Source organism: Dama dama, chromosome 14, assembly GCF_033118175.1.
Source record: "Dama dama isolate Ldn47 chromosome 14, ASM3311817v1, whole genome shotgun sequence".
NCBI lineage: Eukaryota > Metazoa > Chordata > Mammalia > Artiodactyla > Cervidae > Dama > Dama dama.
In genome coordinates, this window is record NC_083694.1 from 70,324,614 (window position 1) to 70,396,702 (window position 72,089).

Below are 72,089 nucleotides of genomic sequence, written 5' to 3' on the forward strand. Positions count from 1 at the left end.
GGGAAGAGAAGCAAAAATGAGAAAACAAGAAAACCATCCGGCAGGTTCATTTGAGTTAGTCACAGTTTCCAAGGAGATAATACTTCATGAAGAGTGATGGTGGAGTCAGCTACCTTAGACTGGATGATCAACAATACCACAGCTTCTGGCAGGATGGAGTACTTCCCAGTAGAGCAATGCTCCAGCTGAGAAAAAGTGGAAAAACTCACAAAAATCTAGGCAGACAAAAGATAAAAATCATCTGTGTAATTGCATCATAGAAATATCGGAGCCCTTCAGACCAGAGTAGCTAAATTTCCAGAGAGGAGAAAACTGTGGAAAATGAGCTGATGGCTCTGCTTCTGCTTGGGTGAACCTAGCACAGATAATAAGTAACTGCATAGAGCCACTGCCAGGGAACAGAAAAATAAGCAGATATTTCAGTAGTTATACAGAGATGTGAGGGACTAAATTGGAGATTTGAGAGGCCTAAAACATATAGCCAGGTTCCTGCTCAGGCAGTTCTCAAATTTTGAAGCCAGGCAAGGTTTTATGCTAAAAAGGTCCACCGAAACCCCCTGATAAGCAGGGCAGAGGAGATAAAGATTAGAGTCCGGCACTTTCCAACAGAAGGGATCTGGCAGCTCACCGGCAGTCATGTAGAAAGACCCCGGCTCCCAATACTTTGCATTCCTGCCACATACAAATATGCGCATCTACCTTTCCAATATCCTCAAAGGCATCAGGCCCAGGCTTGAGCTTTAGAATCGAATCCTCTAAGTCAGATCATAGTGTTGAGGTTATAACCTCCTCGAGTAAGGTTTTTCTCAACCTTTAGTCTATGACCTACAGACTAAAGAAACCAGTTACCTGTCCTTCACCTCCACCCCTCATGCAAGGGTGAGAGAAAGACCAAAAGAGACTCCCCCATCACAAAGTGAGAGAGGCAGGAAGCACTTTGTGGTTTCTGATCCACAACTGAGCATACGATGCTAGTTCCTGATTAGAATCCAGTCCTGCTCCACGGGAATGGTTACCTGGGATCTGACTCTTCATTCTTTTGGCTACAGTGAAGCAAGGGACCATCCTTCTTCCAGTGGGAGAGGGAACCATGCAAAGACTTGGATATCAGGGGTGTGGCTCATTAGGGCATCTTTGGAGGGTAATTACCACAGTGATGCAAAACCTCTTTCATACCATCCTCAGAGATATGTCTATTGCTACTTTAAAAAGAGTGACCCACAGTGGATTCAAGTCAATGCGTGGCAAAACGAATACAATGTTGTAAAGTAAAATAAATAAATAATTTAAATTACCAAAAAAAAAAAAAAAGAGTGGCAGGGGATGCAATGTATAGCCTGGTGACGGCAGTTAACAATACTGTATTGGATATTTGAAAGACTCAAATGAGTGGGTCTTAAAAGTTCTTATCACAAGAAAAATATATAACTCAGTATGGAGTTAGATAGTAACTACATTTATCTCAGTGATCACTTTGTAATACATACAAATGCTAAATCATTATGTTAAACACTTGAAAACAGTATAACCTTGCACGTCAGTAATATCTCAATATTTAAAAAAGTAAAAGAAGGGAAAAGGAACCAGAGTGAAAAGCATTTAATTTTCTATGTGGATTTGATGCTATACTGGCCTACAAACTTCAAGATATTATTAAGGTTCATTGTCCAATTTTGAAAAATAATAAGAGATTCGTTTGTCTTATAATTCTACTACTGTTAAAAGTGTGACCTTGGATATGTTACTTAATCCCTGGAAGTGTTATTATCCTAATTAAAACAAAAACAAAGAGACGATGCAAACTATAGAGCTCATATGGTTATTGTGAGGATTAAATGAAATAATGTGTGTCAAGTACGTTGTTCAATGATGGGCATTTTGTAGATGCTCTACAGATGAGAGTTTAAAAGTATTGTTTATAAGACATAGGCTAAAAAAGAAGGATTTTAGAAATAACCTGAAGTTCTGTGTTCACAAAATTCAACCTTGCACGGACAGTTGATATAAAATAGTAGGTAAATGACTTACATTTTGAAAAATTCCCTGTTGTGAGATCACGGTGTCCTTGAGTGAGCACCTAGTACTCTATTTCTGTGGGTGATGATCAGAATTTTCCTAAAGAGAAGGCAGGCTATCATTTTTGGACAAGGGCAATCCTGTTAGCAGAGGAAGAAGGAAGACCTCTGGACTCGGGCAACCTGTAAGGACCGTGTGCATCCCTGGATAAAAACAGCAAAATTTTGGTTAAGTTATAATAACTTGGTTAGTAACTGAAATGTAATTTAACTTTATACTCAAAAGTGGTAAAGCTTGTACACATCACTCACTCATGGTTACAGTCATTACGGACACACATCAGAGGGGTAAAGTCAGGTTGAACATTGCACCAGAAATTACTGGGCAATAAAAAGGGTTAAACAAAAATTAAACACTTTATCAAGAGCGGAGTAGAGTTTCCATAGTATGGAAAGATAGTATTATGCACATGGCTATAATTTCCAAATATATATATATATATATATATATATATATATATATATATATATGTATATATACATATACTTCCATGTAGAAGTAGTGACAGATTTCCTCTTCTTGAACTCTGAAATCACTGCAGATGTTGACTGCAGCCATGAAATAAGAAGATGTTTGCTTCTTGGCAGGAAAGCTATGACAAACCTAGAGTTTGTCTCTGCTGAAGAATAGAGACATTTCTCTCCTGACAAAGGTCCACACAGTCAAGGCTATGGTCTTCCCAGTGGTCACGCACAGCTGTGAGAGCTGGACCGTAAAGAAGATGGAGTGACGAAGAATTGATGCCTTCGAACTGTGGTGCTGGAGAAGACTCCTGAGAGTCCCTTGGACAGCAAGGAGATCAAACCAGTCAATCTTAAGGGAGATCAACCCTGAATACATATTGGAAGGATTGATGCTGAAGTTGAAACTGCAGTAGTTTGGTCATCTGATGTGAACAGCTGACTCATTGGAAAAATCCCTGATGCAGGGAAAGATTGAGAGCAGAAGGAGAAGAGGGCATCAGAAGATGAGATGACTGGATGGCATGACTGATGCAATGGACATGAACTTGGGCAAACTTCGGGAGATGGTGAGGGACAAAGAGGCCTGGCATGCTGCAGTTCATGGGGTCTCAAAGAATCAGACATGACTGGCTGACTGAGCAACAACATAATTTCCAAGTGTCACTCTGTATATGTGTATGTGTGTGCATATGTGCAATTATAGATAATTCTAATAAAATTCCTTGTTTTACTAAACAGAGTAGGCAGAAAATAATTTTCTTGATGATAGAAAGTCATAAATACATACACAAGGTAATGTGCTATATCTTAGTACAGAGATCTCCTAGAATTGTTTTACTGGCAGAGAGCTTAGTTTACCTTCTCCTTTAGTCACCCCCACATTCACTTGTATGTTCAAAGCTTGGTGATTCTTCTAGAGCCTCCCTTGTTCATTTCAGATGCTATTTTATAACACACTGGTTTCTAGGTTTTTCCTACTTTCCATACCTAACTACTTTACATTTATTGCTGACTATAGCTTAAAAGCAACTAAATATTGTTGAAGTAAATTAGACTGTAAAAGCTTGTAACATTATTTTTAAGTTACTCCTCTGAAGGCAGCCCAAAGTGTCTCCCACAAAGTGTATGCTCTTTATGACTTTTTCCTTTGTTTACTGTTATATCCAGCTTAGCAGCTATATTTTGGATAATTTTGGTTCCTAAAAGGCTGACCATTGGGTTAATAGGGCGTTTTTATACTTCATGAATAAGCCTCAATTGAAAAACAATTTATAGGGCATCAGAACAGTTAAGCACAGTGTTAGTAAACGTCATACAAGCTGTCTATTCCACACATTAATATAGTCAGTGGATTCCCAGAGCCCCTTTGAGAGAAAAACAGAACTGTAGTGGAAGCCAGCATTTTCTGAATCACAGGTATGAACCCACGTGTCAAACCACCCTTGCTTCTGAGCCCCTGCAGATGACAGCAAAACAGAGGTGAGCCAACACTATGATGAGGGAACGCGCATCCTGACACCGCTTCCTCCGGTGTAGCCTGACCACCACCTACCACCCCTACCCTTTTGCACCTTTGTTGGCACACGTTTTCCTGGAGGCTCAGAAGGTAAAGAATCCCCCTGCCAATGCAGGAGACCGGGGTTTGATCCTTGGGTGGGGAAGATCTCCTAGGGAAGGGAATGGCTGCCCACTCCAGTACTCTTGCCTGGAGAATTCCATGGACAGATGAGCCTGGTGGGCTACAGTCTATGGAGTCGCAAAGACTTGGACACGACTGAGCAACTAATGCTTTCACTTTCTTTCACAGGCGCATGCGTGCAGGGGTTTGCTGATAGCTTGTGCTGCAAAAATCCCCAAAACTGCATCTAAGTTTAGAATCTTCAAAAGAAGAAACATAGAGGAAAAGCATTCTGGGGGTGCTGGGCAGCCCTTGTCCACTGATATGACCTGGAGGTTTGTGGGTCAGGAGGGAGGCGGACTTTAGAAAGCTCTGGAGCCAGGATTGGCTTTCCAGCCAAAACATGAGAAATATTCTTTGATTTGCTTCCATTTTCCCTTAATTTCCCTTCTACTCATTCCAGAGCCCCTGGTCAACACACTTCTCCCCAGTGTTCCTAAAATGTCACCCATCTCTTTTAAGACTCAGTTAGCACTTAGGCACAGCACCGTGGAACCACATTGTATTACCTAATAACCCCTTAAGGTGGGATGTATCCCAATGGCAGGGACATTTTTATAGTAGCCCCATTCAAGGTGGAAAACATTTTAGTATTTAATTAACGACTCTGACGGTCCACTTCTGATTTGAGCCCACATAGAACCTCCCCTTCAACCTACTATCTATAATTACCTGTGTCCTGACACCCAGCTCCAAGTCTACCTGTTGCGTCCTGCCTGCTGGGTGAATAATGGAGTTGGTTCTCTAACCTCCAGCAACAACCTAAGGTGAATTATATTTTGGGGCAAAGGTAACTGGAAAGGGTGGTGGGGATTTAGATTTAATTGGAGTGGAGGCCACCAGCTTTGAAGATAAATGTCTTTCATTCTGAATCCATTAAATAATTACAGTCCACATTCATCCACAAAAAAATGGTGCCCCCGAGTTCAGAAAGGGGAGTGCAGGGATCATTTTTCAACTCGGTTGGTCTAGATCCCCACCTCACCGCCCTTGGCTTCTGCAGGCAGATGTTGAACATGGCTTGAGCACAGGGCTAGGGGGTTTCTGCCAAGCAGCTCCAGAGGCATCTACAAACCACAGGCACTGAAGACATTTCCCAGAAGGCTTTCAGAGTACAAATCTCTTTAATTAAAATGGGAAAAGCCAGAATGAGCGAGGTGAGCAGAGCTCGGCTGAGAGGGGAGAGAGGAGGGGGATGAAGGGAAGAAAGAGAAGGAGGAAAAGTAATAAATATTTTACAAGTGTTTTCAAACACTGCCCGTCTAAGACCCAGTGGAAAATGCCACTTGATGGATTATATTTGGGATTGGAAAGTGAGGCTAATTCAATGTAATGAGAGGTGAATGGGACTTCAGGCCCTTATCCAACCACAAGAGACCCCTTACAAAAGAGTCGGCTCTTTCAGTCATTAATTTTTTATGAAGTTTAATAGGCCTGAGCCTAGAGACCTTCTGTGGTGTTGATTAGCTTCATATTTCTCTCATTAATGTAGAATCTGATTAGCTCTTATAAAAAGCATTTCATCTCAGGCTCCAGCATGGCAACCACATTGTTCTGATATTAGGAATTGCACGTTTGACTCACCCGAGGAAAGAAACATCTTCAGGGACAAAGGCCCTGGCCTGGTGCTGTGGCAAGATGGGAGGCCCGTGGAGCCCGGCTGTCTCTCACAGTTTGCTGGCTGCAACAGGAACCCTCCACACTTGAGGCAGGATGACTCTATTGGAGGCCAGCAGTTTTGGGCCACTGCAAAGAGAGCAGACTTGAAAGAACAGACAACCCCCAACGTATCAGTCAGGGTTTAAGAAGAAAAAGCCAAACTGCAGAGTGATGCAGAGTAAGGGGATGAGATTTTATGCTGTCATAGGAGCCGGCAGAGAGGCCTACCGCCCTGAATCTGTTGACAAGCCTGAAGTTGCTACAGACAGATCACTAGACTAGGAGTCAGGAAGGAAAGCTCGACATGGATGCAAGCAGGTGAAATCCACAGAGGCGAGTTGGAACCCACAGGACACACTGGATTCCTTCCTTGTTTCTTACACCCTCCAGCCTTGAAGTCCAAGCTAAGCAGGAGGAGAGACGCTGGCACCCTTCAGCACGGAGATGTGTACGTACTTGACTCCAGACTTAGAGAAACTGAAGAAGGAGCTGCTTCTGGAGAAGTCGTGGGTCCAGGAGTGGCCCCAGGTAAGAAGAGGGGCCAACTGATCAGCCCCAAATTACCAGGCATACCTCCTGACACCCTGCATTTACCTTCAGAGTGAAAATGCTCACTCCCCCATTTCTGTCTTCCAAATCTCATGATTCTTTATGGTTAACATTAACTAAAATTCATGCAGGGAGGGGAATTCTGGGAAGTGTTGTTTCAAGATAGCTAATTTGACACAGTACAAAACCTCCACGGCCAGTCCTAAGCAATACGTGTTAAGTAGAATGGTCTGACAGCCGTGTGGGCTCTACTGCACAAAAGGGACAGGTAAGAAAGAGGTGGTAATCAATGAAAACCTGATCTGAGAGAATTTGGGCTGAAAGAAATTTGCTGTCAGTAAAGGTTATAAGGTACCACTGATTGTATAGAGGCTCCTTTCATGTAGGCATGACCAATCATTAACTCCATTTGATGCCCCTCTGCCCTCTCTGGAGAAGTGGCAGTTTGAGGGAATGAAATTCCAAGCTCCTCTTCACTAGAGTTTGATCTTTCTGGTGACCACCACTCCCCACCCCTGCCACCAAGAGCTATCCAAGAGCTCACCCAGAGTTGCCTCAGTAGAACCAAGGACATTCCTAGTGCTTACATCATTTAGGATTTTATAAGGGTTTTAGGAATTCTGTGCTGGGAAACTGGTACAAAGATCAGCATATGTGTTTTCTGTCATCTTCCAGATGATAAAACCATGAAGAAACATAAGGATGTGATGACTATAAAGTCAGGATGTTGGATGTTGTACTGGGAGAACTGGACTGTAAAGAAGGCAGAGTACCCAAGAATTACCACCACCAAACTGTGGTGCTGAAGAAGACTCCTGAGAGTCCCTTGGACAGCAAAGAGATCAAATAAGTTCACATTAAAGGAAATCAACCTTGACTATTCATTGAAAGGACTGATCTTGAATCTCCAGTATTTTGATCACTTGAAACGAGCAGCTGACTCATTGAAAAAGTCCCTGATGCTGGAAAGATTGAGGGCAGAAGGAGAAGAGGGCATCAGAGAATGAGATGGCTGGATGGCATCACTGATGTAATGGACATGAACTTGGGCAAATTTTGGGAGCCGGTGAGGGACAAAAAGGCCTGGTGTGCAGCAGTCCATGGGGTTACAAAGACTCAGACATGGCTGGGCAACTGAACAGCAACAAAACAACACGTGGACAGGCTTCTGGAGGAGCTGGCGAAGCTCTATTCCTTGCTCTGGGTGGTGGTTAAAAGTGTGTTCACCTAATAATGATTCATTTAGCCAAGTATTTGTTTTTGTGGGATTTCTTTTATGTATATACATTTTTTAATTGGAGGATAAGTGCTTTCAGTTCAGGTCAGGTCAGTTCAGTTCAGTCGCTCAGTCGTGTCTGACTCTTTGCAACCCCATGGACTGCAGCACGCCAGGCCTCCCTGTCCATCCCCAACTCCTGGAGTCCACCCAAAGCCATGTCCATCGAGTTGGTGATGCCATCCAACCATTTCATCCTCTGTTGTCCCCTTCTCCTCCTACCTTCAATCTTTCCCAGCATCTTTTCAAATGAGTCAGTTCTTCGCATCAGGTGGCCAAAGTATTGGCATTTCACCTTCAGTATCAGTCCTTCCAATGAATATCCAGGGCTGATCTCCTTTAGGATGGACTGGTTGGATCTCCTTGCAGTCCAAGAGACTCTCAAGAGTCTTCTCCAACACCACAGTTCAAAAGCATCAGTTCTTCTTTACAATATTCTTTATAAAATATTCTTTACAAAAATAAACTCTGCTTTACAATATTGTATTTGTTTCTACTGCACAAACAGTGCGAATCAGCTACAAGTTTACATGTGCCCAGTCCCTCCTAAGCCTCCCTTCCACCCGCACCTCCCCCCCCCAGGTCATCGCAAGGCACTGAGCTGACCTCCTGTGATCTGCAGCAGCTTCCCACCAGCCAGCTATTTACACACGCTAGTGTATATATGTTGGTGCTGCTCTCAATTTGCTCCATGCCCTCCTTCCCCTGCTGTGTCCACAAGTTCATTCTCCATTTCTGTGTCTCTATTCCAGCCCTGCAAATAAGTTCATCAGTACCATTTTTCTCTGTGTATCTTTATTTTGTGTGAAAAGTTTCAGTTCTTTTTATTTCTTATTCCACTAGCCCATTCTTTATTACACTAACTCAAATAAAGCTTTGGATCCCTGAAACTGCTCCTGGTCAGTCATCAATTGCTTCCAACTGCTACACTCACGTCCCTGTCTCAGCTTTGTCTTACCTGCCCAACTCTGCGTTGTTGCTCACTCCCTCCTTACAGTACTTTCTTCCTTGGGCTATTGTTAACACTCTACTAGTTAGATTTCTTTGTCTCTTTTTCTGATTTCTTTTCTTCTCCGTTGCCTCTTAAAGTTGAAACACCCAAGGCCTCAATTTTTAGCACCTTCTCTTTTCTGTTGACCCTCATTTCCTTTTGTTCTCTCATCGAGTATGATGACTTTAAATAATATCTATCCAGTGACAGTTCCCGAATTTACTTTTCTTCTGCTTAGAACTTTAGACTAGACTATCCAAATGCCTACTTCCCATCTTCAACTGGATGTCTGCTGCTGCTGCTAAGTCGCTTCAGTCGTGTCCGACCCTGTGCGACCCCATAGATGGCAGCCCACCAGGCTCCACCGTCCCTGGGATTCTCCAGGCAAGAACACTGGAGTGGGTTGCCATTTCCTTCTCCACAACTGGATGTCTCATTGAATCTAAAGTTTAACAGATCCTAAACCAAACTTCTAATTTTTAATCCCAAGTCAGTTTCACTCATGCCTTTTACTTCCTGTTAATGATGTCTCCATGTTGCTCAAGACAGAAGTCTTAGAGTCACTGGCTTATCTCTTTTTCCCTGTTCAGTCTCTAAGCAAATCTTATTGACAGCACCTTCAGAAAGTACCCATGATCTGGCTGTTTCCCTCTTCTGCTCTACTAGCACCTCAATTCAGACCACAGGCACATCTCACCTGCAATTCTAAGACAACCTTCACAGTGGTCTTTTCACTTTTATTGTTTCTCCATAGCCTCCCACACAGGCCACTCTCAGGAGATAGCCAGAGTAAGTCTTTAACAATAAAAATCAGTGCCTTTTATTTCTTTGCTCAGAACTTATCAACATATTCACATTTTGCTCAGCGTAAAAGCCAGAGTGCCACAATGGCTTAAAAGGACCCTCATGACCAGACTCTCCTGGCTCACTCTTGACTTCTGCCCTCTACAGTTCTTCTCCTCCCTCCTTTCTCTGTGTCTGTACAGACACATTGCCAGTTTTTAAATAGGGCAGACACATTCCTACTTCAGGACTTTTGTTCCTGGTTGCTCCCTCTGCCAGAGGGAACAGTTGTTCACATGGTCCACATCCTCACTTTCCTTCAAGCCTTTTACCAGATGCCATCATCTCAATGCGGCTTTTTCACACATCTGTGTTTATTTGTACTTCCTAGTTCCTTCAAGTCCTGCCACCCTCCTCTAATGCTTCCATAGATTCCATCACTTTCTAATACACTATATTGTCTTCTTTATTCCTTACGTTTGAGGTTTGATGTCTGTCTCTTCACAATACAAAATGGCTTCCATAAAGCCTTTGCTGTCTGATTTGCTCATTGATATATCCCTAGCATGCTATATGCCTCCTAATACACAATAAGAATTCATATTCCTATTAGAAATAGGAATTCATAACAACTACATATTTGCTAATGAATTACTATATGAAAGCATTCTGCTCACTTCAGATTTCCGTCTTCTCCTATCCTCCTTCTGACTAGAAAATTCTTTTAGAAAAAAAATAGACCTAATTTCAGATTTCCAAAAAATGAAGGGAAAATAGATTTTAGTCACTTATATAGATGTTTCCATTAACCAATGTTTTAGGTTCTCTAATGATTTGATCTATGATCTCTTCGCTCACTCTTGGTGCCAGGCAAGCACACTTTAATGAGAGTGGTACCCATGTGCATTAAATGAAGATGTGTCTAAAAACGATAAATTGGACCTTCTGAGTGAATGGTGTGTTTTCTTCAAGAAACCACACTATCATATGGTTAATGAAAAGTTCTGTTAGCAAACGTTAATTGCTAGCTATCTTTATTTTTTATGACCTGTCTTCCCATTGTGAACATAAACTGTTGTTGCTCAGTCGCCAAGTCATGTCAGACTCTTTTGCGACCCCATGAACTGTAGCCCACCTCTGTTCGTGAAATTTACAAGGCAAGAATACTGGAGTGAGTTGCTATTTCCTTCTCCAGGAGATATTCTCAACCCAGAGATCGCATCCATGTCTTCTGCTTGGCAGGTGGATTCTTTAAAACTGAGTCACCAAGGAAGCCCTGAACATAAACCACTTATATTTTAGCATATTACTTAGCACATTTTTTTTTACCAAGCCCATCAAAATTCTTGTGCATAATAGACTGTGAATCAATAGAAAAAATATGCTCTTTGACTTGTGACAAGGAAGTTGAATTCTGTGTAAGGACAGGACAGATGAGACTCTGTGTCCAATAAATGAAAGGTATATTCTGAAGGACCTGAATGCACCACCCGGCTTTGCTAAAACCACTCAACCCTGTAACAATTTCTCCTACATTTCAAGCCCAGCCTTTTGGAGCAAGAACTTGCATATTCACTGCTGTAAGGAAAGGAAAACACAAGGTTTTTCTGATCATTTTTCATCCGGTAGCTCTAAGGAAAAGAAGGGGCTGAGGTTCTGAATTAGGCTCCTGATGCATGGCTATTTAATCTATTCCTGATTCTGCATTTACTTTGCTCTGTCTGAAAAGGATGCAGAATTTGCCATAATGAATGACCCAAGCAATTTCAGCTAATGGCCAGAATTGAAACCTTTGATAATCCCAGGTGAATAATGTTGTCTCAACAGACTGAAGGAGTCTTTTACCTGTCTGACACAATGATAGATGTAATTAGTTAACAGGGCTAGTCAGAGGTTTTAGTGGAGGCATTAGCAGAGATTGCTCAGGTCATTCTTAATTATGCAAATTCTAGTCTTCTTCAGACAGAATACAAAAAATTTAAAAAAAGTAAACATGGCTGGATGAAAAGATTTCAGGGAAACCAGGAGCTAGGAAGCTCATCAGAAATATGATTATGAATCCCTCAGTCTAGGTGGGAGGGGAAGAAATAGCTACAGACAAAGGCTCACACTGTGGACAGCCCCCCACTTTTAGCCAAGCCAAGCAGCTGTGACACCTGCTAGAAATGCTTATCCTAAGATATATGGTGCCTTGAGCAGACATGACTGAAGACAAGAATATTCCTATGGCTTTAATCCTTTTCCAAGAAGCAAATTTGTTGTCTGGGAAGGAAAAGCAAATAAATGTCTTTGATAAACATAAGCAAGAGCTAGAGAAGGATGAGTTGGGACCCCTAGGGTTCCACTCCATAGGACTGAAGGAAGATGAGGGACACAGAAAGAAGGAGGATTCTCCTCCAGGTCTAAGTTTGCAGCTACCTTTTGAGTGAGCTGTTGTGATCCCTTCTCTGACATTCCAGCTTGAGACCCTACATGCCTCCACTCAGCCTTCTAGCAAACAGTCAGAGCCAGTGTCAGATCTGAGAGAAGGTGCATAATTCAACCTGGCATCAAAAACAAGGACTCTTTGCATCAGACGTGTTTATTTTTCTTGTAAGGATTTGACACGTCAATGGTTGTCACCCGTGGTTGAGTGAAATCTTGGCATGAAATCAATTTGATGTCCAACGTCAAGCAGCCTTGTTTAATGTCTCTAGATAAGGCAAGAGGGGCCTTGTATCCTTGAAGAGGGGCAAATGAATGACCTGGGGTCAATCACTCAGGCTTGACAAGGATCCAGCTGGTCCTCAGAAGCAGTCAAGAGAAGTGGGCATTTAGGCAGGGGCTCTTGCTGGTTGGTTTGCAAAAGCTTTTGGAGACAACCCTGGGAATCACCGACTACCTTTTCTCTTTGCTTGGGATGCTGGGGTGGCTAATTCTAGGCCATGACTTTTCAGCCACTCTCCTGTGGTTTTCTCCTCTTTCTGTAGTGGAAAGGAGGCAAACCAATGAAATGTTCTACATTTAGGGAACTCACAACCAAGCATTAGTACAGCATGAACATATAAATTTACAAGGCAAAAATGTACATATGATAGATCACTGTAGGTTCAGTAGGGAATGGAGGAGAGTGAAAAGAACATTTGTATTAAAGTTATACTGCCCTGGGTCTAACTCCCATCTCTATTCTTCTTTGCTAGCTGTGTCGTCTGGCAGAAGTCACTTAAATCCTTTGAGACCAGGCTTCCTCATCTGTAAAATGGAGATTATAGTGCCTATTTGAGGATTAAATGAGTTAGACTTTAGTACACATAAATCTTAAGGCATATTTTTATGGTGAGAAAAATTTTGGAGTAACATCATAGAAAAGACAAATTTTTCATAACCCTTATTGGTTCTTTAAGAGAAAGAACACAGAGCTCAATATATTTTATACTGAAACTAATATACCACTGATTATATTCCTTTGCATTGAAATAAATTTGGTGGTTCCACTTTTCTATTAAGCCTTAAATGGAGACTAGCAATTAAGACCATGTGGTTAAAAAAACACAGAAATCATCCTAGAAAAGGGGACAATTTAGAAAAATTGCACCATTTTCACAAGTATCTCTTTTCCCAATAGACATCCTCATGGAAAAATTATCCAAATTGGACTCCAGCAAATCCTTATATGGTGCTTACTGAGTGTCAGGCTTCTGTTCATGTATAACTTTACAAATCCTGAGTTATCAATAATCATAGCAAGCCTCAACTGTAGGTAGGTGGGCATTATTATTATTTCCATTTTGCAGGTGAGAGATCTGAGGAACTAAAGGTTAAGAGAATCGAGAAGATCAGAGAGCAGTAAGCGGTGGCAGAGCCAGGCTGAATGCATCCGGAGTCTGGCTCCAGAGAACATCACTTTAGCCAGTGAGCTGTCTTCACATCAGTCCTTCTCTGAGATACAGGGTTTTTTGTGTCTATGATTCCTTTCTAGGTATCGATCTATACATGAGGCACGGAAGTCAACAAGGTACATTAGCTGTTCCATTCACCAGGGGCAACGTAAAAGTATTAGCTCAAATTTTACCCTGTACATGTGAGGGAGGTCAGGAATTGCCTAACATGCAGAGTAGGACAATGATAGTTAACTGTCCCCTGAAGAATTCCTGAGATAACCACATAGCATGTGCTGATCTACATGATAATGTAGGATAATATGATCTTAAAATCTAAATCTTTTTATTGGTCTGTTTACTCAGAATTAGAAGAGACTTTGGAAGGTGAGATTCTAGTTGGTGTTCTTGTTCTTGAACATCCATCTCCAACTAGGTTTAGGCTACTCAATAGCTGCAAGTTTACCAGAAATGCCAATCTCATCAATCCCAAGGTGAATCAAGCATTCTATTTTCTTTTTAAGTTTAACAATACCTTTATTGATATATGCTCTTAGTATACAATTCAGTGGTTTTTCATCTATTGACAATGATGCAACCATCATGACTGTCAGATTTCAGGACATTTTCCTGCTCCAAAATAAACCCATTAGCTGTACCTCTCTAATCCTCACTTGCCCCAGACCCTGACAACCACTAATCTGCTTTCTGTCTCTGTATTTGCCTGTTCTGGATGTTTCACACAATATGTGACCTCTTGTGACTGACTCCTTTCAGTTAGTTTTGTTTTAAAGGTTATTCCACCTTGTAGTATGTATCAGCACTCCATTCCTTTTTAAGACTGAATAATATTCCATTGGAAGGATATACCACCTTTTGTTTATTCGTTTAGTAGTTGATCACACTCTGGATGTTCTTTCCTTTTCTACTTTTTGGAATCATGTGTGGAGGATTTGTATTAATTCAGTAAACTCTTAGTACAATTCATGGTGAAGTCAAGCTTATGAATTCTCTAGACCATTGATGTTTGAGGAGTGGATCAGCAGCACCTGCCATCACTTAATAGATGCAAACAATTAAGCTTCACTCCAGGTCTACTGAATGATAATCTCAGGGAGTGGGTCAGGCTGTGTTTTAACAATTTCTACAGGTGAGTTAGCTTATTTAACTTATATGCAGAGTACATCTTGCAAAACGCTGGGCTGGATGAAGCACAAGCTGGAATCAAGATTTCCGGGAGAAATATCAATAACTTCAGATATGCAGGTGACACCACCCTTATGGCAGAAAGCAAAGAAGAACTAAAGAGCCCTCTGATGAGAGTGAAAGAGGAGAGTGAAAAAACTGGTTTAAAACTCAACATTCAAAAAACTAAGATCATGGCATCCAGTCTCATCACTTCATGGCAAATAGATGAGGAAACAATGGAAGCAGTGACAGACTTTATTTTCTTGGTCTTCAAAATCACTGCAGATGGTGACTGCGGCCATGAAATTAAAAGACGCTTGCTCCTTGGAAGAAAACCTATGACCAACCTAGACAGCATATTAAAAAGCAGAGACATTACTTTGCCAACAAAGTTCCATCTAGTCAAGGCTATGGTTTCTCCAGTTTTTCCAGTAAGGATGTGAGAGTTGGACCGTAAAGAAAACTGAGCACTGAAGAACTGATGCTTTTTGAACTGTGGTGTTGGAGAAAACTCTTGAGAGTCTCTTGGAGTGCAAGGAGATCAAAGGAGTCAATCCTAAAGGAAACCAGTTCTGAATATTCACTGGAAGGACTTATGCTGAAGCTGAAACTCCAGTACTTTGGCCACCTGATGCAAAGAACTGACTCATTGGAAAAGATCCTGATGCTGGGAAAAATTGAAGGCAGGAGAAGGGGATGACAGAAGGATGAGATGGTTGGATGGCATCACTGACTTGATGGACATGAGTTTGAGCAAGCTCTGGGAGTTGGTGATGGACAGGGAAGCCTGGAGTGTTGCAGTCCATGGGGCCGCAAAGAGTCAGACATGACTGAGCGACTGAACTGAACAGGTGATTGCAGTGGATAATAAACTTTGAGAAGCACAACTTTAGACAACTTTGAATGGTAATTTTTTCTATCAAACTTTTGGTATCTCCTCCGTCTCTCATTTCTTTAGGTCAAGTACCTTTTTAAAAATCTGTTTAACTTTCAAGTGTAACTGTCCTAATATACCTGAATACCATCTTTTTGATAAACACCAGCCATTTCTTTGGCAAAGTATAGGGACAGATAGTATGGAACAGGCTGGAAATCTTTGTTTTGTTCCATGATGCATCTTAAATTCAAATAGTACCTGGCACATGATATCTACTAAATATTTATTGAATGAGCAAATAAATATGCTTGGCAAATTAGATCACTATGTTTCTCTGTACTTGTTAACACCGTTGGTTGAGAATAGCAGAGACCCACTGAACTAGCTTAAATAAAAACATTACATTTATCATATGGATACACAGATATCTAGTAGAACCAAGGGACTTTATTCAGAGAATGAAGCCCTGAGTAAACACTGCGAAGTTTCTCCCTCTGGCTCTCATTTCTTCCCTTTTCCCAGCGTGTGTGAGTCTTTCTTCACAAGTTTCCACAGAATTGACCAAGTGTGCCTATCTTCAGAGAGTACAATGTTCTCAACACTATCAAGAGTACTTGATGTTACAACTCATCATTGAAGAATTAAGATTAACCAGACCTGCTTAGTCTCAGTTCCAAATTCCTGAAGGTGAAGACTCTGGTGTGCACAGTTTTGATTAGTACCCTCTCCCAGAACAGCTTTGGGCTCGGCCAAGGGTGTGTGTTTCAGTGTTTGCACACGACTGATCCATCTGTCGTAACCATGTGAATAGGGGGAGGTAGCATTGATTTAGAAGGTGTTGAATGAAATAATTGGGTGATAGATAAAATGACAGAGGTCTCATGTTTTATCAGTCAATATCTTGATTAATCAAACTGTTTTAGAAACCTTCATGCTGTTGTTTCAGGCAACGCAAAACTATAGGATTTAACCTTTGTGTTAAGGAGAGGTAGAGTTTAGACAGAAGGTCAAGACCTGAGCACAAGAAAACTTAAGCTACAGTCTATGTAGCCCGTGTTGAATGTCAGTGAGTGAAACAAACAATAGGTGTTTTAAGACCTGTGTCATGAACACTAAAAGCAGGAGTCACGAGGCATTCATCATTACGTGTGTGTGTGTTAGTCACTCAGTTGTGTCTGACTCTGAGACCCCATGGGCTGTAGACCACCAGGCTCCTCTGTCCGTGGGTTTCTCTAGACAAGAATACTGGAGTGGTTTGCCATTCCTTTCTCCAGGGGATCTTCTAAACCCAGGGATCAAACCTGCATCTCTCCTGCATTGCGGGCAGATTCTTTACTATCTGAGCCAGCAGCGAAGCTCCCTTCATTATTATACTTCCCCTCGAAATGTCAAGGATCAAGATGTTACCTGTTCTATAACCAGGGGCCTGCTCTCTTTAGTAAAATCCTCAGCATTCCCATATTTCAGGTCTTGCTATCAGGAACCACTATGCAGCTTCTGGATAATGAGTGTTTGTGTTTTATGAGTATTGTGATTCTTAATTCAACAGAACAATCAAAATTTTAAAATGCCTTTGGCAATTCCACAGAACCTGCTGGTTTGTGTTATGCACATTAACTCTATTTCTGATTTTATTTTATTTTCCTTTTCTTGTTTGCTACATCGCTGAATTTCCAAAGTTATTTATGTCTTTACACTGCAGTACTAGTGTATATTTTCATGAACTATATATTTCTGTAAGTTTCCCCAAGTCCCTTTTTAAAACAGGATATAACCAACCTGAAAAAACTACATTCTTGTTTGGTGGAGTTCATTAAGAAAGATGATTCAGTGTAGGTAGGCAGGACCAGAGAAAAACTTATACCACATTTTGCCTTGGTGCCCTTCGGATCTTTGTTGTCTATATTTGGGCAGCATGGGAAATGACAAATTAATTGGGATTACATTACTAGTAAGCTCTTCCCTCATATAATTTTCATCATTTCCAACTAAAAAGTATTCCTTATACTACTCAATATAAATATTACTTAATAATCTGGGTAGTTGTTCCAATATCTAGGCCCTTCTCATGGCATAAGTATGACAGTTTTTGAGGACAGCCATTCTGCAAAAATGTTTAAGAAGGTTGCCTGGGAAATAACAGAAATTGAAACTGTGAGGAATGCTTCTTTGTTTTGGCATTTTCTACGGAGAGTTAACTCAGCCGTACAGAGCATCTGTGTCTCGTTAGCGCTGTTAATGAGAGCGTGGTGCCGATGACACCAGGGTCATGGGCCTAACCCCCTGGTGGATTCTTTGCCTTTGTTTCTGTGCCGTGGCTGCTGACTCTGTACCAAGATGCCTGCCTCCAACATGTGTGCCCTGGAGTCTGTGGGAACCTCTGGAGCTGCTCTGTAAGGGCAGGTGCTCAGTAGCATCTCTGTGCCAATGTCTTGCCAAGAATAACACTTGGGAGTGCACAGAATGCCAGTTATCCCTTATTTGCCTTCTGTGGACCAGTTCAGCCCATTCATTTCTCTCTCTTTCCAGTCCTACTGTGGAGAAGTAACTCAAAGCACAGACCGTTTTTGTGATGGGTCAGTTAAATCAACTTGCCTTCTTTGCATGCAGAGAGGACAATGATTCCATTAAAGTGAGATACCCAGAATGTAGCTGGTTTTTTTCACTTGGATATGTGTACTCTGGGATCATCAATCAATTCTCATTCGATTCCACGAAGCCCCTTTACTGAAAAACATCCAGACCTCTCCAACCAATGTGACTCATGGGACACTTCTGATTAATACCAATCAGGTTAATGGCTTAGCTATAGTTAATGGTGTCCATTCTGTAGCTGCAACAACAAGAATTAATAACAAAACACCCACTCATTTTTGCAAATCAGAGGAAAGATGCTAAGGGCCTGACAAGCTCTAATCTTTATGATTTAATGGAATCGTGTTAGCGCACTGAGACTGGGAAAATGAAAAAAAAATTGTCACATCCCTGGCTTTAAAGATCTGAGCTCTTTCTAATACTCTGTCAACAACTCACTGTCACTGGGGCTTTACAGGACAGGACAGCTGTGGTGACAAACCATCTAGAAAAAAGATATGAGAGCAAGTGATTCATTAGTGCACATAACACACAGGAGGCTTAATCTCTATAGAGGAGGACAGAAATTTTAACAGGCATCTTATCATAATGAGCTGGAAAGTGCGTCTTAAAGGCATGGGGAAGATTCATTCTGTCTCTGCTGGTGACCTTTACCGATTCAATGTCACAGACACTCCAAGTGCTGAAATGTTTAGTGATGGGCAGTCTGTGGGCTAAAGCACTGGGGATTTTGTAGTCAACTGCAAAGTGCACCAAACTACCACATGTCAAGCGGTAGCATGACTTGGAGTGAGCTCTCAGAATCCCTGAATACTTGGCAGTGGGGTTGGTCATGAGTCCACCTGGTTTGCTGCAGGGGAGATTAGGACTGAGGTAGTAAGTGCTGGCAGGAAAAAGGGGAAGCCCTTCTTGGAAAAGGAGCCACTTCTAAGCCCTGGTATATAGGGCATGGGCAGTGATGGAGAATGGATGTTGGGGAGGAGACTCCCAACGTCAGGCTCTTTATTAGCTGCTGCCACAACCTAAACTCCCAGCGAAAATGGTTAAGACATGGGGGAACATTAAGTCAATGTATGGGAACGCTGTGGCTTGACTTGGAGAAAAATCCCAGCTTTCAGTTGGCAAGAAAAGAAACAATGATGAACAGGAACTAAGCAGTCAGATATAAGATTCCTGGTCAAAGAATTTGGGGTTCAAAAAGAAACCAGAGTGCTGAAATTCATTTTTATGGGAGAAGCCAATACACCTGGAGGTGAGCCAACACCGGCATGCAGAGCTATCTGCAGCAGACACCAGGCACCCTGGGTGCAGGATCCATGGCAATAAGACTCAGCTGAGATCCAACCCCGTGGCGGAGTTGAGTTCCCTGAGAAGTCTCTGCTTCGGTCATTGATGGTGTGGTCAGAACGTTTGGGGACAGAAACCAGCGGGGCAAACTCTAGGTGTAGAACTGAAGACAGCAGTCCTGCACAGCATTTGCCAGAGCTGCCTGGAGAGCTCTCTGGGTGGATTTTATTTATTTTCCTGAATGTAGGTGTCTAGACCTTTTATGGAGAATACAGCCTTAGCTTACTTCAGTAGGTACCACACGTACCAGTGAGACAAGAGTGCACACTCCGTTACACCTCTTTGCTGTCTTGGCCATCTTGCTTTAATTCTGAACTATTTTTTTCTTGGGCTCTGGAAATGACAGGCTCAGAGTTAAATGGGTGTTGTTGCGTCTCAAGGGACCATTTAAGAAAAGATTTTGAAAGCCTGAATCTATGCAAGGAACCCTCTTATGAAGAGCAGAAGGTTAAGGATCAGCAGCCGATATACGGTTGTTTTTACTACCATTTCAGCAGGAATTTCCTCCTCACCCAATTCTCAAGTGACAAATGGTAAGCACAACCTGGACAGCCAGCCTTAAGACAGAGGCTGGTATACCATGTTTGAACAAAATCTAGCCAGTGCCCTTGATAAGCTGTTACAAATGGAAATCCGTTTGGTGTATTATCCATTTGGCTGAATTTGAGTACATCAAATATGTCTCTACCCTTCCCCGACTCTCCATAATCCAATTACACCACAGCAATAGTTTGGGTAACTCTATTAGTTCCAGAAGACAGAACAGGTAGATTAAAATCATCTACTGTTACCTATTCAAGCATTCAGAAATCCATGTGTCTTATAACAACAGATTACTCTTAATATTAACTACATATTACCAATAACCACGAGCTTCATGTAGCTATTTACATTTAAAATTAAATTAAATTAAGAATTTAGTTCCTCTGCCACACTAACCACATTTCGGGGGCTCAATGGCCACAATAGCTAGTAGTTCCCATAATGGGCAGAAGAAAAATAGCAGATGTCCATTATCATAGATTTCCTAAAGAAAATTAGTCTTGAATGCTCATTGGAAGGGCTGATGCTGAAGCTGAAACTCCAATACTTTGGCGGCCTGATGCAAAAAGCTGGCTCATTGGCAAAGACCCTAACGCTGGGAAAGATTGAAGGTGGGAGGAGAAGGGGACAACAGAGGATGAGATGGTTGGATGGCATCACCGACTCGATGGACGTGAGTTTGGGTAAACTCCGGAAGTTGGTGATGGACAGGGATGCCTGGCGTGCTGCAGTCCATGGGGTCTCAAAGAGTCGGACACAACTGAACGACTGAACTGAACTGATTTATCATAGACTATGTTACTGGACAGAATTGGACTAACCTGTCATTCATCTTTGTACTCTAGCACCTAGAACCCAGGGAGAGTTTGTTGACTTCCTAATATTGGTTGGCTTAGCTAGAACAAAGAGACCGAACTCAATTAATTTTTTCCTGCCTCTTCCAACCCCTCTCTGTAATCCAGGCTTTCTTCCCAGCTTATCTTTCTTCCCAACTCCTTCTAGACAGACCAAAGGCATACCTGCTTCTGATCTCCGTCTCTCGGTCTCTGTCTCTCTCTCTTGGTCTCTCTCTTCTTTCTATGTTTGTTTGGAATGAACACAGTGTCACTGAAGTGTCACTGAGCTCCCAAGAGAGTGTCCAGGAATATGATTATTCTGTCTGGTATTTAGTGAGGACAGATTCAGAAGGGCTGAGGTGGTGAGATAACTGGGGTGCCCTGGATGTCTAATTTTGTCATTCAGACAGGAAAAGGCGGGAAGTGGGAAGACATTGGATGGTTGTATGAAGGGTTAACTCACTTGGCTCTCCTTAGCCAACAAATAGGGGAGAAAATGTGGAGGAAACCAACATTTATTAAACCTCCACAATGATCTAGCTACCCCCCAGCAACCATAGGAGGTATATTTTATTTTCCGCACTTAATGGAAATTATGCAAAAATTTAAGCAATTAAGAATTAGAAACGTTATAGTTCAAGTTCATACAGCCAATCAGAAGCAGAGCTGATATCTTACAACCAGTCTTCTTCTCATGAAGTACCTAAACTCTCTCTGTGACTGAAGAGAACCTTGCAAAAGTTGGATGGGCTGGAGATTTAAGCTGTTTACTGAGGGAATGGTTCTAAACATTGTCATCACAAATTCCTGATTCCTTATTTATGTCCTGTGAAGAGGAAACATAAGCCAAGGCTCTGCTACATCATGGAGTACTCTGGCAAGCGATACTAGGGAAAAAAGAGAGAGGAGGTTATCCTTTACCTGTTGTGAAATAATCTGTTAATTTTGCAAAATGCATTTTCTGTAACTTTGCTACCTACAATACAGGCTAATCAAGGACAAGGTCTGCGGATCCTGATTGGTACAGAATTCATTCGAAGGCAGAATACCATCTTCTTTCTTAGCTATTCATCTATGACTTAGGACATGGATGTTGCCACGGCAAGTTCTTTGATGGTCTTCATTTTCTGAAGTTCTGATTGTGGGCTATCCCCATAATATGAAAATGAACATGTCTTCGTGGCACAGGTATTTCTGACATTGCACTTATATTTACAGACAGGTTATGCACACGTGCGTGCTCAGTCACATCAGCTGTGTCTGACTCTTTGGACTGTAGCCCACCAGGCTCCTGTGTCCATGGGATTCTCCAGGCAGGAATACTGGAGTGAGTTGCCATTTCCTCCTCTAGAGGCTCTTCCTGACCCGGCGATTGAACTTGCATCTGCCTGCATCTCTGGCATTGCAGACGGATTTTTTACCCACCCAGTCACATAGGAAGCCCAGGTTAGTGGCTTCCTAAACCTTTCACATCCATTTCAAGTCATTCTCACTAACATCCTGTGAGTCGATATAATCGTTTCCTTTTTCCAGGTGCACAAAATAGGGCATAGGTAGTTAAGGGGATTATGCAAAATCAAAGTGAATCAACCCAGATTCTGCTTCCTCTGTCTTTTTCTCATTTTGTTCCATGAACAATAGGAAATAAAGAAAAAGATAAAATCCAGACCCTTCTGTGTCTGTAACCTTGGTCCTTTTTCCTTCTTCCTTATGTCTTACTCTTAGCTTGGAAACCTCTAACTTCCAAGTTGTGGACGTTTTTGAAGGTCTTGTGATGATAGAAAACACTTACAGGTCACCAATGTCTGGATTCATGGAAGATACAGAACATGGAAGCCCATGTCCTGCCCCAAGGTATAGAAGCTTTGGACATAATTCTTCACAAACTATTAGCTAAGTGAAACAAGCCAATCAATCCACTCACTTATTATTCTGCAGAAAGGCAAACTAGTGGCTTAACAAATTTTTTCCCGGCCAAATTCAAAGACCAACGTGGTCTCAGGTTTAAACTGCTCAGATTAGGAGGAGAGCAAAGGCACAGCATTATGTGGTAAATCATTAAAAAACGTACGTGTGTGTGTGTGTGTCTGTGTGTGTGCGCACGCGTGTGTGTGTGTGCGCTAAATGTGTATAATGCTAAATATATATACATAAGTATATGTGTGTGTGTGTGTGTGCTAAAGCTAAATATGTATAATGCTAAATATATATATATATAAGTATATATGTGTGTGTGTGTATATATATATGCATATATGTATATATATATATATATATTTTATAAGAGACCATCCAGTTAAGCCCAGTTCTCTTCTACAGCTGAGTAAATAAACTAAGGCCCATTTAAGGACTAGAACTCGACCTTCATATCTCTGTTCATTAATTTGCCAAGCCAAGAGATGAGAGCATATATGAATGTGATATTCAGGTGCAAACCAGAACTATTAAGGACTATTAGTATTAATTGATATTTCAAATAAAAGAGTTATCCATCCAGCAAATATTTAACGAATTCCTATTTTGTGCCTTACGCCCTCTGCATGGTTGCCTTACTGATGCACAAAAATAAAGACATACAAGATAATCTAAGCCCCCAAATGAAGATTTCCTCTCTCTCAGTATGGATTGTCCAGATAACTGCTTCAATACTCCCCTTCATGGCACTCTGCTGATAAAGCTTTAATTATCTTTTAAGACCACAGGCATAAGGAAAGGCAAACAAAGCTATACTCTCCCTAGAAATTTCCCTAGAGGGAACCCCCCCGACACTGGAAAGGAATGAAGAACCACCCCCATCAAGAAATTTGCCTTCAGAGGACCAGGACTAGGGAGAAGTCTTTTTATAATACTTTCCAGGGCAGCATTAGATCCATTAATTACCTAATCCTCTGTGCCTTATTAGCCTTCTTCAAACCCTTTAGATGCCTCTAATTCCCTTATCCTAAAGGCCTCAGAATTGGGGCTACTGGTCCTTTGGTCCCAATTAGGTCCACATGTGGCGTATTGTGCTGCAAACCTCTTCAGTGTATTTATACTAATTATGAACATTAATTACAGGGCAGCCCTGGGAGCTCAATGCCCATTCCAAAGTCATGCATGGAGCTAGGAGACTTATAATCTTGGAAGCACACAAGGCCAGTCCAGATTATATGGGGTCAAACAAGGAATCAAGAAAAGCTGAAGAAACAATCAGAAAGGTGAGAATTTCTAAAAAAAAAAGGGAGTTTTTAGTGTCAGAGGAAAAAAAAAAAAAAACGAAACAGGCAGATGTCCGCTTAGTTTGCATAAATGGTACACAGGGTCAGGGCTAAACACCAGCCAAAGGCCTCTAAAAGCCTTCTTCTCTTAGCTCAGAGTTTCTCTCAGGAGATTAGCATGAGCTGAATCTGCAGGTGACGGTGAGAAGACTTTAGCTACGGGAAGAACAGAGTTCAAAGCGGGGATCAAGAGAGGGCTATATAGAAAACATCGACTATAAAGATATTTTAAAATAATATTCATTCATTCACAGAATGCATACAATGTGCTAAGTTCTATAACAAATTTAATGTGTAACAAACATTTATTGTGCATTTGTAACATGTCAGAAACAATTCTAACCACTTTACATGCATTCAGACTTTGATTGTTACAACAGGTAGGTAATATTATTATCTTCATTTTAGAGATGAGGAAACAGAGGCTTCAACTATTTTAAGATATAACTTCTCAATACTCAGTTTCCAAATCCAGGCAGTATGAGTCTAAAACCCACACTAACAAACACTGTGTTATTCTGCTTGCCCTGGGTGTGTGCATGCGTGCTAACTTGCTTCAGTTGCATCCGACTCTTTGAGACTCTAAGGACTGTAGCCCCTCAGGTTCCTCTGTCCATGGGATTCTCCAGGCAAGAATACTGTAGTAGGTTTCCATGCCCTCCCCCAGGGGATCTTCCTGACCCATGAATCAAACCTGGGTCTTTTGCGTCTCCTGCATTGGCAGGTGGGTTCTTTACCACTAGCGCCACCTGGCACACACACACACATGCACACAGCCTAGTAAATTCAGACATATAAATAATTATAATGAGTACAACATGGGAGTAGTACAGAGGCTTGGATGACATTGGATCCTACCCCTTCATGAGTAAGCGAGGGCATTGCTCCTTTGTCTTCTATGTGATCAAGTTTCCTTTCTCTACTATTATTCTCATTAGCATATAAATATACTGTAAAACTCTCTCAATATAAAAGGAAATCTTTTAATCTATCTCTTTCTAACCACTGCTCTTATTTTCCTACTTAAAAACAACAACAAAACAAAATCAAACAAACAAACAAGTAAAAAGCCTTGGAGGGTTAGGGTCTTTACTATTTCATTTCCCAGAGGCGTGGCCTGTGCGGAATGCTGACCTCTGGATCACCAGGGAATTTCCCCATTCCCTCATAATCCCATTTCAATCAGTTTATTATCTCTACCATACCTGATTTCCCAATGGTTCAGCAGGTAAAGAATCCCCTGAAATTCAGGAGACTCAGGAGATGCGCATTCAGTCCCTGAGGAGGAGGAAATGGTAATTCATTCCAGTATTCTTGCCTGGAAAATCCTATGGAGAGAGGAGCCTGGCAGGCTACAGTCCAAGGGGCTGTGAATATATCACTAAACAACTGCATACAATGCCAGTGAGCAATTTTCACTCTTCTGCATTTCCTCTGCAGGATTTGACACTGCAGATCACTCCCACTTTCTCACAACCTTCTCTTCCGTGACTTGACAGCATCCATATTCTACTCATTTTCTTCCTACCTCATTGGCTGCTCCATTTTAGGCTTCTCTGCTGGACATGGCTCAGTGGTAAAGAATCCGCCTCTCGATGCAGGAACCACAGGAGACACGGGCGCAATGCCTGGGTCAGGAAGATCCCCTGGGTCAGGAAGATCCCCTGGAGTAGCAACCCAGTCCAGTATTCTTGCCTGGAAAATTCCATGGACAGAGGAGCCTGGAGGGCTACAATCCACTGAGTCACAAAGAGTTGGACACAACTAGTGACTGAGGCTGGACTCAGACCTCAGATCTCTGCTATTTTGACCCTTATACTACGTGATCTCAAGTTTTCCCATGATGGAAATAGTTGCCACATGTTGTCAAATCTAAGGCACAAATTGTTTCACCTTTTACATTTCTGAAACAAGATGCATCCTAAAAGTGCTGTCATCACCTAGGTCTTGACTTAAGTCTTCCTTGGTTGCACTTCGAGAACTTAGTCATTGTTGTTAACACTTTCTTAATTCAATAGAAATTTTTGGATTAATGGTACTACATATGTTGAGTTTAATGCAGTTTAAAATGAACTTAAAAATTAACACTGTGATTTTGCATTAAAAGAATATTATTACATATGCAGAAAACCATAGAAGTAGCACAATATGAATGAATGTATACTGACAAAACTTCAATTTCTTTTTTCAAAGCAATAACCAAGTGCTTTATAAATCTTTAGAGAGTATGATAGCTCTTTTCAAATATAGCTCTTCAAAATAGCTCTTTTATATTTTGTTACTGAGATATTTGCAAAAGAATTACTTCCCATATACTTACTAATGTAAATGGCAGACTGTAAAGAATCTGCTGGCAATGAAGGACACTTGGGTTTGATCCCAAGACTTGGGTTGGGAAGATCCTCTGGAGAAGGGAATGGCTATACACTCCAGTATTCTTGTCTGGAGAATTCCGTGGACAGAGGAACCTGGTGGGCTACAGTCCATAGGGTCTCAAAGAGTCAGACACTACTGAGTGACTTTTACTTTCACTTTCTCCCGAAAATTAAGAACAAGGTAAGAATGTCTGCTTTTACCACTTCCTTTTTTATCTTGAAGTGGAGCAGTAAGTAAGAGAAGAAAACATTAATAAATGGCATTCTGATTTGAATTAAAAAGTAAACCAATTTTCTGATTATTGGATGATATACATATCATTTACTTTATATGAAACTCTGGAAAAGACAAAGTCTAATAGTGACAGAATGACAGATTTACTGGGACTAGGAGTATGGGAGATTGACTAGGAAGTTAAAAATGTTTTATATGCAATATAGCAATATAAGCAATATAGCAAGGTGTGTAATGGAGAGAATTAATATTTGAATAACATAAAATATAAATAAATGAGATATGGTATATTTGTGAATGGAAATACTCAATCACAGGAAAATGACAATTCTCTTCAAATGAAGAGAAAATTTCAAGGCAATTCCATAAATATTATAACAGAAATTTTCATAAAAGTTGTTTAGTGCTAAGACTGGTGGAGCAAAGATGAAGAACATCTAAGGGGATTAAGATATGAGGACTCACTGTACATGTTTATTAGTGCTCATCAAAAAAATGTATGAAATAAGACTGTGAAATACTGGTATAAGACTAGTCCAAAGGACCCATGAAACAAACTCTTACCTATATAAAGCATATTATAGAGTGGTATTTTAAATTTAGTAGAACAAGCATACTTTAATGAAGAGATGTTCCAGTCTTTGAAAATGTGCACATATACATATGGACTTCTCAGGTGGTACTGGTGGTAAAGAACCCACCTGCCAATGCAGGAGACATGAGATGTGGGTTCGATCCCTGGGTCAGGAAGATCCCTGGCGGAGGCATGGCAACCCACTCCAGTATTCTTGCCTGGGGAGTCCCACGGACAGAGGGGCCTCGTGGGCCACAGCCCACAGTGTCGCAGAGTCTGAGATGGCTGAAGGGACTCAGTATACACATGCACATAAACATATGCACACAGAAGTAACATGATATTTCTCTTCCACATCATTTGCAAAAATTTAATTCCAAATATAGTTAAAACCTAAAAGTAAAAAGCAAAATTCTATTTTTAGAAAAGAAGATGGTAAAATATCTTTACAAACTTGTAGAATAGGAATTTTCTAAGCAAGACACACACACACACACACACATTAAACTTAAAAAAAAAACTGACAACTTTGACCATGTTAAAATTAAATATTCTGCCCAACTCAAAATATAAAGGAAATGAAAGAAAAACTATCTGTAACACATACAGAGATTAGTAACTAGAATAGTAAATACTCCCTTAAAGAGTAAGATAAAGATCATCCAATAAAAAAAAAAATAGAAAATTTATTTGGACAGAAATGTAGAATAATAATGCAGAAACACGAATGCTCAGTAAACATATGAAAAGAAGTTCAACCTCATTTGTAATAAAGGAAATATAAATTAGAACCAGAAGGTGTAAATTAAAACCACGTTGTGGGGAATTGTGAACTACCATTCAGCGCTTGTGAGTATAAAAATTGGCACTTTGGAAGGCAATTTGGCACAGTCTAATACAATCAAGGATAGGAATACTTTATAACCCAGTGACTCTACTCTCTGAGAATTTCTTGCATTATGTGCTCATGTAGATATACAAGAATGCTTACTCTAGCATTGGTTTTAAATGGAGAAAATTAAAAAAAAAAAACACTTTGATATCTCAACAAATGAGGGATAAAGTGTAGTGTAGTCACAAAATAAAATGCCACTCAGGTAATGAAATAAGCTCAATGCATCTGTACTGAGAGCTCTGCTCCACATTGTACGGCAGAGGGATGGGAGAGGAGCTTGTGGGAGGATGGATGCGTGTACATGGATGACCGAGTCCATTTGCTGCTCACCTGAAACTATCGCATTGTTCATTGGCCACACTCTAAAGCAAAATAAAACGTTTAAAAAAGTAAAATACATTAAATGAAAAAGGCAAGTTGCTTACAAATTCATGATGTTTATACATGAAATGATTAACTATAAGTACAATTTATATGTATTTAAAACTGCATGAAGTGATACTATATATGACAGTAGGCCCATCAACAGTAGTAGAAGTGTGAAAGCATACCTTGATACACCATGAGCTCCAGAATGGTCCTTGCCCTTGATGCGAGGGAAGGTGACTGAGACGGATGAAGGTCAATGTCTCTGAAAACAAAACAGATGTGGGGCCAATACACTGATGTGTGAACATTTGTTAAATTTAGATGTTGGACTTACTGAGTTTCTTAAATGATCTCCAGTTTCCTTTATTCATTCCAAAGATTTTCTTAAGTAAAATAACAAAATTCCAAACTGAAATACAAAAATTCCAAACTGTAAATACAGCCTGCTTCGGTGAGATTCTGCTTAGAGGTGAAGAAAGTGTTTTACGGTTTCCAGGGAGCCAAGGGTTGGAGTTTTGCCCTGGATTAGGTGTTGGTGGTCACGGCTGCTCCTGCTGGCTTCTGAGCTCCCTACATCTGCTCTTGGTTCTTCAGCTTGTCCACACCTCTGTACAGAGTCCCTGCATTAAATTAGCTTTGGATGAACCATTGCGCGCGTTTTTGTTTTCCTGCTGTGACTCCACCTGTTTCCTCCGTGAGGATGATGGGCAATGAAACCGTATACATACATTTATAGAACACAGGGGCGATTCCTTGGTGGCTCAGATGGTAAAGAATCCGTCTGCAGTATGGGAGACCTGGGTTTGATCCCTGGGTTGGGAAGACCTCCTGGAGGATGGCATCGCAACCCACTCCAGTATTCTTGCCTGGAGGATCCCATGGACAGAGGAGCCTGGTGGGCTACAGTCTGTGGGGTCACACAGAGCCAGACATGACTGAGTGATGTAGCACAGCACATAGAACCCAGAGTAGAATGACCGGACAGCGTGTCCAGGATCGCCTCTCCTCCTACCCCGCTTTCCTGTCTGTGGAGAGAGCCCTTCCTTACGTTTACATGAAGCCAGGAGAGAAACTGTAGCCAGCCTCCCTGGGAACTGAATCCCAACCCTGTTGCTTATCCAACCCTAACTGAACCCAACCCTTAGCTGTGAGATCTTGGGGAAACACCCTCTCTGATCTCTTCTGAAAAGAAAGTGAAAGCATTAGTCGCTCAGTCGTGTCCAATCTTTGCGACCCCATGGACTGTAGCCCGCCTGGCTCCTCTCTCCATGGGCCTCTCCAGGCAAGAATACTGGAGTGGTTAGCCTTTCCCTTCTCCAGGGCATCTTTCCAAACTGGGGTCTCCTAAACTGCAGGCAGATTCTTTTTGGCCTGAGCCGGCAGGGAAGCCCCAAGATGAAATGAAACAGTGAATGTGCAAAGAGTTACCGAATATATGAACCCCTCACACAACACTCTCCAGTCTGCGAGCCCAGGGGTTGGCTAACAGCAGATAGGTCCTGTGACTGGCAGTCTGTCTCCTCCCTCTCACTAGCTTACTTTGTGTCTGATCAGCTTGATTGTCTGCTTCCTTTGCACAGAGCCTCCTAAAGGAGCCAGTGTTGTAATAACAACAACAAACAAGTTAGGAAGAATTACTCTTCTGTCTCTCTTGTAAATGTCGACAGGTTCCATCCTTATATTACAATCCCAATTAAAGCGAAATTCCCCACTAAGCCATAAACCTAAAATGAAAAAAACCCTACAGGGATGAATAAGCCTTTTCCGTGAACAAACCTGCTATTTATCCTTTTTTTTGTCACTGCTTATGTGTGCTCAAATCCCCTCTGAACCCATCTTGCAAGCTGATGAAGAAGAAAAGCTACGGGCATCCATCCGTGGGTCTGTCAAGATGTTACTTGTAACGAGTCTCCCATGGATTTGATTATTATTGGGTATTAATTATTAATGGTATTTCCTGCAGGAGGCCAGCAGTAGGCTTCTCTCTCCCCAACCTCTATTTTGAACTGGAATTAAAAATAACCAAAAATCTCCCCCAGAGGAGCCAGAAGAGAAAAAGGCAGAAATCAAGGATATCCCTCTCAGTCATTCACCACGAGCACCACTTGCTATTCTGAGGCTGATCTTATAATTAAGTGGGGGGATGCAGACCTGCACGTAGCCTCCTGGGCCTCCTCCAGCCGCAGCCCCTCTCTCAAAACCACAAAGGACCAACAAAGCGCCCTTCTGCCTACACCCCTCTGCCCGCAGCCTCACTGTCCTGCTCTAACCTTGCCTTTTCTGCAATTAATTTCCTCTGATGGTTATGCTAATTTTTACGGCTTCCTAATGATCAAAAATATTTGGTGGATTAACATCATTGAACTTTCCTCTCCCTGCGGGGTTGGGAAGTGGGGGGCAATGTGAGGAGAGACAAGGAGGGGCTCAATGGTGAGAAACAGCTGGAAAAGGCAAGGATGAAACTCACAATTCTGTGCCAATCATGTCGAGGGGACAGTGAAAGACGGACACCCAAGAAAGCCTGGAGAAACTAAAAACCAAATGAAATAATAATAATAAGGCTGAAAGATCAGAATCAGAGCACTGCCCACCCCCATATACACACATGGTTTTATCCTTTATTCACTGCCAACAGCCCATATGTTGCTTCCCAGCCATGTTTTAAAGACGGCCACACCTGTTGGGGTGTCTGTGAGGTTAAGACAGAGCAGATGTTAAGATTTGTGTCATGGAAAGGAGACCTGCTTCTTGTCTGGCAAAAAAATGTCTCGTTCACGAGTGTCCTGAAGGGGCCCTCCTCTAAGCCATGCTCCCCTCTTCCATAAGACAGTGGTCCCCGAGTGGTGCTGCAGATAGGAGGATGGGATTTAATTTTACCGGCTTTCAATCAAAACAGAACAATGTGTTTAATATCCCTGCAGTGTAAGCGAAAGGAAGAGATTCATGACCTCATGGATGGTGAGGGATTCTCGTATATATAAACACAGAAATCACAGTGGAGAATATGGATAAATCTAGGTTAAGATCTCCGCCTGCTTCCCCATGCTGCTACTTGAAGTTCAAGCCTTTCTGACAAAGGGATGGCACTCACCAAAAGAACAGCTGAATTAATACAAAGGTAGTCGGGTGTCGTGAGCTTAATCCCAGAGGAGGGTGATTTGGTGGCCATGTCAAGGGAGGAAATAAATTCCTCTGGTTGGCAGGTCTATGAAGTAGGGGACAGCCTTGCAAGAGAAGTCACTAAGACCTCCACTTCTAAGTTTCACTTAAAATCTGGGAGGTAGTAGTCACGTGGCTTTCAGTCTGCTTACAAAGAGCAACACTCCATGTACACTGGGGGGAAGATTTGGAAGCCAGTAGCCCAAAATGCTATAGTTAGTTGGGTTCAGTTCAGTTCAGTCGCTCAGTTGTGTCCAACTCTGCGACTCCATGGACTGCAGCACGCCAAGCCTCCCTGTCCGTCACCAACTCCCAGAGTTTACTCAAACTCAAGTCCGTTGAGTCAGTGATGCCATCCAGCCATCTCATCCTCTGTTGCCCCCTTCTCCTCCCACCTTCAATCTTTCCCAGCATCAGCATTTTTTCAAATGAGTCAGCTCTTTGAATCAGGTGGCCAAAGCATTGGAGTTTCAGCTTTAACATCAGTCCTTCCAATGAATATTCAGGACTGATTTCCTTTAGGATGGACTGGTTTGATGTTCTTACAGTCCAAGGAACTCTCAAGAGTCTTCTCCAGCACCACAGTTCAAAAGCATCAGTTCTTTGGCACTCAACTTTCTTCACTGTCCAACTCTCACATCCATACATGACTACTGGACAAAGCATAGCCTTGACTAGACAGGCCTTGGTTGGCAAAGTAACATTTCTGCTTTTTAATATGCTGTCTAGGTTGGTCATAACTTTCCTTCCAAGGAGTAAGCATCTTATAATTTCATGGCTGCAGTCACCATCTGCAGTGATTTTGGAGCCCAGAAAAATAAAGTCTGCCACTGTTTCCAATGTTTCTCCATCTATTTGCCATTAATTGATGGGACCAGATGCCATGATCTTTGTTTTCTGAATGGTAGTTGGGTTAGGAGAGTAATATTGTGAGTAATCCTTATCTTTTACAATTGTTCTGATGTTTTCTAACGCAGTCACATTACTTTTATAATGACTGATGAGTATGTCTGTGCTTGTATGTGTGTTTCTCTACCTTTGATGTGCACTTAGGGAGCTTGTGAAAAATGTGAATGCCTGGGACCCACTTTTGACCTCCTAATTAAGGAAATGAAATAAAACATAAAAGCCAGTCCTACCACAACTTAACCTAGCTTTCTCAGCTCTGTCTACATGGCATGGTCTGCATTATATTCATTCCAAACTTATGCTAAAAGAACACTTCTTTCTATATAATTTTCCCTGAAAACATTTTGCAGCTATGCATACATCTGATTCTTTTTCATAAAAATATTTTTAAACTTTGTACCTTTCTCTCTTAGATGTGCTTTTCAATATACAAGTAATAAAGCCCAATGTCTCCAGAAGCCCAACTTGTTCCTGTCCATTTCTCATACATATATACACACTTCTACATCACATCAAGGGTGAGTCTATGCCTACATACAACTAAGTATGCAAGTTTGGTTAAATTAGTTTTAAAAAACCCAGTGTTAATCACATTTGTGGTTGATTGAATGAAATATTTGGGAGGATTAAGAAAAAAATAAAAACCTTTATTCAACGTTTATCACTGTTTGTCAAGAAAGTCAGCTCAGTTATTTTCGAGGACGTCAGTGTGTAGCTGCAAAGAGGCCATCTTCTTATTTTAGCTCCCTGGTGACAGAGTTCAGTCATATAATATAGTTTTTCATCTTAATTTCCATGAGTCCAGTTAAGAATGGTGCTCGTATCAAATGGAAAAAAAAAAAAAAAAAAAACAAACCCAAAACAGAAATGCTCATGGTTACAGTGCTATTTTAGGCACAGTTGACTGTACACACACACACACACACACACACACACACACAGAATACATATCAATTAGAGCTGCAGAGATTGCCCCCGCATTTGCATAAGGAGGCGGTAACCCATGAGAGTGTGTTTCTAAAGATGTTGTCAATGGGATTGAATGTGTGCTCCCGCCTCCCCCAGCTAATTGCACAGAACTGCAAGCAAGATGCCAAGACAGTTCATTTTGTTTTTGTCTTAAGCAGGAGCTACTGATGCAAAGGAAACTCGTTTCCTCACCATCAATCTGCGCCACTGAAGGACTAACATTGTATGGAGCCGGCTGGCTCCTCTGCCAGGGCTGGCAGCTGGCCCTTCTCTGGACCTGAATTGGCTCCTGGAACTGGGTCACAGGGTTCCCCAACTAATCAGGTGTCAGCTTCTTCAAGGAGGGACCGCCCGTTTGTTTAGCTCTTTGTAAGACAAAATCTTTGAACTTGTATGTTGCCCATTTTTCCCAGCCTGAGCCTTTCTAGATAGATAGCACTTATGAATAGTTATAACACCCTACTTGATTCGTCTTTTCCACTTCCCAGAGCATTTGCAGATCCATTATCTCATTTAATCCATTTCTGTGGTTTGCCATGAACATTAGTCTTTGCGACTCACGTATAATTTCCTGACTAGCTAGTGACCTAGACTTGGATTACTCATAAATTCTCCAAGACCCACACTTGAGTTCCTCAGTGACTGAAAATGTATCCTTTTATCTACCTGACATTCAGCTGAAATAAATTTCTGTTGTCTAGCCTGAAGGCAGTTTCACCCTACTGTTTCTTTATTGGTTTGTCTGGCCTTCTGACCGTGTGATTCTCCAATCTTCAGAGTGAGGTCCACTTAACTCCACCTGTACTTTCAGCCTGATGAGAAACTTGGAGAAAAATTTTGTCCCCAGGGAATGGAGAATGTTGAATGTAAAGCTTACGCATTCACTTACTCTTCTGGGCACTTAAAATGCACTTAGCATCTATTGTTTCATTTAACATGTGCAAATTCTCTTCAGTGGGTGTATCTACTCCATTTTAGAGGAATGGAAACTGAGGTTCAAGGCCACATGCCTGTAAGCAGAGAAACAGCATTCAAACCTCAGTTTAGTTCAGTTCAGTCCCTCAGTCGTGTCTGACTCTGCGACCCCATGGACTGCAGCACACCAGGCTTCCCTGTCCATCACCAACTCCCAGAGTTAACTCAAACTCCTGTCCATCGAGTCAGTGATGCCATCCAATCATCCCCTCCTCTGTCGTCCCCTTCTCCTCCTGCCTTCAATCTTTCCCAACATCAGGGTCTTTTCCAGTGAGTCAGTTCTTCGCATCAGGTGGCCAAAATATTGGAGCTTCAGCTTCAGCATCAGTCCTTCCAATGAATATTCAGGACTAGTTCTAAATGAATCTGAAACCTCTGGTCTTTTTTCTCAAATTCCTTGCTGTCTCTTCCCACTAGGAGCTGCCCAGGTAGGCAGTGCTAACTGTTTCTCTTCCAAGAGTCAATGGAGTTCCTTTGGTCCTTTGACTAATGGAGCCATCTTCTACCTGGTGTTCCCCCAGGCTCATATGTCATGTCTGATCGTAGAAGGTGTACCGTTCCCACCCTTCCCACATTGTGCAGTCTTTCTAGGTAGCCACAGTTTCTTACTTGTACGATAGCGCCAACATCTAATAGAGTTCCTGGAATGTAGAAACTACTCAATAAATGTTTATTGAATAGATGGGCAAATGACTAAATATACCCACACCAGGCCTGTGAAGGATAAAATTGTGAGATTCTGCCTTACAGCGCAGATGTTCACTTTTTAGGGCCATCTGGGGCTTATATTCTCCAAGGATGGTACCACTCCACATCACAAATCTTGCCTTCTCAGCCTCCCTGGTCTTGGAATCAGTTTAGCATTCCACACAGAGACTCAGAACTGCCAATTTCTGAAAGTAATGGGAAGCTGTTCCCTGTTTCCGCCTTTGTGTGGCTCGCAAAGCATGCCTCCTCTGGAACATACTTAGCAAGCCTCTGACAGCTGCCTCCACCGTCCCAAGTTTCTAAAGCCCTGACAGCTTTCTCTGACCCATGTAAGCTCAATCTTGTGATAAATCCTCAGTGTTCCTCCAACTGCCTCTGGTAAAAACCCAACCCAAACAAACAAGAAACAGTTTTTTTCTCCCAGTTTGTCCTAATCATTAAATATCACACACTGAGATGTCCTGGCCATGCCAAGTTGACATAAAAGTTTCTAGATCCTTCCCCTCAAGTTCTGCATGTGTCCCCTCTGCATGTGTCCTCACTGACAAAGATTGGGATAGGGATCAATGGCCACAGAGAGCACTTGAAAAAGGCCCAATGTAGATCACCAAATTCTGATTTTTCCCTGTAGAGCAGAAGGTCCAATAGAATCCAAGTGACATACTAATCTTAATTTTTTTGGTAGTTGCATTAATAAAAATAAAAAGAAACAGATTAGATTAATCTTAACATTGTATTTTATTTCACTCAACATCTCCAAAATATTAGCATTCTAATATTTAATCAATATGAAAAACTAAGATATTTTGCATCATTTTTTTTGTGCTAAGCCTTTGAAATCCGGTGTATATCACATACTTACAGCACATCTCCACCTGGGCTAGACTCATGGCAAGTGCTCAGGGACTTGGTCCCAGGGACTGTTGGCCTGGACAGTGCAGTCCTATAGCCCTCACTGCATCACACTTACTGGCTCCCCAGATCCACGAGCCCTTTATGAATATCAGTGTTGCATTCCAGAAGGTCCCTCACTTATCTTCAAGCTTCAGAAGTTTCCTCACTTGTCATGACTCCTGCATTCAGTTTCAGGCAGTCTTCTAGAATGACACATTTAGTTCTCATCAAGTAGGGGCAGAAAAGATAAAGGCAAACAGTGGTAAGAAGAAAGATAGTCTCACACACAGGAGAGACAGATGGTGCTTCAGCAAACCATCCTGAGCCTCTGTAAGGTGTTAGGCATCGGTGCTCTGTGGACAATCGGCCAGAATCTGCACACCGTATCTATTTATTTTGTGCAGTTGGAACCAGCCCAGTCTCACGTTCTAAAGAACCTAAGACTTATTCTAGCACAGGAAGAAAGAAAATCCCCAAGATTATAGGCTGCCTTCAGTTCAACCCTGAATCAATATCGCTCCTGGTCTTACCATGGATTCCTAGGTCTGCCTTGACTAGATTCGAATCTCTCTCCACTGTAATATAATATCTGCCTGAGTTGTTGCTCTGAACATGTCATTTGTTGGTACTTGCTACCAAGTTATCTAGATGCTAATCTTTTGTCTTTGTGGAACCTCCATCTTTCACTGTCCTTTTTCTCCTTAAGAACCATCCTGCATCACTGTAGACTCTAGGTAAGTGCACTTGTGATCCACTCACTCTCTGCCGTGTGGAATAGTTTTCAAGTTTTATTTCAACTACCACACTTAACTCTTCTTATCCCTTCCTTAATCCTATCTTCATTTGACCTTGCATCTTTGCCTCATATGTGCTGTATGTACATAGATTGGTCTAGCTTTCCATGGCCTAATCCCCAGTTTTGACAGTTATTGCTATTAAGAAATATCTACAGTCTCCCAAAACTAACATAGGTAAAATGACTTATGTTTTAGTGACTGGTATTTAGAGTCAAAGACCATGTTATTAAAAAAAAAAAAATCAATTAGCTATTGGAAGATACCTTCACTCCAAGTTTCCTTCCAATTTGCAACATAGAAGCAGTGGCTGGTTAGCATCTGGGTATCCTCCAGACATACTGAGCTTTCCATTCATCATACATGACATTTGCATATTGCAAATATCATACTTTATGCACATGCCTTCTAGGCTAGTCTAGAGAGTATGATTGCTGCTTAATCCTCACATAAATCAGTGCACCAGGGAGTCACTTCTAAACAGGGGGAGAAATCAAGGGTTTCTCTGCCCTGGACTCTTTCTGGGACCTTCTCATTCTCTTCACATCCCAAGTATATTCAGTGCTTTCATTTTCTCTTCTCTCTTGAAGCCATTCAAATTCTATTAGCCATTTGTGAATATTATTTTATACCATCTGCATTTTCTCTAAGTTGTGATGGTGACAGCTGCAATCATTTGTATGCATTTTCTGTGCAGGATTTTTGTGTGTGTGTATGACTGGAAGAACAAAACCTTTCCTTTTTGTGATAGTGTATCCAAATAGAAAGACGGTTTGTTTGTAAATCTATTTCTCCTCCAACCATTATTTTATTTGCTGAGGAGACAGGAAGAGAGAAGGCAAAAATATCTGATACTGAAATGACAATGTAGGTTTGATTTTTCACAGTCCTTGGCTTTGCTATCTCTTAATCAAGCTGACCTCCTAACTACCGATAGATTCTATTTTCTGTTTGATGGCCCGCAGGGCATTTCCCCCATACTTCTACCACTGTAAAGCCTCCCTCCTTCTCTTTGCGTCTCAGTCAGCAGAATGATGCATGTACTAATGCATGCCTTTCTTTCTTACACAAGAATGGCTCTTGTTTTTCTTTGAGAAAGGTGTCAGCTAGGTCAGGAAGCCAGGGAGCCCATAATCTATCACACTGGGAAGTCACCTGTCTGTCATTGTTTCAGAAGGGTAGATATGTTGATCTGAGAGCAGAACCTGTCCCTTTTTGTGTATCACCTGACACATCATGCAGAAATTAAATACATGCTGGACTCCAGTTAGGGTTTCAGCTGACCTGTGCATGAAAGGTTTAAGTAAATGTTTCAAGGAAATTAAGTCAGAAGAATGTTACTTGCAGCTTGATTCAGCTAACCAGTTTCCTCCTGCCATGTAAAGAGCCTCTTGACCACCTCATGGCGTAGGCCTTTGGGAGCCGTTCCAGGTAAACAAGGCTTTCTTTCCTAACTGATCTCGCCCAGTGCTATTTGCCTTCTTCTAACAGACCTTTCTGGAAAGCTTTACTAATATTCAGTGACTGAAGGCTTCATCTGGATATTGATGGTGAGAGTTGGGATAGTTTTCTTCCAGGGCTTTCCCTGGTATCAGAAATAGAATTGAGTGAGCTTTGCTCTGAAGGGATCCAGAAACACAGTGTTTCTTTCAATCAGAGTTAGGTCCACTAGTAGAAATAGCTCTGGTTACATGTCTCCAGAATAACTTGATTGCAGACACTCTCAGCACCAGAAGCATAAATTTTCTTCTAAAATGTCCTCTAAGTCTAACCTCACATTAGATGCGCATATTTCTTCTATTGGAATGTTTTTGCTTTCTGTAAAATTACAGCCCCCATCAGTATTTTGCTAAAGTACCATACTGCACACTTCTTAGACTTATTTTCATTTCATATGATTCCTCTGTTAGCTAAGAATGCCTCTGTTGTCAAAGGCATACCAATCCAAATAGTTGTTCTCTGATCTCCAAATTTCTCCTCTGATTTAGGGTCACGGTGGAGGATATGCTCTCAGTTAATCATGTCATCTCCTTGTTGGTAATGATTATAAAAGAGGGAAGTTGAGGTTGCGAAGAGAGAGGGACAAAACAGAACTTAAAAATGTATTCACTTTACAGAAAATTTTTTCTTAATCTTCATGGAAGATTAGGAAAATAGAAACACCTTGAGCCTATACTCTTGTCTGATAAAAAACAGAGATCTCTCTATAATTGAAGAGATGTTGCAACCAAATCATACTGCTGATGGGTCTTCATATAACTTGACCTAGAGCTCTCTTCTGAGGAGTTAAATCCATAAATATTTCTGTGCACTGGGAAGAGGGCAGAGGTAAAGAAGACCCCTGGCATGCATGGAGAACCCAGCTTCATTAAGCTAAATGAGGTAACATAAGTCAACCAAAATGTTCTCTACAGAAATACCCAACATCGTAGATGACTTCTAATCTGTGACTACAGGTGGGAGTCAGGAACTAGCGGCTATCAGTGAGTTATCCTTTGGCTTAAGCAAAAAACATACAAACAAAAACACGTGGAAATAGCAGAGGGCAAGGGGCACTGAGGTTGCATAATTTAAGGAGTTTGTACGAAAGTGAGTGAGTGAGTGTTAGTCGGCTATAACTCAATACAAAATGAAAAAGTTTAAAATTAAAAAAAAAAGCGAGTGAATGTTTCCCAAAAATTTGCTCTCAGGTGCTTTACTTACTTCACTTTTGTCCTAATCCTGCTTTCAAACATGGGAAAGAAACTTCCCTACGGGACAGGAAGGCCTGCTAGCACAGATATAACTGAAGAGCTGAAAACCAGCCCATGTATCTTTTGTGTAGTTTACATCTGGATTTGCCAATTAGACTTCAGATCGCTTATTTATTACAAATTTCTGATTTCATATGTTGACATTCATGATGTAATACTTTAAGGCAGAAAAGGTGATTATGTATTTTATTCTGTGCAAAGGGGCCATCAGGCCCTGGAGAAGAGGTCAGAGGAGAAAATGCGCATTTAATGAACACCTGCGAAGGCAAGTGACATTAGCTGACCAACCTAGTGTTGTCCCCTACTCCCTTTGTGCTTTGCGCTCTATGAAGAATGAGGGCATCAAATGCTGTCCAGCCTCCTTTGCAGTATTGAACACAGGGTCACAGAGCCTGGCCAGTGGGGTTGCCGCAGCAATCTGCTGTGGGTTCCTGGCTTAGGGAGGCCATGATTAGCAGATAAAATGCAGGATGCCCAGTTACGCTTGAGTTTCAAGTAAACCACAGATATACAGTGTAAGTTGTCATGTCTCAGATATTGCTTAGGAAATATCCTAAAAACATATTCATTGTTTATCTGAACCTCAAATTTAACGGGGGACCCTGTGTTTTACCCAGAAGCCTTATCCAGGTGTATATTTTCATTGTGTGTAGCTCACAGGTCCTCTCCCCTTTCTTGTCTTAAACAAGGACTAAGACAAATTAATCACAGAGACGCTGACTCAAAGCTCAGACATCATGAAGTCTCTGGCTAAATGTATAAAACATCCAAACTCTGGACTATTTGCTTTGTGGCAACATAAACTCTCTTTTGATTTAAGTCGTTTGCAATAGGGTTTTTTTTGTTGCTGAGACACAAGGGCACTCTAAATCAAAAACACCTGTTCTGTGCCAAACATGGGGTTGTGTCTCTGCACCTTATCTTATTTAAATATTATAATCACTCTATGAAATGAATGCTATTGTGCCTATTTTCAGATGAGAAAATAGAAATAAAAAGAGCTTAAGACTTTGATCAATGCCTCATAATAATAATGATTAATGCTGATTGTATCCTTAGTAAGTTCAGATAGAACTAAATGTTCACACGTACACACTCATTTAGTTCTCCCAGCGACTATTGAGAAAAATATTATAATTATAGTCCACTTGATAAATGAGGAACGGGGCTTCCCTGGTGGCTCAGATGGTAAAGAATCTGCTTGCAATGCAGGAGACCTAGTTTCCATCCCTGGGTTGGGAAGATGCCCTGGAGAAGGGAATGGCAACCCACACCAGTATTCTGGCCTGGAGAATGCCATGGACAGAGGCGCCTAGCAGGTTACACTCCATGGGGTTGCAAAGAGTCAGATATGACTGAGTGACTAACACATTCACTTTATAGATGAGAAAACTGAAGCAAAGAAAAATGAAGGAACTTATCCAGAGCAACAAGCTGGCTTTGAATCCACTCAGTGGGTTTCAGATACTACATTCCTAACTTGTATACATATTAGCCTGAAATAGAGTTGATACTCACAGTAAGCCTCAGGATGCTAAAATCAGTGTTCTTTTCCCTGAGTTTGCCTGGTAACCTAAGGCGTTTGCTAGATTTGTCAAACTTTCTCTCTGCACCCCTGATCAGTGCACCTTACTTATCCTCCCCTGCGGGTCCAACCCTGTATAAACAGGTTTAATCTGACACAAGTTCTGGCTCTAGGCTGTTGGCTCAGTTGCTCAGAGGGCTGGCATCAGTGATTTCTGGTGTTCCAAGAATGCAGGTGTTGTACTCCCCTAACTCCCCAGAAAGTAGGTTGATGCTGTGTATCTCCAACTTGCACAGTGGACCTGGTCCCCCAGAGGCACCTTCTTGCCTTTCCCAACATCCTCTTACTCATCCCAATGCATATTTCTAGACTGCTTAAAGCTAACTGGTTTGCTGCCTCCATCCTCACTGAGTGAATTACCCTGGTGTTTTCTCCCTACTTATTTGCTTCTGTTATGCCTCAAATAAATCAGCTCTTTGGGGAATCTACTCTCTAGACTCCCATTTTTGTCTGATTTGCCGAAGACAACAGATCCTTGACTATGCTCCCAGAGTCGCCCCCAGCCTACCCTGACCCTCTTATTCTACCTGGATTCCTGGTCCCAAATAACTTCGCCTGGCCTAGCCTGACTGCAATCAAATTTCTCTCATGACAAGCAAGCATTTACTTCCTAGTTTTGCCTGGAGCTTGTCCTAATCTTGAAAAGAGCTTAGGGTTTGGCTTAATGCCCTCTGACAACACAAGACTAAAAACATTTTATTTTAGGAGTGTATTGACAGCTTGCTTTTTTTTCCCTAAAACAATCCCCAGAGGCAAGGAGGTATGGGCTGGGCATTCACGTACTAAATGAGAGAGTGTTTATTCAATCTTGTTTTTTGGGTCACCAATCATTGAAATAACAGTGAACTCAGTGTTTTGAAATAGAAAGAGTCACTGTTTCGTTGTACAATGATACTTAATTTGTCATTTCTAAGAGGCAAGAAATGTTCAGAGTGACAGAAACTCAAGCTCCTTAATCTCATCTTTTAAAATCACATCAAACTATTTACATACTCAGGCTCTGTTCAGTTTGCACTGAGGTCATCTCTCCACCTCATTTTCTACGCCCTCTGTAGATTCAAGTTTGTGATCTTCTTTTTCATAATCAGGTGTGTGGCACTCCAGTATGGACAGAGGAGCCTGGTGGTAGGAAACCAGTATCTTCTTTCCTCTTGAACTACTCTCTCTGTGTCCCTGTTTGTAAATATACAGAACCAAGCAATGAACAAGTCAAACTGAAGGCCTTCAGAAAATGCCTTCTTGATTTCATCTCATCTCCTGGCAAGCAATTGGTGGTACCATTTTAGAAGTAAATGAGATTTGATTGCACAGAGATTTGTCTCTGGAACATCTCTATCTAGACACATTTTTTCCTTACTAGAATGCTTAAAGCTTAACTTCCCTGGTTGTCACTGAACCCCTTCATCTAATCATAATTATTTTTTCATTCAGTGTGCTCTCCCTGTGGATTTAAATTTAAACACGGGGGACCTAAGATATGCTTTCTGAAATGTGTTACTTTCACAGAGAATGACCATTCATCTTCTAGAAGCACAGAGATTTCAAACTTTTCCTTTCCTTATAAAGCCTTCAAATAATATATTAATTCAGAAGAAAATTATTATATTTTATGCTGCTACCAATAAAGGGGATCAAGTTTACTAATTTTTAATTTTCCTAGCATTTTTCTCTCTAAATGAGGCACAGATTGTAGACGGGAAAATTTGATAATCATAGTTGGTTGCTAGCTGCTTTGTTAACACAATCTATTTCTGAGATTTTATGAGATCTGGCTTACAAAGCACGGGCTGATAAATGATTCCATATTTAACCATAATTTACCTGTACTGTGTGGATGAAAATTGTGCTGATGGAGCTGAAACCACCAGAACAGAGATTTTTACATCCCGTAGAATATGTCAACATAGTGCTGAGTGTGAATCACTCACTTGGGACATAAAGTGTTCTTCTCTTTTAGGATCCAGGATTATATCTCAATATAAATGGCTGATGGAAGTCAAAAAACAAGCCCAGTGCACTGCCTGGAGACATGTGATAGTAAAGATAAACTGTGAAAGATGGAATGGCTCCCCTGCCATCTCTTGATGTCACAGAAGTAGTTTTTAAACTCTGTGGGTTGTATGAGCCTGGAACGTAGAGGAACATTCAGACCATATGGAAAAAGATACAGATTCTTGCAAGGAGATAAGAAGCAGCTTTTCCTCTTTAAGGGGATGACTCACCAAGGGAGCACAATACCTGGGCTCCTCTCTGAGGCTTTGCTACCTGTATATTTGTTTGAAAATGAACTTCATCTGAATTGATGAGATCCAGTGTTACAACCTAAGAGAGTTCAGTCAGTGATTCTACTTGTACGGTCACTGGAAAGGCAACGCCAACTCATGTTGACTCCAATTGGCATACAGACTCAACAGACTAATACAATATTTATTTATTATATCCTGCATGCTAAAGAAGACACAGCTTCCAGTGGTCAACACTTTATATTCAGGCTAGGATGGATAATCGATAACTCACCTTCTGGGGAACCAGGAAGTTTTATTTTGCTAGACTGTAAACTTTACATGTGAAGGATCACCTATGTTTTCATCATTAGTATGTCTCTTATCCTTTCTGAAAACTTTAAATAATTTTATTTTGGTCTGGTTTCTTGGAGACCAAGAAATTTCAGAAGCAGTGTAAATTTGGGAAGAGAAGTATCTTGAGGGGAGCATGGTAAAATGGGCAATGGTAGCTGATCTTGCTATAGGGGAAGCTAGGAAGAAGGCCCAGGAGTCCAAATTCCACCCTCATTGTATCAATCCTTAAACCCTGGAAAGTTGTCCCAAGATGCCATTTTGACTTAAAGCTAGGCTACTATCCAGTGTCTTATTAACCTGATGCATATATAGCCAAAAGCAAATCTGACTTTGCTTCATCCCTTTTCTATAAATTCCCATCAAGTTAACCAGATTTGCAGTCATTGCCAATAAATACACCATACCCTGGCCTTTCTCAAGGCCCAAGGCATTTTAGCTGGTGTCCAGGCCAAGAACTAAAATGAGATTTCAAGCCCCTTAAACTGATTCTGGGTCTTGCATTTCAGCTGACAAATGACATTATTCTTGTAGAATTCAGTAAGTGCCAAAGCCCTTATCCTCAAAATATGACGGCTTTGGATGTGGATAAAGGGCTGATTTTCCTAAAAGTTATGTGACTTATACCACACAAAATATTTGGCTACCATTGTCTCAGGCTTACTTGAGGCAACTAAAAAAAAAAAAAAAAAAACATTTTGAGGTGGCAGGTAGCTTGAAAATCATGGTGCTCTTTGCATAATACTATGAAATATGAATGCATTTAATTCTAACATTTGGACTAGGAACAACTTTACTAGCAGAAAATGATGATATTAGAGGTATGCAACATATAATCACAGCACACAAGCATGCAAACAGCAAGCTCTTGAGGGAAGCACGATCTGTTGTTTCCGAGTTTGGCCATTAATATTCATTTGCTGCTTGTTCATTTGTTTTGTTGTCTGCCTCACAGACGAGCAGTAGAAACCACCAAAGGTTTAGGAAAAATTTATGTAACGAAAATTTAAAGTTGAAAACATTCTATCCATTAAGTTATTATTTCCTCTAAATTGGCAAGACTGCCATTATTCAATTTCAGCTGCGAAAAATCTTGGATCTGCCTGTGGAACATTGAGGCTGTTTGGGAAAGTAGTTTGAAAATTACAGATGGAAATTGGTTTAATGCAGGTTAACAATTTGAAAGGCAGGGTCAGACACACCCAGATCTTAGTCCACACTCAGTCTTACCAGCTGTGGGATTCTGGGCATATCCCTGAATCTTTCTGTGCCAAAATTTCTCTACTGTGAAATGGCTATCATCATAATACCTTAGAATTGTGTGCTATGTGAGGTAGCATATTCTTAAAGACTGTTTATTTTGAGCAAAAGAAATCTGCTTTGGGTAAACTGAGCAAAATAGTGTTTTTGGAAAGATGTTGGGACTTGACGATATCCATGAGAACCTGAAGAATCAGGCTTGGGAATGGGGTTGGACTGACTCAGTTCTGGGGGCTCAGAAGTAGAAAAGATAGAAATAGTTTTGTAACTGCAACTCCAGTCCAGTGGTGTGCAATCAAACTGAGTGGAATTTTGCCACTATCCGGCTCTCTGATCTTGTTTGAAATACTAGGGAAGGAACATCTAATTGGTCTAGACTGGGTCACAAGGGCACTTCTCGTTCAGGAGTAGGGAGAACCTTTGATTACAGTTTCTTGTCTTCAGGGAGCTGCTCTTGTGTTTTGGCCACACCACACAGCATGTGAAGCCTCAGTCCCCTGACGAGGGGTTGAACTGTGCCTCCTGCATTGGAAGTGTGGAGTCCTAACCATCAGACCACCAGGGAGATTGCCATGGTCATTTATTTATGTGTTTAATTTTCAGTCAGAAAGTTTGAAACAGTAAGCCCATAATCAACACAGGGTGAAGACCAGCCGCGGAAAATCAGCTTATATTGACTTACAGAGCTCCTTGGGATCCTTGTTAGAACAGTGAGGCGACCCGAAAGGCAGGCCTCTGCTACTTATGACTGCTCCATTAGATAATATGCACCTCATGCCCTGAAATTACATCACATAGGTGCTCCATGTGGGTTACAGTTCTGTTTTTGTTTGTTTTTAATTTTTATTTTATATTGGAGCTTCAATGATTAAAGATGTGTTAGTTTCAGTTGCATAGCAAAGAGATTCAGTTATACATATATATGTATCTATTCTTTTCTAAATTCTTTCCCCATTTAGGTAGTTACAGAATATTGAGCAGAGTTCCCTGTGCTATACAGTAGGTCCTTGTGGATTATCTATTTTAAACACAGCAGTGTGTGCGTGAGGTATTCTAATACCTCTTCACTGGAAGTGCTATTCTAACGAAGAAAAATGGTTGGAAGAGAAAACTAACGCATGTGTTCTAAAACAAAAATGTCTTTTCTCCAGCTTTTCTGAAGTGTAGTTGACAAACTGTAATGTTTAACAAGTACAATATGATGATGTGATACCTGTGTACACTGAGAAAGAATTATCATAATTGAATTAAATAATGCATCAATCACCTTAAATATTAGTCACTTAGTCATGTCTGACTCTTTAGGACCCCATGGACTGTAGCCCACCAGGCTCCTCTGTCCATGGAAATCTCCAGGCAAGGATACTGAAGTGCATTGCCATTCCCTTCTCGGGGAGATCTTCCCAACCCAGGGATCAAACCTGGATCTCCCACACAGTAGGGAGATTCTTCACCATCTGAGCTACAAGGGAAGCCCATTACCTTACATATTTACTTTGAGTGCATGTCTGTGTGTGTGTGTGTGTGTGTGTGTGTGAGCACTTAAGTTCTACTCTCTTCACAAATTTGATTTGTCCAAAAGCATTATCAACTCTAGTCACTATTAAACAAAAATGTCTTCTCTATAAGGAGTAATGCAAGGTACTCTGTGTATGGTTTTTATCCTCACCTTCCCACTTCGTTGGCAATTGGATGATCCACAGTAGATGGAGTTGACTTAGGATGCTGCATAATGTTCTAATATTTTGATACTAGCCAGGGATTTTTAAGTGTCAGAAGCCCAGATATTAGTGGTTTTCCATCTCCCTAGAATGAGAACATGATTCACCCACAAAGGAGATTTGGATGCCGTTCCTTCAAGAGGAATCGAAGGATTCCTAAAGATGCGGTTTCTCAAAGCTAGGGCCCATAGAATTACCTAAGTTAGAGTAACTTTACCTAGTGAATTATTTTAGAGATCTCCAGGGACATGTGGCCACTTACATCATTGTTTCCAAGGATATTGAAGATCTTGATGATCTACATTTGGAATCACTTTTCTGTTCTTTTAAATATGTATCTTTTGATAGCTATTTTCAGAATAACCATTGCCAAACACACACACACACACACACACACACACCCCAAAACAACCTGTACCCTTTTTTAAAATTCTCTGCTAACTACAAACTAAATCTACAAATATCGTTTGGCAAGCCGGAGTCATCACAATATGATAGTTTCACCGTTTCTCCTGGAGTGACGGGGAAAATTCATGCTGTGGGCACATTTTCTTGACAAATGTACTCTGACACTCTCCTTTTAGCGCCCCGCCCCCCCAACTTCTGGTTTACCCTAATTTTTGTATTTGCTAAACCACAGTTCAATTTTATGCTTATACACTTTTGTACTTTAAGGAGAACTTTCTAATTATGGCCTTTTAAATTCCAACAACCTGTATTCTAATATCAACATTTTAAAATAGAGTAATTCTTCATTTTCCCCCATTGTAATTCAGATAACAATGCAGGGTGGACACTCCCTATAGCATACCATACATTTACCCCATTTCAACTTTGTGACCAAATTCACCACATCACCTCTAGAGTTCTTCATTCAATTATCAGGACTCTACTGCATTTATGATTGATTTGATGGGGAACTCAGGGCCCATCAGAGCTACAGGGTCTGTATCTCCAGCTTTCTTTTTCTTTCTTAAATAAAAAAAAGACTTTGGTTTTTCACAGCCTGACCCATCTATTCAAAAGTTTGTTCCATTAACTCTTTTAATAGTCTCTTCTCCAGGGCTCTGATGAGATTAAAGTCATTTCCACCCTAGAGGCTCGAGGGCTGCTGCCTTTCACCATAATTCACTGGCTCCAGCTAAAGGGCAGGGGAGGGAGGGATGAGTGGGGGTTATTGCAAGGCTAGGCCATGCTTTCTAGACTGCGGGGTTATTGAAGAGGTGAAATAGTGCGTTTTTGTTGTTTCTTCTTAGATCTTGGTTAATATTTACTTTTGTCTCTCCTGTCCCAGAATGTAGGAAGAGAGGCCTCCATCATAGTCTATATAAGATATGCTGTGCTGTGCTTGATCGTTCAGTAGTGTCCGACTCTCTGTGACCCCATGGACTGTAGCCCACCAGGCTCCTCTGTCCTTGGGATTCTCCAGGCAAGAATACTGGGGAGGGTTGCTATGTCCTTCTCCAGGGGATCTTCCCAACTCTGGGATCGAACCCAGGTCTCCTGCATTGCAGGCAGACACTTTACCATATGAGCCACCATGGAAGCCCATAAGATAGGCTAGGAGAGATTTAATCTTCCCATATTCTTTTCTATAACTTTGACAGAGGCCTGAACTTCCACAACTAGTCATTCATTCCCTCAATTTAAAGTTATCTAAAATTTTTAGTCCAATACAGTGTACTGAATTTTATGAGCCATTTTTGTTTTTGTTGTTCAGTTGCTTAGTCATGTCTGACTCTTTGCATACCCTTGGACTATGGAATGTCAGGCTTCACTGTCCATTGCTATTTCCCGGAGTTTGCTCAGATTCATGTCCACTGAGTCAGTGATGCTGTCTACTTATCTCATCCTGTGCCACCCCCTTTTCCTTTTGCCTCCAATCTTTCCCAGCATCAGGGTCTTTTCCAGTGAGTCAGCTCTTTGCAATAGGTGGACCAAGTACTGGAGCTTCAGCTTCAGCATCTGTCGTTCCAATGAACATTCAGGACTGATTTCCTTTAGGGTTGACAGGTTTGATTTCCTTGATGTCCAAGGGACTCTCAAGAGTCTTCTCCAGTACCACGATTCAAAGTCATCAGTTCTTCAGTGCTCAGCCTTCTCTTTGATCCAGCTCTCACATCTATACATGACTACTGGAAAAACCATAGCTTTGACTATAAGGACCCTTGTTGGCAAAGTGACAACTCTGCTTTTTAGTATGCTGTCTAGGTTTGTCATAGCTTTTCTTCCAAGGAGCAAGTATCTTTGAATTTCATGACTGCAGTCATGGTCTCCAGTGATTTTGGAGCCCCCAAAAATAGTCTGTCACTGCTTCCACTTTCTCCCCATCTATTTGCCATGAAATAATGGGACCAGATATATGATATCAGTTTTCTGAGTGCCACGTTTTAAGCCAGCTTTTTCAGTCTCCTCTCTCACCTTCATCCAGAGGCTCTTTAGTTCCTCTTCACTTTCTGTCATTAAAGTGGTATCATCTGCATATCTGAGGTTGTTATTTCTCCAGGACATCTTGATTCCAGCTTGTGATTCATCCAGCCTGGCATTTCACATGATGTACTCTGCATATAAGTTACATAAATAGGACGACAATATACAGCCTTGTCATAATCCTTTCCCAATTTTGAACCAGCCAGTTGTTCCATGTATGAGTCATTAGAATTTAATTAAAAATTTTATTTTACACTTACTGGATAGCAGACCTTGAGCCAGAAAGATGAGAAGAGTCAAAGAATACTAGGTTTCTGAGTTAGTGTAGAGGTAGCAGTGTGTTGGAAAAGCCAAGGAGTTGACCATGGTAGTTTTTACCAAACTCAATTGTATATAACTCCTGGGTCAGGAAGATCCCCTGGAGAAGGGAATGGCAACCCACTCCAGTATTATTGCCTGAAGAAGTCCATAGACAGAGGAGCCTGGTGGACTGCAGTCCATGGGGTAACAAGGAGTCAGACAGGACTGAATGACTAACATACACACACACACACAAACACCTATGGTATTTAATACAGAGCTGGTCACTCTCTATTCCCTACATTCAAATATTGCTCTGGATTCCTAAAACCATGGACACTATTTTCTAGTTCTTCGAATTAAAGCTTATCAATCACTGTAGTCAAAATATGTCCTAGTCTTTTTTTGACATAATTGTACACCCTATTTAATCTCTTTTTCTGGCACAATTGGTAAGGCAATTTCAGAAAAGATTTCCAAAGGAGAAGCCATATGCGCTGCCAGTCCACAAATAACATCAGAAATGCCAAGGAGTTACAATCCAAATGAAGTAAACTTCGTTTCCATCCAAAAGACAGTCACTAGTTGAGGACTCACCTTTCTGGCATAAGAAACTGGAAATCTAAAAAAATATATGAAGCAGCTGTAAAAAGCAGTAAGGGACTATGCAGAAAGGAAAACAAATGAGGTGAGCTCTAAAACAATTTTTGGAATGCAATGAAGAGATGGGAACACATTCAGAGTACACTTGTCTTGCTAGGTTTCCAACAATCAGAGTTTGGTGAGGATAAGGAGGTTTAATTTGTTGGACAGAGCACCTGAGAGGAGGGATTACACGGATTAAGGACTTTAGAAACCAGCACGGAAGTTCCTTTGAACAGGTTGCTGAATTTTAAGTTTTACACTTGTTGGGTAAGATAAGGCTGAGCAATGCACAAATGTCGTTAAAAAAGAAAAAAAAAAAAAAAAAAAAACTGAGAGCTGCATGCTGAATAATTCCCAGAGAGAATTGGATATGCTCAAGTTCCAATCAGTCAGATTAGACAGAACTCAGAAAGTTCACACTTTAATAGTGGGGGTAAAATAGATAGAGACTTGAAGGTATTCTAGGCATACCTTAACAACATATATAGTTCTAAGGGGACTCCGTATAATTTAACTGCCTGCCCAAACCAAACTCAACATTCTTCCAAAGAAAGCAACCAAATTCAGTGTTCAAAAATGTAACATTTACAATGTCAATCATCCAATTGAAAAACAAACAAATAAACAAACACACCAGGGAATTATATGTGACCCATAATTAAGAGAAAAATCAAATAATAGATGTAGATCTGAAAACGAAAGAAAGGATAGATCTAAATATAAATACTAAAGCTATAAAACCTATAGGAAAAATGCATAGAAAACATTTGTCTTTGGGGATAGACAAATATTTTTTAGACAAGGTAAAAAAATACTGGAAACATAACAACGGCGATTTGTATTTCATCAAAATTTTGAGTTCCTGCTCTTTGATCTCTTTGATAGACACCACTCATAAACTTCAGAGACAAGCCTTGCAATGGGAAATCAGATTTATAGCACATTTGGCAAGGGATTTATCTCCAGGATAAATAAATAAATAAAACTCTCACAACTCAATAATTTTAAAAGCGTAAGTTTTTAAAATAGGCAAAATGTTTGAACAAACATTTCACAAAGGAAGGTATAGTAACGGTCAACAAACACACAGAGAAATGCTCAACATTATTTGACTTCAGGCAAATACGAGTTTAAACCACAAGGTTACCACTATATACAGACTAAAGTTGAAAAAAGTGACAAGTTTTGATGAGAATTTAGAACAACTGAACTCCTACGTATTAGTTTAGGAATATAAAATTGTTGAACCACTTTGAAAAATACTTAACAATCTCTTATAAAACTAAATATATACTCACTATATAACTCTTCAATTGTACAAGAGGCATTTATTCAAGAGAAATGGAAACATTTGTTCACACAAGATCTTATAAAAGAATATTCATAGAATCTTTACTTATAATAGCCAAATACTGAAAATTAACAAGTGAATAGATAAACAGATTATAGTAGGCTTATTCAGTGGAGTATGGATCAGTAATAAAACTGAAAGAGCTATTGAACATGGAACAACATGGACAAATTTTAAAAGCATTGTACTGAAAGAGACAGGTTATATACAAAAGAATAAATACCAAGTGATTCAATTTAGACGAAATTCTTAAACAGGCAAAATGCATCTATAGTGACAGAAAGCAAATCAGCGGTTTTCTGCATCATGATTGAGGGCGCATTGACAACAAAAGGGAACAAGGGAAATTTTGAAAACTATGGAAATATGATGTATCTTGATTGGCATGGTGATTACACTGATCTATATATTTGTCAAAACTCATTGAATCATATGCTTTAAATTGATGCTTTTTATTGTTGCTAAATTATATATCACTAATGTTGATTTTTAAATTAACAAGAAAAAAGCAAGGAGTGGGGTTGTCTTAAAAAAAAACAGTTTATTCTCAAGTTTGCTACTGCTAAGTCACTTCAGTCATGTCTGACTCTGTGCAACCCCATCCCTGAGATTCTCCAGGCAAGAACACTGGAGTGGGTTGCCATTTCCTTCTCCAATGCATAAAAGTGAAAAGTGAAAGTGAAGTCTCTCAGTCATGTCTGACTCTTTGCGACCCCATGGACCTCAGCCCACCAGGCTCCTCCATCCATGGGATTTTCCAGGCGAGAGTACTGGAGTGGGGTGCCATTGCCTTCTCCGATTCTCAAGTTTAGCTTGTCATTAATTTGTGGGACTTGTGAATACAATAGAAACAGAAGTTCCTATATGCTTAAAGACTTATGAAGCATCGTATCTAGGTACTAAAACTTACATAGGTTATGTTCTTAACCTGCTACCTTTACTCTAATACATTTATTGCAACCTGGAAGCCAAACCTGAATGCAATGTTCTTGGCGCCCTCAGACTCTGGGACATTGTTATATGGACTTCTAGCCAGTTGTCTTTCTACCTACCTGTGTTTCACATAATCATAAGGATATCTCAGCTTTTATGTCCAGGTTCCGTCCACATAGCTCGTAAACACCTTTGGGGCATCTTTGTGGAGGCTCACACTGAAAATGGAGAGATAAACCCGAGGGCAAGGCACACACAGGCTCTGCATGTCAGCCTGGGGCGACTGGGTTCACAAATTAGCGTCTTAGGAGCATGTTGATCTGGAGGGGCCGTGGGATCCAGTTGAGCACTCATCCTGACACCAGGCATGCCTGTGAGGAGGCGGTGCTTAGATGACAGACAGGACCTTGAATGCAGCGTTCCAGCCTGATCTGAGAACAGTTCAAAGGGCAGGCGTCTCACATAGTTTTGCTAGGAAACTGTCACTAGGCTTCCCCTTCCTCATTCTCAAAATAAGGGGGAGGAGAAGCAGTGGCAGAGGAAATAAGCCTCATCTAAGCCCTGTATAACTGATGCTTAAAATATCAAACCAGAGGAGGTAGCACGTTCGGCCTAGGAAAGAATAGGTACATTTATTTAGAGCAAGAGACTGTTCCAGATATTTGTGAGGGGCAGCATGTAGCCTTTTCTGGTTTTTAGTTCAGTATCTAAAACTGTGTGGATGCTAAAGCAACTATGTCAAGCTTTACGAATTTAGGAATCTTTTTAGTACATGAAAAAGAATTCTTCTTTCCAATCCTCCTTTTGCCTTCCATCAACTCTTCCTTCCTCCCTCCTTCCTTCTTTAAGCATGATTTGAACCTATAATTGGCACAGGTCTTTATAGTAATAGCTGAGGAAAATAATATAACCCTTGGTGGTACCTGTTCCTCACAGAAACCACAAAACAGTGGAGTGAAGTGTTAACATATGAAAAATAAGATGAAGCATATTATGACGCAATATGTTATGGGCTACAAAGTCTGGGGAGAGAGCTTAGTGTGAGTCAGCATAGGTAGAAAATACTCTGATATGTAAGTTGATCAGTAAATGGAGTGAGGAAAGTTGAGTAAGGACTAGGGAGTTGGAGGCAAGGGACACCTCCAGGAGGAAGTGACATCAGCAAAGATGTGATTCCGGGAGCAAACTTGGTAGGTTTTAGGGAAGTAGATGAATCAGGCAGCTCGGCAATAGGTGAATACACAAGTCAAAGAAAGTTTTAGGTTATAAAACTAGAAACTTGAATATGAACTTTGAAAGTCAAGTTGGGGAAAGATTATAGAAAACATGTCCCTATATTAAGTATACAATCACTAACAATTAAGACATCTGGTAGCACCTGAAAGTTTATAAAATCTTGTTCTCATGCATTACTTAAGCTGGTCTTTATGAACTTTGCAGAAAAATCAGTAAAAGAGAAAAAAAAAGTTTTAAAGAAGAAAATAACTTGTATAGAGCTATGTATGGTGGAATTAAGATTCAAGCCAGAGTCTCTTGGCTTTATGACTTAAATTCGTACATTAAATTAAACACTACCTCCTAAATTAAGCATCTCCTGATTCCCCTCACTAACATCAGTTTCATCTTTAATAGCGCACTTCATCTGTGTATTCATTCTGTTTCCTCCACTGGTTTGTAACTCTCCTGATGTTTGGAATCATATCTTCCACTTCTTTTCTGTCTTACATAGTGCTGAACTCCTAAAGGATATTCATACATTAATTATTAATGAATGAAAGAAATAATGAGTGCCCAAAGTAATGAGCTGATATATGAGAAGGACCTGGAACAAACTGCTCATTACTATCTGGTAAACTATTTAGACATGCCAGTGCCTATGATTCAGAGATTTTTAAATTTTTCTAGGGTAGAACTGAGACACTGCTATTTCTTACTTGCTATTGTGTTTCTCTACACATGGCAGAGGTTAGCATCTAAGCTTCCTAGTACATGTGTTTGAGGGGAGCTGGGGACCTTCCTCAGATGGAAATATGAACGATTCAATTCTTTCAGGACAGAAGTAGAGTATATATAATTTCAGTAAATGAAACAAAAGTAGCCAAGGCTTCTGTAGTTACAGGTCTCAGATCTTTGGATGAGTGTGCTTATGACGGGTCTGGAAAATAAAAGAGGGATGATCTTTTTTCCCCTCTTGTCTTTGTAATATTTCCAGGAATGTGCCATTAGATAACAGCATACATCATTTAGCAGAGAGCACTAACAAACAGTGTAGTGAGAGGCTGCTATCTGGCCTGTCTGGGCGGTGTGAGTACCAAGCAGGAACACTGATGTTCATTCCAGGTTCTGTGCCTGGTACATACCGGAGAGCACCCAGGAGAGCCAGTGAGACAGAAGGAAAGGGAGGTGTTCGTTTCTAGACCACAATGCGGGCGAGCGATTTATCCTTAAGCTCATCCAACACCATCCCCAGAATATTTCTGTCCTAGTATGGCTCCAAAAGCTTTAGAAGCATAGTGCAAAGGCCTGATGGTAACAGCTGTTAAAGGCTCCCTGCAGATGGAAATGAAAGCCAAGCTAGCATGCACATGGGAAGGAGATTATCAACCAAATATGCGGATTTCTCCCTGGATCTTTGTATCAAATGTGTGTTTCCCGAATAATAATGTTGTCTTTCACTTCTGTCATGTCTTTCTGTCCAAAACTCCAAGACCGTCTGTCATTTTTCCATTTATTGGGAAGGAGGGAAGATAGAGCATAAATATTTTGTAGTGTGACCAGCCGTTTCAGTTTGACTGCGATTATTGGTCACCATAATTTCTCCCAGGATTGTTGTTTATAAATTTATATGACACAAATTATTCATATTTGCTAAAAAACTAGAGAGCACACACACACATACTGAAAATGCTTAATGGATTATCAAGTCTTCATTCTACAAGATGAAAAGTACTATAAATGTCAATATATTTAAAATTATTGAACTGTACACTTTAGGTTGCTTAACATGTTAAGGTTTTTGTTAGTGATTTTAATCCCAGTTAAAAATAAAATCTAAAGAATTTAGAACCAGGGCTTCCCTGGTGGCTCAGTGGTGAAGAATTTGTCTGCCAATGCAGGAGACAAGGGTTTGATCCCTGATCTGGGAATATCCCACATGCCACGAAGCAACTAAGCCCGTATGTACTGCAACTGTTGAACCTGTGATCCAGAGCCCAGGGGCCACAGCTCCTGACGTCTTCACCCGCTAGCGCCCGTGCTCTGCAACAAGAGAGGCCACCACGGTGAGAAGCCGGCGCACCGCATCTAGAGAGTAGCCTCCGCTTTTGGTAACTATAGAGAAAATCCCGTGCAGCAATGAAGAGCCAGCACAGCCAGAAATAAATAAGTAAACGTTTTTTGAAAACTTTAGTGACAAAGTTAAAAACTCAAGAAAATAAAAAGCATCACTCTGTTATCCAGATATAAATAACTTATATTGTCTAGCAATAAAAATACATATATCATTTTTATAGAATTATATTATATAATTATATTTTAATAAGTATTTTATATGAAATATATGTTAATATATTTGAATTTATGGAATTCTGTGTTTGTATATACACACACGTAGATATGTTTGTAGGCATACACCCACGCCCCACCGCCCACACATACACATCAGTTTGTTATCTGATTTTCAGTTTTCATACAATTTAGCATAGGTGTTTTTCAGGACTATTCTGTATCTATAACTATGCCCTGTGCTGTGTTTAGTCACTTAGTCATGTCCAACTCTTTGCAACCCAATGGATTGTAACTCACCAGCCTCCTCTGTCCATGGGATTCTCCAGCAAGAATACTTGAGTGGGTTGCCATGCCATCCTCCAGGGGATCTTCCCATCCCAGGGATCAAACTGGAATTTCCTGCATTGAAGGTGGATTCTTTACCAGCTGAGCTACCAGGGAAGCCCATCTATAGCTATAATTATTCTTAAAAGCTTCATGATGTTTCATTGTAAAACTATTCAACCAATCTCCATTGGTTGTATTCAGGTCCACACATACAAATCAGATTTTTGCTCTTAAAAATAGAGCTGCAAATATTAGCATCATCACATATACTGAGGATTATCTAATTATTCATTGATGACTTTAATGTCCACATAGCTTATCCTTCCCAAATCCAACTATCTTAAATTGAAAAGTGATAGTTGCTTAGTCACGTCCGACTCTTTGTGAATCCATGGACTATATAGCCCTTGGAATTCTCCAGGCCAGAATACTGGAGTGGGTAGCCTTTCCATTCTCTAGGGCAATCTTCCCAACTGAGGGATCAAACCCAACTCTCCCGCATTGCATGTGGATTCTTTACCAGTTGAGCCATGAGGGAAGCCTAAGAATACTGGAGTGGGTAGCCTATCCCTTCTCCAGTGGATCTTCCTGACCAAGGAACTGAACTGGGGTCTCCTGCATTGCAGGCAGATTCTTTACTAGCTGAGCTATCAGGGAAGCCATTATCTTAAAATGGATTTCCCCAAAGCGGATTCTGAAATGAAGATTTGGGCATAAGTGATTTATCTGGGATATGATCCCAGGAAGCCCAGTTGGGAAGCAGCACCAAGGAGGAAAAGTCAATAACAGGTGGATTATTGAGTGGGTTTCATGTTTGGGGCCTGGGGCCCAATACAACTAAAGACCTTCAGAGAGACTATAGAACTGACTTTACAAGTGTGTGTCAAAGAGCCAGTCAACTGGGGAATTTATCCACTAATTCTCTTCCCCTATTGATTAAGAGTCAATTGAATCCCCACCCCAAGAAGGCCAAGGAAATGCTTGTGTCCAGAGAACACCCAGGCAGGGAGATGCAGGAAAGCATCAGCATTCCGAGAATGTCTAGGGTAGCCTCCAGGATGGACCAAAGAGACACGGAAGTGTGTCCACATCTTCTGCTCCCCTGCACTCTCACAGTGTGACTTCCTCTTCTCTGATGATGTGGTGTTCCCTGCCTAGGCTCCTGTTGCCAGCAACATCAGCACCACTTCCGTAATATCACACCCTCAGCTCCCTCCTGTCTTTCTCATTCCCTTCAGTACCTGCCAACAGGACAACTCTTCGGCCAGTTGGAACCTGTGACACATTGATTCAACTACCCTTCCACTGGCACTTATCTCCTGCAAGTCAACATGTCTATTCTTCACTATCATTCTAATCACTCCTTTTGCATATTTCTTCAACTCCTGTACCTGCCTCTTTAAGAACTGAACTAGCCTGGCAAAACTCCTTTCCTTAGTTAAATCCAAATTTCTGTCATCTCTGTGCATGGACTCATGTTGTCTTCTATCTTCTCTTCTTCTGAAACCCCTCATATCCATTCCATGCTCACATTCAGCTGATTATCATGTTCTATTATCATGTTTCTTCAAGAAAATGAATCATTCAGAAGAGAACTTTCTAAGCTCCCACCATGACCATCTCCCAGCTGCATCAGTGTCCCTCTGTTACTGTTAGTCTGGACAAGCAGCTTAAGGTCATGTCTCAGGGCTGAGTTGTGTCCTAGATCTTATGCCCTCTTGCTTTCCTGAGAACATAATCGATTCCTTGTTCATTCTCCTGCATCACCAACTTTTACCCTTCCCTTTTAGATCACTTTTATCAGGACATAAACATGGGAAGTATTTCGGCCATCTTAAAAATACCATCCTGGGACCAGATGCCCCTCTAACGTATGCCTATTTTCTTTGTTCTGTTATAGTAACCACTCTGCCCAAATAGCCACACTTACTACCTGCAATTTTTCTCCTTATCTTGACTCACTGACTGTTAAGTTTCCATTGCCACCACTCCATCAACACTTCTCTTGTAAATGGCACCAGTGGAATGCATCTTATGAAATATAATGGCTAATTCTCCCCCTCACCTTATTTGACTCTTAGATGTATTTGAGTCATTTGATTGCTTTATTTTCCTTGAGATATGTTCCTCATTTGGCTTCAGGAACAGTTTGATTTTCTGGCTATCATCTTATCACATTGATTTTTCCTTCTCACTATCCCACCTTATCTCCACAAATTCTCAGATTGGAAATGCTGGGATTTAATTCATCATCATCATTTTCTATTTACACTCAATTCCAAAATCTACTCTTTATCTATACTCATGTATTTAATCAAGCTCTTGAATTTAAGCACCGTATGTTTCCTAGCAAGCCCAGATGTATATCTTTAATCTAACCCTGGGAATTTCAGAAAAACATCTACCTTTGACTTTTGGCTGTGCGGATCACAACAAACTGTGGGAAATTCTTAAAAAGAAGAAAATACCAGACCATCTTACCTGTCTCCTGAGAAATCTGTATGCAGGTGGAGAAGCAACAGTTAGAATGGGACATGAAACAGACTGGTTCAAAATTGGGAAGGGAATACTTCAAGGCTGTACATCATCACACTACTTATTTAACTTCTATGCAGAGTTCATCATGCGAAATGCTGGGCTGGATGAAGCACAAGCTAGAATCAAGATTGCTGAGAACTATCAACAACCTCAGATATGCAGATGATAGCACTCTAATGGAAGAAAGCAAAGAGAATCTAAAGAGCCTCTTGATGAAGGTGAAAGGGGCGGGAGAATGAAAAAGCTGGCTTGAAACTCAACATTCAAAAAACTAAGATCATGGCAGTCCCATCAGATCCAGTCTCATTACCTCATGGCAAATAGAAGTGTAAGAAGGAAAACAGTGACAGTTTTTCTCTACTTGGGCTCCACATCACTGAGGATGGTGACTGCAGCCATGAAATTCCAAGATGCTTGCTCCTTGGAAGAAAAGCTATGACAAATGTAGACAGCATATTAAAAAGTAGAGACATCACTTTGTCAACAAAGATCTGTATAGTCAAAGCTCTTGTTTTTCCAGTAGTCATGTTTGGATGTGAGAGTTGAACCATAGAGAAGGCTGAGAACTGGAGAATTGATGCTTTCAAATTGTAATGCTAGGGAAGACTCTTGAGAGTCCCTTGGCCTGCAAGGAGATCAAAGGAGTCAATCCTAAAGGAAATCAGTCCTGAATATTCATTGGAAGGACTGCTGGAGCTCCAATACTTTGGCCACCTGGTATGAAGCATCAACTCATTGGAAAAGACCCTGATATTGGGAAAGACTGAGGCCAAGAGGAGAAGGCATAGACAGAGGATGAAATGGTTGGATAGCATCACTGACTCAGTGGATATGTGTTTGAGCAGACTCCAGGAGATAGTGAAGGACAGGGAAGGCTGGTGTGTTGCAGTCCATCGGCTCCCAAAGAGTCAGACATGACTTACAGACTGGATGACAATAACCCTCTCCCAGATCTCTAAAATCATTTATACAACCCTTTGTTTTATATATGATTAATACAGCTTTAATTTCTGGGAGAAACATTAATAACCTCAGATATGCAGGTGACACCACTCTTGTGGCAGAAAATGAAGAAGAAATAATGAGCCTCTTGATGAAAGTGAAAGAGGAGAGTGAAAAATTTGGCTTAAAGCTCAACATCCAGAAAACTAAGATCATGGCATCCGGTCCCGTCACGTCATGGCAAATAGATGGGGAGATGGTGGAAACAGTGGCTGACTTTATTTTTGGGGGCTCCAAAATCACTGCAGACAGTGACTGCAGCCATGAAATTAAAAGACGCTTACTCCTTGGAAGGAAAGTTATGACCAACCTAGATAGCATATTAAAAAGCAGAGACCTTTGCCAACAAAGGTCCATCTAGTCAAGGCTATGGTTTTTCCAGTGGTCATATATGGATGTGAGAGTTGGACTGTAAAGAAAGCTGAGTGCCAAAGAATTGATCCTTTTGAACTGTGGTGTTGGAGAAGACTCTTGAGAGTCCCTTGTAATGCAAGGAGATCCAACCAGTCCATCCTAAAGGAGATCAGTCCTGGGTGTTCACTGGAAGGACTGATGATGAAGCTGAAACTCCAATACTTTGGCCACCTCATGCGAAGAGTTGACTCATTGGAAAAGACCCTGATGCTGGGAGGGATTGGGGGCAGGAGGAGAAGGGGACGACAGAGGATGAGATGGCTGGATGGCATCACCGACTCGATGGGCATGAGTTTGGGTAAATTCCGGGAGTTGGTGATGGACAGGGAGGCCTGGTATGCTGCGATTCATGGGGTCGCAAAGAGTCAGACACGACTGAGCGACTGAACTGAACTGAACTGAACTGAATGGCTCTATTTGAATATCCAAAAGGCATAGCAAATCTCTGTCACCAAACCCAAATACCTGATCTTCTCATCTAACTCTGCTATTTCCTCAGTATTTCCATCTCAGTAAGCAGCAACACCACTCTTCTAGTTGTTCAGTCCAAAACCTATAGAGCCATCTCTATGCCCTATCTTTTTCTCACATATGATAGCATCCATCAGCAAATCTTACAAGCACCAACACTCAAACTATATACAGATGTCAATAACTAGGCTGGTCCAATCTGCACTTACATCTTGCTTGGATTATTATCATAGCCTCTTAACTGGTTTTCTACTTCTGGTTTTTCTTCTGTGATGTTTAATTTTGATACCAGAGCTAAAGTGATTCTTTCAAGATTTGAGTCAGATCAGTTATTCTTTGTTTGAAACCCACTGACAATTTCAGAACTCATTCAGTAAAAGCCTACAGGGTTTGGCATGGTCAAGCCTCATGTTATCTCCATGAGCTCATCATCTCCCCCTCCTCACCCCTTTCTCATTCCATTCCAACCTCACCGATCTCATACTTCAGTTGGGTCAGACAGACGCCCCCCTCAGCACTTTTGCCCATTCAGATAGCTACATAGCTCATTCCTTCCTACATAAAAGAGTTACTCCAATTTCATTTCTTCAGGTTTTCCCTGTTGAACTTATTTAAAATTGTAGCCACCATTCCCCCACATCCTCCTATTCCTTATGCCCTTCCAAACTTTATTTTTGCCATAGCACTTACCAACATATGGCATGCTATTTTTAAAAATGCATGCATTTATTTTATGACTCTTTTTCCTAGAATGCAAGCTTCATAGGGGCAAGGATTTTGTCTACTGGGTTCTCTATGCTTAGAAAAGTGCCTGACATGTAGCAGGTATTTGATAAACGTTTATTGAATAAGTGATTGAATGAGAACCTGGTTTGGTTTTGCAAACAGGTTATTGCTGTGTGATCTTGGGCAAGTCTCTGGAATATTCCAACTGTATTTCCTCATCCATAGAATCATGTAGTAAACATAATTTAAAGTATGGCCATGAGGATTAATGTATGCAAAAGATCCTATTGCAACACTTGGAATGAAGTATATAGTCAATTAATATCCACTAAATCTATTTTCCCAAAACAGAGATTCCCTGAAATGAAAGTGAAAGCGAAGTCACTCAGTCGTGTCTGATTCTCTGCAACCGCATGGACTGTAACCAACCAGGATCCCCTGTCTATGGAATTTTCCAGGCAAGAATACTGGAGTGGGTTGCTATTTCCATCTCCAGGGGATCTTCCTGACCCAGGAATCGAACCCCGGTCTCCCGCATTGCAGGCAGACACTTTATCATCTGAGCCACTTGGGAAGCCCTTTCCTGAAATGGAGATTACCAAAATTTCTTGAAAACTGCAAAATTTATGTGTTCCGTATTTTCCTTTCTTCTGCCTGCCCTCAGGCACTTTTCACCTCTGCTTTCTATTTTCCACATATTTTGCTGAGCGAACAGTGACCATTTACCTTCAGCTGCTCAGTTGATCAATGTGAATGGATTAGTGGTGGCGGTAATCAGTCGCTTCAGCTGTGTCTGTCTCTTTGCAACCCCACGGATTGTAGCCCGCCAGGCTCCCTCTGTCCCCGGGATTTTCCCAGAAAGAATACTGGGGTGGGTTGCCATGCCTTCCTCCAGGGGGTCTTCCTAATCCAGGGATCAAACCCTCCTCTCCTGCATTGCAGGCAGATTCTTTATCACTGAACCACCAGGAAATCCTGAATGGATTAGCTCAGTTCAGTTCAGTTCAGTTCAGTCACTCAGTCACATCCATCTCTTTGTGACCTCATGGACCACATCACGCCAGGCTTCCCTGTCCTTCACCATCTTCTGGAGCATACTCAAACTATGTCCATCAAGTCGGTGATGCCATCCAAGCATCTCATCTGCTGTCATCCCCTTCTCCTGCCTTCAATCTTTCCCAGCATCAGGGTCTTTTCCAAGGAGTCAGTTCTTCACATCAAGTGGCCAAAGTATTGGAGCTTCAGCTTCAGCATCAGTCCTTCCAATGACTATTCAGGACTGATTTCCTTTAGGATTGACTGGTTGAATCTCCTTGCAGTCCAAGGGACTCTTCATATCAAATAATCAGCTTCATATCAAATAATCAGCTCCTTTCTTCCTTCTTTCCTTCCTTCCTTCTGTTCTTCCATTCTCTTTATCGTCTCCCTAAAGACCACTTGTAGGTAATAGAAAAGACCTAACAGACTTTAAAGAAACTTTCTCAGGGACTTAAAACTTCATTTTAAAGCTAAAATATACATTACTGAAACAGATTTGAAAGAAAATGACTGAGATGGTGTTAGATGAATACAAAAATGTGTTAAATTGTTATACACTTAAAGAAAGGTGTCTTGATAGAGGTAATACTTGATTTTAACCTGAAGGATGGATTGGTACATTGATAAGTAATTAATGATAACTGCTGAAACAAATGGAGAAGGAAATGGCAACCCACTCCAGTGTTCTTGCCTGGAGAATCCCAGGGACGGGGAAGCCTCGTAGACTGCCGTCTATGGGGTCGCACGGAGTCGGACACGACTGAAGCGACTTGGCAGCTTGGCAGCTTGGCAGCTGAAACAAATAAACCCCCAAATAATATGGGCTTGACATAACAAATATTTATTTATTGCTTATGTCACAGTTGGATGTGAATTGATGGGCCCTTCTCGGTCACTCCTCCCCTAAGTGATGATGCCCATGACCTTCTCAATATGCTACCTGCAGTACCTGGCCTCCAAGGTCACCAAGCACATCCTTTATTTCTGCTAGTCCTGGAATAAGGCAGCTTATGGGCTTAATAGTGAGTCTTGATTCAGTGTGACTTCACTCAGGGAGCACTGCTGATTCTCAGGATGGTTGGGACTGCCAGAAATGGTTGTCGGGTTCAGAAACATGCCAATGTATGGCAAAAACCACCACAATATTGTAAAACAATTAGCCTCCAATTAAAATAAAGAAATTTATTTAAAAAAAAAAAGAAAATTTGAAAACAACAGAGCATTATAGCCAGTGCCCCAGAAAGGGTGTTGTGAGTTTCACAGGGTGGAGTTGGAGAACAGTGGTGGGCCATTCTCAACCTTATTACCATAAGGCAAGTAAGGTATTCCTGAGACTGACATGGAAATGTATGAGTCTGCTGAAAAGACAGAAACATCTATAAATCAGGTAAACAGGTACGCATGGGATTACAGGTTCATTAATGAAGTGATGGCCTTTGAGAGAGAGATATTGCATTTCAGCAATTGTCATAAAGGGTTTGTTTATGATGAGGACTGTGACCTTGGAGGCCAGCACAATGGCACTCTGCATCTTTTGAAGATTATAGTGTAATTATAACTTTAATGGGCTTCAGGCAAAGACTCTTAAGTAACCAGAAAGTTCCTATTTTCTCTCTCAGGAGAGCATGTGCTGGTGATATATTGGAACTAGCTCACAGGTATGGCACTGCTTAAAAATATCTCAGCAATTAAGAAAGAAGACAAATGAATTTCCAGAAATAAATCCCTTACATTTAGAAGGGGACCTTCAAATGTAGGCAGTAGCTACTCACCTTCTGTGTGTCTCTTTATTTCTCCCCCTATCTTTACCTCTGATTTCAGTCCTTTATCTCTTTTACTTCTGGTCTTTCTATCTATGTCGTTTCTCTGTGGACCTGCCTTATCTCTATGATCTGGCCTGAGCACCTGTTTGAAAGGAGGATCAACTCTGTCCCACAGACTATATAATCCTTCACACTCTAATGAAATCATAGTTTAGTGTCTATTTTTCAAGATACTATGCCAGGTCAAAGGAGAAACCCAAGCCAAAGCTCTTAGTTCCGTTGTCTTGATGAATGTAAACAGGAAGCATCATATAAACCTAATGATCCAAAATGGAGACTATTCTAGTGGATAGAGTAGATGCTCTGTAATCAGCTTGTAATTTCTGTTACAGAAAATTTACTAGGTTTTCTAGTAAAATCCAGTAAATTTTACCAGACCAGCTAGACTTAGATTTACTCTTAGTTACGTCTAGCTATGCAACAGAATTCTCTGATGTCTCTTTGATGATCTACTTGAAGGCACCTTTATAGCAGCTGAGAATTTACCTTTTACCTCAGTCTGGAAAGGAGTTTGAGAGGCAGGATCATCCATCCTCTGTTCTTCAAAAGAAAGATACCCATAGAAATAAAGAGAGAGATGAAAAGAGAGATGGGATTCCCTTCTTCTTTTTAAGGCTTTGTCCTGGAGCAAAAGAGAAATTTCTATGAAAAGAACCTAATATTTATTAAACATCTAAGTTGTGCCAAAGACCATGCTAAGCATTTTACATGAATCAACTCATTCAGCATGGACCACAACCCTGCCAAGTAGGTGTTATTATCAGAAAACTGAGCATGGGATTGCATGGCTATTGTGGGCTGGTTCTTCATACTCCCTAACCTCATTCAACTGCTGAGTCAAATGGGCATTATTTTCTCTATGTTATAGGTCAGAAAACTAAGGTCTAAGAAGTTTAATGTTTGACTAAGGCAATATAGCTGATAAACGGTAATTTTGAATCTATATTCAAACTGTAGAGTCCCAAAGTACTCCACTCTTTAAAGTACTTCCTTTCTTGCCCATCATGTTCCTCCTGAGCTCATTCCAGTCAAGATATTATGTCCTTGTGTCTCACCTAAATTCCTGATAGGAGTTTGTCTCCCCCCCCCCCACAGTATCAATCACCAAATCAAGAACGTTTATTATGATTTTTCAAGATTTACTCTGTGTGAGGTCTAGTGCTCAGAAGGGAAAGAGATAGGAAAAATGAGTAAGAACTGGTCCCTGCCCTCAAGGAGTGATGGTCCTAATTGGGAAGAAGAAAGACAAGCTTGTGATTAAGTTGCATGGCTTTTCAGGACAACAATGGAAAACATGTCATGAAGCAGGATGTGACAAACGACCGGAAGAATGTCACGGACAATATGTGCTGGAGAATTTCAGATGAGGGGGAGACGGGGAGCAGATGGTCACATAATACACTTTCATATATTGATGCTTAAAGCTCATCATTAAGCCCTTCAGGAATCTTTTGTTTAGGATAAATCTCAGCTTTTGTTAAGAATATTATTCCCCACTCCTCCCTGCTTCTTAGAAAAGCATTGAACAACATGGCGAATGAGCTAATATTTCTTAGAGAAGGTTGGCGTCTAAAACACAGTTGTTGAATTGGATGAATAGAGAGACTATTTACTGTGAGTTCCCATGTGAGCAGAGCCTAGATGACTTGCAGGCAGCAATGAACCCAGGGCTGTCCCAACACAGTCTCCATTCTGACATCCTTGAGTAGATAAAAACATACCCTTGGGTATTTTCACGTAGTTCTTAGGATTGGAGAGCATGAACATCCATACACCCAAACCTGCTTGGTCAACTTAAGGATGAGCGGGAGGTGGAAGAAGAAATAGGGGGAAAATTTCCTGGCACTCTGTTAGCAACAAGATATATCCTTCCCAACTAGGTAGTAAGTAGCTTTATTTATACATTCTTAGGTAACCTCGTTAAAATGTAAATACTCTTGACTCCTGTGTTACATAATCTCCTACTTAAAAAGGCCCAGGAACCTGTTGATGGGGCTGTATGAGGAGGGATCCAATGTAAGATCACTGCTGTTGGGCTGAAAAAAATAAAGACCAGTTGGGAAAGAAATGTAAAAAACTTGGAGGGCCAAATCAGCAAAACACAGAAGCAGAGCCTGGCAGTAAATCAGACCTACTTCACCACCCTGCCAGGGACAAAACCCCAGTGAAAAGTTCATGGCTGTGGAAATATATGAACCCATTTTTTTTTTCTTTTTTCCCCTTCAGTCAAATGTCAAACACAAATCCCAGGAGACCAAAAGGTTAGGCCATCATAAATGCCCTCTAACTTGAATCAAAGGTGACAAAGAGAAGAAAAACGGACAAGATGACCTTGAGAGATTTTATCTCCTGGACAGTTTTCAGGATACGTGTTTCACAAAGAGCGGTTCAAAGTCACTTTCGGGTCCTTTCCTGTTGTCACCTGATAAGTTCAAGACATCCAGTTTGCAAGCAGACAACTCCCTGCGAAGAAGCTGCCAACAAACTTTGATTCATGTTCTCTGTTTGAAATTTTATCAAGAGCCTTTAATTCCCTTCTGCGTGTGAACTGAGTTCTGTGACAGGGAGCGCAGTCACCAAGCCAGGCTGCTCTTGAGCAGCTGAGCCTGTGACTCCCTCATGCAGCTGGAGACCACGGATGCCAGGGAGCCCTGCAGCCATGTAGAGTTGTGGGAAGCGGACTCCAGCGCTGGAGTCTGAGGCAGAAGGTGCAGAGCTTTAGTTCGAGATGTGCCATTGTCATTTAAACTCACTCACTTGCAGATTCATTGTCTTTCAGTTCAGTTCAGGTGCTCCATCATGTCCGCCTTTTGTGGCCATGGACTGCAGCACACCAGGCTTCCCTGTCCATCACCAACTCCCAGAGTTTACTCAAAATCATGTCCATTGAGTCAGTGATGCCATCCAACCATCTCATCCTCTGTTGTCCCCTTCTCCTCCTGCCTTCAATCTTTCCCAGCAACAGGGTCTTCTCAAATGAGTCAGTTCTTCGCATCAGGTGGCCAAAGTATTGGAGTTTCAGCTTTAGCATCAGTCCTCCCAATGAATATTCAGGACTGATTTCCTTTAGGATGGACTGGTTGGATCTCCTTGAAGTCCAAGGGACTTTTGAGAGTCCTCTCCAACACCACAGTTCAAAAGCATCGATTATTCGGCACTCAGCTTTCTTTATGGTCCAACTCTCACATCCTTACATGACTACTGGCAAAATCATAGCTTGACGATATGAATGTTTGTTGGCAAAGTAATATCTCTGCTTTTTAATATGCTGTCTAGGTTGGTCATAGCTTTTCTTCCAAGGAGCAAGTGCCTTTTAATTTCATGGCTGCAGTCACCATCTGCAGTGATTTTAAAGTCATTATCTTTAAATAGTGCTAATTATATTACGAAGGCGGGCCTCTCAGGTGGCTCAGTGGTAAAGAATCTGCTTGTGTTGGAGACTCAGGAGATGGGGGTTTGATCCCTGGGTCAGGAAGATCCCCTGGAGAAGGGAATGGCAACACACTCCAGTATTCTTGCCTGGAAAAATCCCATGGACAGAGGAGCCGGGTGGGCTACCATCCATGGGGTCACAAAACCCGTGGGCATGTTTAGATTTTTAAGACATTCTGTGTTACAGCGTATCAGAAAATAGCTGTTTTAATCTAGGTATCCCATTGTCCAAGGAGAAAGGAGCTTGTAGGAAGGATGTGAGCCAGAGAAAATAAAGGCAGAACAGTGTGATGGCTTCAGGACAGTTATCAAAACCCTGTATAGTAACCCACCCAAACCAAAAATAACACAAAGGAATGAAATTAGAGGCAAAATAGAGGTAGGAAGAGGGAGAAACAAGAGACATGGAGAGGGGGTGTCTTTATTGTGGTGGCTGAAGATATGAACTTTGAACTTTCATGAGACAATGTTGTTTCAAAGTCAACTTTCTTTGGCTCACTGTTGCATGCTGCATGTGTAACTGTTGCTCAGTAAAGGTTACATGGAAGATAAATGGATGGATGAATGATGGATTCCCTTAAGGAGTCACTGATATTTTCCTCAAAGTGATGGCCTGATCAAGCGTAGCAGGTTATGTCTCAGAGACAGTGGGGGCGACCCCTTCCAAGCGTGACCATAGCAAACTAGCTGGAAGGACATCACCCTGGAAATCATTTCCATCTGAAGCTCTTCACCGCCCAGCAGAATCTCACTCTGACTGGGCTGGCAGCACTCTTTCCCATCCAAGTCCTTTCCTGCTTCTGCTTAAGCCCATCTGCACGTGGGTTCAGCATGCGATCTCCCTGGCTGTAGGACTACTCATGACTGACAGCCATTCCCCGAGAACATCGGGTCTGCCTGTAGCCGGGTTGTGCATGGATGGTTCACAGTGACAGGATTAAGTGCTGAAGCTTCTCCAGGGACAGCCTATGCTCAGGATGTGTGTCTGAGATACTGTCAAACATGGCAGCCAGGGAGGGGGCTGGCTACTAGGCAGTGATGCCTGCCACGAGTGGAGAGCATCATGGAGACAAAGCACCAGGGTCCACCTGCAGGCCAGCTTCCCTGAGCGCCTTATATTTGTCTGTCTGGCCAGGAAGGTGTTGGTAGGAGGTAAAGGCCTCCATCTGCCTTGCCTCCTTTACTGAGTGATTTTTGCCAGTAATTAAATGTGTTAAAACCTCAAAACCCAGCTGGAGGCCTCGTAGACATACAACACTCTCTCCTCTATGTCCAGGGGCTAAACTTCCTGAACCAAATGTCTGACAGGACATGTGAGCAACAAGGAAGTAGGAAGGGTAACCCAGTGACTGTAGCTCTTGGAAACACCCAGAACCAGAATGCATGGGGGCTTGACCACTGTCAGGGAAGAATCAGTCCACTGAATTCTCAAGTAGGATTATATATATATATATATATATATGTGTGTGTGTGTGTGTGTGTGTGTGTGTGTGTGTGTGTATACACACACACACACACACACACACATATACACATACACACACACACACACATATATATACTATATATATTTACTACTCAAAAAGTCAGATTCAGAAGAAAGTGTTCTTCTCAGGAATTCTTGACTTTCAATTGTAAGTCTTTGTTCATGAGGAATATTAAGGCTTCAATGAAAAATACAGGTCTTAACTGCATTTCCTCTGCTTAGAATGAAAAAAACCAACAACAGACCTTCTCACATTCCTCCATTATGACACAGACACGAACGGAGCTAGACTGGGGGTAAAGACCTCCCACATCCTTTGTGGATTCCACTACATGTATATATTTAACCAGCCCAGTGAGCTGAAGTTTAGAGTGTCCTCCAGTGTCAGGATGAGGGCAGGACTTAATTCCTGTTATTTACATCCCTCCTCTCCTATCCCACCACCTCTTCCAACCTCCCATGGCCTTGCAGGCCAGGGCACTCCCCGAATAAGTATGCCCATTCTACTTGCCAACTGGGCTCAAAATTCTTCAGGAGGAGAAGACGTGTACCCTCTGAAGGAAAATTCTGATCACTGTTATTAAAGCTAATAATGGGAAATGACAGGCCTGCTGGACTGAGGCACCTGGTCTTGTTCTGATGGACCCTGATCACTGTAATTTAGGCCTTTCTTTGGGGAAGCCTGTCCCCATGTGCTCTGTCTCCTTGCTGGGCAGGCAGAAGGTGACCTCCTTGGGCAATGGTATGGATCCCTTCCGAGAGAAGCTCTGACATGAAGTCAGCACATCCATTCATCACTTGTTCTTTTCCTGACCCTGTCCTCCGACTACCCAGCATCGCCCTGCTTGCTGCTGGTTACTAATGATCTTCTCCTTTCGTTGGCCAGTTTCCTGACTCTTCAGCCACCACAGGTGCTGTCTCTTCCAGAAACACTGGCGTTAGTGTCGGCTTACTGCCAATGACTCCTGTGGACATAAGGTCATTTTGAAATATATAATGACAGAGGTCATTCACTTCTACACCCTGGTTATAGAATGGGCCACAGAGGCCAGAGAGTTTCAGTGGATTGCCCAAGTTCAAACAGATTATTGTGTCTGACCAGGAATTAGAATCTATGTGTTCTATTAAATAACTCCAAGATCACAGATCATCCTTATCAACTCTTATCAATGATTTTGCTTCACAGTCCATGATTAAACTTCTCTGGTTGTCCTGTATTCATTTCCCTGAAGATCTGACATCTCACTTTTTATCCATCTTGTTCTCTATGAGGTCTATACCTTCTTCTACCATGTTTCCTCTTTCTGCACCCCGCCCCCCCCGCCCGCCCCGGCATCCACCCCAACTATTACTCTCCATTGTTCAGTCCCCTTTAGGAGGGCACACAGAACTGAGTGAAAATAAGTTCTGTTATTACTTGCCAGTGAAGCCTGAGGGAAGTTATTAAGAAGCAACTCTTCCTAGGGATGTTTCTAATGTGCCTGTTGTAATTGTGACTGAGATTTCAATCTCAAAGGTTAAAGTCTCATGATTTCCCTTTCACTTTCTTTTATTTGCAGAGAAGAGAACATATCCAAGGAAGAATGCCTAACATAGTACTTCCCAGCCCAGGTCACAGTGCAGGGTGAAGAACCTTCTAGAAGTGCAGGCGCACAATGTAGATGGAGAAGGGCATATGGAAAGGGGAGAACAGAGAAGATGCGGGGTGGGGGGGAGGGGACACTCTGTGGACAGCGGGAGAGGACCACACCGATCGGAGGAAAGGATTTTCCAACTTCAGTTTGGTTTTACAGGACAATGGAAAAGAAGACAGGTGAGTAAGTTTTCAAAAAAAAAAAAAAAAAAAGGAGTCCAGTTGGATTAGAGGAATGTAGGGCTTTCTTGGTGGCTCAGGCAATAAAGACTCTGCCTGCAGTGCAGGAGACTGGGGTTTGATCCCTGGGTCAGGAAGATCCCCTGGAGAAAGGGACGGATACCCACTCCAGTATTCTTGCTCGGAGATTTCCACTGACAGAGAGGCCTGGCAGGCTACAGTCCATGGAGACTCAAGGAGTCTGACACGACTGAGTGACTAACACTTCCATTTTGCTTTCAGAGGAATGGGGTTGTGAGAAGCCCCTTAGAAACCAAGGTAAACACAAGAGCTGTGTTGCTGTGATGATGGTTTGGAGAATCCGAGGCTGGAAGGAAGAGGGGGTGGGCACTGTAGGACTGGACAATAGATGTAGTTTTTACTCTCAAAATCCTTACTTGACTTTGAACATGTGACTTCTCACCTGGGGCCTCAGTCTTCTTAACTGTAAAATGAGTCAGTTAGACTTGATTATCCCAAGGTCTCAATTTTATTTTTCCAACTGCATTGACACCCAGATTCTCTAACATGGCAATTCCACTTGACCAATCTGGCCAGATATAACTTGCTGTTGGCATCACCACAGAGAGGCTGACTCATGTCCTTTCTCTTCTTCTGCATGACTCTCCTCCTAAAGCCAAACTCTTCTATATCAAACACATCCAAGCCTTTTTTTGAAGCCCTGTTTTATTGACGTCACAAAGGCCTGGGGGCTCCATCCTGGTGAAACTCCTCCCCACCTTACCCCTGCCTCTATTCTCCCTAAACCCATCCCCTGCACCTAGCAGGTCAAACTCATTTAAAGTGTAAATGACAGCAAATCAGGAACCTCCTGCTGCTTGTAATGATAACACTTCCCATAATTTGCATGATAAAATTCAACTGATTTCAGACCGCGTTTCTTAGGACAGATAGGTGACACAGGGGCTCCATGAGGGGAATAAATTACCACCTCAGGTTCTATGCCATCACAGTTGTGAATCCGGATTGGCTGACATTCAACTCCAAACAAAAGCACAAAGCCTTGTCTAATGGAGCAATGGAAAAGCATATCTAGGAAATATTAACAAGTTTCGCATGGTAATTT